This window comes from Nicotiana tabacum, chromosome 3 (assembly GCF_000715075.1).
Source record: "Nicotiana tabacum cultivar K326 chromosome 3, ASM71507v2, whole genome shotgun sequence".
Taxonomy (NCBI): domain Eukaryota; kingdom Viridiplantae; phylum Streptophyta; class Magnoliopsida; order Solanales; family Solanaceae; genus Nicotiana; species Nicotiana tabacum.
Window position 1 is genome coordinate 185467080 of NC_134082.1, and position 72089 is coordinate 185539168.

Here is a 72089-nt window from a genome sequence, read left to right on the forward strand (position 1 = left end):
TAATTACAAATAAGTATAAATTCAGAAGAACAGATAAATTAATCGGATGTACAAGTGAACAACAAAAAGAAACGAAAGAGGAATTTGAATACGATTCACATATTGTTGTTGAAGGATATGTAGCACACATATATTATTTTCTTGGATGGTACTGAAACTGAGTTAGAAGAAAGGCCAAAGGAAAAAAGAATCAAAAAGGAATTTTTCTTGCAATTATAGAGAGAAAGGTTACGGGGAGGGGGTTAAATGGGGTTGGGGCAGTGAGTGGCATTGCCACATGGCGTCTACCTTAGCAAAATATTAGGCCACGTGTTGGACATGGTAGAGGTCTTCACGGAGGAAGGATATTTTGGTATCAATACTATAACGTCGGAAGTTTTTCTAGACAGATAGTATAACGGAGGATATATGATCCTTTTCGCATAGTAGAGAGATATTTTTGACTCTTTTCCGTTTTAGATATGTTTATGCTTTTTCTAGAAAGAAAAGTGTATAATAATTGCTGGCTCCCTCATCCTGATTAGATCGACCTTTCATCAATTATGAGAAGTGATATTACAGTTTGCCAATTGGAGTTTTCACATGGGATATTTCGAGTTTCTGTCAACAGTTTTTATTCTTTATAATGAATTAATTATTGATGTTGCGACAATATAAAGCATCCAAATACTCACCTGCATCTTAATGAAAATAATATACTTAAAAAATACACGTTTGATCCTAATAAAATGGACTTTAGGCCTAACTCAACCCCAAAAGCTGACTTATGAAGTGAGGATTACCCAAGACCATATAAGGAGACCATCTGTCCCCTTCATTGTCGATGTGGGACTCAACAGATCGTGTTATCATTTGTTTAATGTTAAAGAGGGAAAAATTCCAACTTTTGGGTTTTGGTGGTTAATTAACAAGATATACAAGAATGGTTACTAACACAAATTGTCAAGAATATGTTTGTAACAAACTATGAATATTAACCAAAAGTTGTTCTCACCACACCAAACACAAACAAAAGCATTTGAGAGAAGGTTTAGGGACGAAGACGAATTTAAGATTTAAATTTGACGGTTTCAATATTTAAGACTTTTAGTACTAAATTTATTGTACTCTTAAAATTATGAGTTTAAAATTTTAATATTTTTTTAAAAATTAGTGGTTTTTCTCATGTATATATTGCGCATTAGGATGACTAGATAAAATATACTTTTCCTACTCACGAAAGTATACATTGATGATGTCGAGACACGAGTGTCTGATCGTGCGATAACTTGTTAAGCGTCAAATAAAAATCTACTTTGACACGAGAGATCTTCCTTGATCTTTGTAGTATGTGATTGTCTAACTCACAAAAAAAAAAAATTACTGTACTTCTTAAACCACATTGTAGGTAGTTATAATAGCCCAATCAGGTTTAATACCATAATCACTTTGGCGGGAAAAGTCAAAACAGTAAATTGCGCTTGCTTTGACCATAAGAGTAAAGTAAATTAACTTTGTCAGATATTCATTGGAAATATGCAGTCCCCAATAGCTGAAAAGAAAACCAAAAGTAATTGCTCCTTCTATTTAAGTATTATAAGCGAAGGAGCCAATGCAATATACTCACTCCGTCTCGTATCATTGTTTCTTTTTTGCACGCTCCCTTAAGATATAATATTAATTAAAAAAGTAATTGGACAATTCTATCTTTATTTATGTCATAAGATATAATCTCTCTTTATTGAATATTTATTCTATTTATGTGTTATCTCCATCTTTAAAAATAATTATTACTAAGAGTAAAAAAAATATTTAATTATATTTTGAACTTTTAAAATGATTAATAATTTGAGATAACTATTTATAGTAACCACGACTGTTAATATGAGACGAAGGGAGTAGTTATTCTTCATAAGGGAGAAATTCAAAAATAGCCAGATTTACAAGCGGTCATTCAAAAATAGCCACAGTTTCAAAAGTAATCGAAATTTAGCCACTTTTCATGTAAAGATAAATCTGAACGAAAACACTGTTCAAAATCCGGAAAAATACTCCAGTATAATATACTAATCCAGCATAATATACTAGAGTTTGGAGCACCGGTGCTCCAGTCTCCAGTATATTATACTGGAGCCAGCAAGGTATACCGATCTAATATAATATGCTGGAAGTTCATACACAAGTGCACCGAACTCTAATATATTATGCTGGACCGATCTCTATTGCAACAAAATAATATTTATTTTTTAATAACTTAATAAATACTGACTATTTTGAATGGTCAATCCGAAAAATGGCTAAACCGTGCTATTTTGTCAAAAAAGGATTAGCAGAGGGGGAAACCAACTGCCAAGCCTAAGAACCCAATCAACCAACTCTACTACACTTAGTTCTCATTCTCTCCTTCTCCTTCACTTCACAAAAGTACAAAACAGGCTCAGAACCCAAGAACTTTTCATCCCATAAAATCTTCTTTTGTCTCTAAAATCTTCCAAAAAGCACACTACACAACACAACACAGCGCAACACCCACTAGAAAACCATCTTTCAATTTTCCTGCACTTTTTTTTGCCGCCTCCACTGAAAAAATGCTCTTCAACTTGCTGAACTCTCACCTTCATCTCTTTCTCACAACTAAAAAATACTTCAGACATCAGCTATGAAAAAGGAGACATTTTTATGTCCAAGAAAAGACAATGGACACTGTAATTAATAGTACTAAGAGAACTACCAATTCTAGTTTGTTTCATTTTTTTCACCATTGCTGTAATTTCCAGTTGACTAAAAGGTCCTTATATGCAGTTGTTTCTTTTTTTCTGCTTTTTCTCTTAGCTTACAACAGTTCCACTGTGTTCTATATTCAAGTTCCAGTCCCGGCCAACTCCTCGCCGGAGATTTCTAGCTTTTTAACTGAAAATGTCGCCAGAAAATCAAGAAAGTTGGTTTCTTTATCTTCTTCAACTAAACTCTCATCTTCTGTGATATATGCAGTAAAAGAAGAAACCCCACTTCAAAAAACAAACACCCAGTTGACCATTTCCCGCAAAAATCCGAACTTTGTGAGTTTTACATACAATTCAATGGCTTATTATCCTAGAAGAAGTCGGAAAAAGAAGTCTTTGGTGAAAGTTCTTGGTTCAGGGGCAAGAATTAATGAGTTCTCAATGAGAATAAAAGAGTTTTTTGGAGCTAAATCATCCAATACTTCATGTAAGTACAGGTTTTTTATGACTTGGATTTCTTCAATTGAATCTTTTGGTGAAAGGGAACAGTTTGCTGTTGAGAGTTTATTCAAAGCACATCCAAATGGCTGTTTGGTAATTATGTCCAATTCAATGGATTCACCAAAAGGAATGCAAATTTTAAAGGCTTTCTTTGAGAAAGAATTAAGGGTAACTGCAATTTCACCTGATTATTATTATTTGTTTAAAAATACATTGGCTCAAGCCTGGGTTGATAGCTTAATGAAGGGTAATATAGATCCAGGGGAAGTTTCTATAGGTCAAAACCTCTCAAATTTGCTTAGACTTGGTTTATTGTACAAGTTTGGTGGGATTTATTTGGATACTGATGTTATAGTGTTGAGAAGTTTTGGGAAGCTAAGAAATGTAATTGGGGCTCAAACTATTGATGTTGAAACAAGAAATTGGAGCAGGTTAAATAATGCTGTAATGATTTTTGATAAGGGGCATCCTTTGTTGTACAAGTTCATTGAAGAATTTGCACTTACATTTGATGGGAATAAATGGGGTCATAATGGTCCTTACTTAGTTTCAAGGGTAGTGTCAAGGGTAAGTGGAAGGGATGGATACAATTTCACAGTTTTGCCTCCGATGGCTTTTTATCCAGTTGATTGGAGTAGGATTGGTAGTCTCTTTCTTGGGCCGAGGAATGAGACTCATTCGAAATGGTTGCTCTCTAAACTCCGGAAGATTCAGAGCCAAAGTTTGGCTGTGCATCTTTGGAACAAGCAGAGTAGAGGGCTTAAGGTTGAAGAAGGAAGCATAATCCAACATATAATGTCAGATTGTTGTGTTTTCTGCAATTCTTACTCCACAAAGTTGCAAGTATACACCACGAACAATTAGTTATCGACTTGTTTTTTCTTCATTAATTATTATAGGATTATGGACCACCTCAGTTCATTCCATAGGTTGTGTTTCAGAAAATTAGGTGGTACAGAAATAATGCAGGATCCATGTATTCTACTTGATTGTCTATGTGATTAGCAAATTATACATGATAGAAAAGCAAAATTATTTCTATGTTCCCAGCGACTGAAGTTCTATTGGCACACCATTTTAATTGGATAAATATCTTGATTCTTTGTTTGACTTTGGCAAATACTTCAGTTGTCCATAATATCTAAGGTACAAAAGCAGTTGGAAGCGAAGGTGAGAGGGCGGCTGTAAAATGGTGAATATTCAGGACCACTATATGTGTTGTAAGGCTGTTCACCTATACACTGATCAAACCTCTGAGCTACTACTGATTAGCTCTTGTCCTTACTTTTAATTTTGGTCCAGAATTTGTTAGCATTGTTGTTCATGAAATTATGCTGGCTCTATGGAAGCAAGTGAAACTTTTCCCTCTAAATCTGTGTAGGAGACAAAGGTGCTACCTGTCTGAGAATAGGTCAGACAGCAAGTTTCTTCTGAAACTACACTACTAACTAATAAAGTAATGCTTAATTTTATCTGGTTAGTTCCATGTGAATGTAGTTGTGCAGAAAGGTCATGGAGATCTTGTGAACCAACCACCTTCAGCGTATATATCTCCTTAGTTGGTGCAGATTATGTTGTTGATCAGAAGCAGATTACTATGGAGAACATTTGGAAATTTTCTTTCATCTCTCCTCCTATCTGTTAAAATCAATTTAAGTAAAGTGACCACCAAACATATAGAATCAGCAGTTCCTAACTTTCTTGATGCTTCTTTTTCTCCTTGACCAGGACTAGTCTGTCTGACAGTTACTAATTGATGGCTTCTTGACACTGATTATTGAGCTTTCACTGCCTACATTACTTTATTAAAACTGAATTTGTATCCTGTAGTGATCTTCATATTAATCCGCTCAAGACTACAATAATGTCATTAAACTGAGTTTTCCTGAAGAGGCCAGAGGAGACTATGTTTTGTGGTCGCATGGTACTAGGATGTGAGGTTCTCCGTATCCCATATTCTCTGCTTTGCAAAAAAAAAAAAAAATGTAGATGGCGATCGAACTATATTTAATCTGGCGATCAACTGCTAAATAAGTTTTTTTAAAATTGCTCAATTTGGGATTGCAAGCAGTGTTAGAGTACAATGCTAAGTGTTAGTAAACTATATTTAATCTCGTTTCGTCTTTTTATCTGTTTTTTACTCACCTCTCCAATTGCATTGCTGATCAAAATTGGAGTATTTGGTGTTACAAAGTCTATAATTTACCCAACTTGCAGGTAAGGGTATATTATGGGCCGGGCCTAGCCCGGGATCGACCCGGGCAAACAGGCCAAATGGGCCGGTCTCTAGTGGTGCAAAAGCCCATAGCGGGCTGGTCCTGACCAAATAGCCCGTGAGCCCGGGACCGGCAGGCGGCCCTAGGCCGGTTCAACCGGGCCAAACGGGCCCCAACGGCTATTTTTTTTTTAAAAGGGCCAACGGTCAGATTTTTAAAATCTAGTCGTTGGCCTTCAATTTTCAGTCGTTTGGAACTTTAAAAAATAGCCATTTGGTCCCCAAAATTTGTTTTAACCCCAAACTTTTTATAATTACACTTTTTCCCTATTCTCAACTATAAATACCCCCTCATTCTTTCATTTTTACTCACAAATTCATCAATCTCTCTCTAATTTTCTTCTATAATTGCTTACTTTATTATTGCAATTTCGTGAAAAACTGTGAAGTTGGTGAATTGAAGTATTCAAGTATTCAACGATATTCAATTTTCAAGAAGTTGTTCATCAATTCCGTAAACTCATTCCAACTTTTAAGTTTTAATATTATAGTTTTGTTTGTTTTATTTAGTATAATTATAATTAATATGGACTTTTCTTTGAAAAAAATATTTGGTGGTAAGAGTAAGGGAAAATCTAAAATTGGTGAATCTAGTTGCCAAGCTACTACTCTTCCCCCGGCTCCCCGACCCAGACCTGTTACCCGTCTTCCTCCACCTATTATTCTTGATAGTGATAAACCTTGTTTTCAATTTTCTGATAGTCAATTTTGCCATGATGTTGCACCAGGTCAACAATTAAATGAAGAAGTCATGAATGCTCTTTATCCTAATCAAACTATCTTTGAAAATGATGAGGAAAATGATGATTTAGATGAAACGCAACCAGATTTAGATAATACACCTACTAGTCCTGTTAATAACCCAACTGATGCCCCGCCTGACCCTCCTGTAGTAACCCCTACTTTTAATAGAAAACCTTCTAAACGGCCCGAAACATCTCTTGTTTGGCACTTTTTTACTCAACTAAGAGAACAAAATAAGGCTAAGTGTAAAACTTGTGGGTCTTTGATGGCTATAAATATACTGGAGACCGTAGCGGTACGGGTAGTTTGACTAGACACATATTGAAACACCCTATAGATAAAGCTAGATATTTACAAATGAAAGCTGCGCAAGAGGGGACAAGTGTAGATACTACGGTTAACCCTAGTACAGGTTCAAATCTAGTTCAACCGGGAATTAACACTATTACCGGTGACATTTTATATTATGATCCAAATAAAGATCGTGAAGAATTGGCAAAAATGGTTACTGTTATGTGCTTACCCTATAGTTTTCCTTCTAACCCTCATTTTGTGCATTATATTAGAAGAGTTTTTAATCCTACTTATAAAGGATGGCCTCGCGCAACCGTAAAGAGTGATATTTATAAATATAAACATGAATATGAACAATATTTGCGCTATTTATTTACTCATATAGATTGTCGCATTGCTATTACTACTGATATTGGTAGAAGTGGTAATGACTGTGATTATCTAACTGTTACAAGTCATTGGATAGATGAGGAGTGGATAATGCAAAAGCGCATTATTGCTTATAGAATAATTAATTCACGCCACACATGAAAGTTTATTGCTAACACAGTTGCAGATATTTGTAGATATTTTTGTATTAGAGATAAAATAATGTCGATTTCAATGGATAATGCTTCTAGTAACACTAATGCTATAGGCTTGCTTACAACTACACTAAATCCTGCATTTAGTAATATTTTTCATGTTAGATGTATTTGTCATATTTACCATTTAATCATCGTTGATGGTATGAAAGTTTTAAATGTAGAAACTGAAAAGGTTAAAATGGCTCTTAATTGACTTTTTTATTCAAACCGTAGAAGTAGACTTAAAGATTATTTTAAAAAATATGATGAATTTGGCCTTAGAGAAAGAAAGATTCCTAAACCTTATCCGACTAGATGGAATTACATGTATGAAAGTTTAGTTGTTGCATATGAATATAGAAACACAATAAGCGCAACATATAATGCTCGTGTAGGTGATGATGATAATGATGAGCACCTTACAAATTAAGATTGGACTAATGTTAAAATGTTTGTAGACTTTTTAGAACAATTTCATGTTGCTACAAATGAATTATCTGGGCAATATTATCCTACTATTTCTAACTGTTTAGTTTATATTGCAGCACTTGCAGATTTATTTACTCAATTTTCAGAGGGTGGGGTAATTTATGAACAAGTTATTAATTCTATGAAAGCTAAGTTTAATTTTTTTTCCCTATCCCCCCTATTTTTGATGTTGCTGCAGTGTTCCTACAATGAAATTAGGAGGTCCTCAGTTTTGGTACTCAAAAATTTATAACGTTTTATCACTTTCAGCTGAGGAATTTGCTACACTTGGAGATGCAAAAATCTCAATTAAAATAAATGCTCAAACAATTTATAATGCTTATCAACTTGCCTTAGATCATGCTAGACCAAATGTTCCAACTCCTACTTCGTCTAGTTCGCAATTATCTAAAGGAACTGCGGGCTTAAAAACCCTTGGTTCTTGGACGGAGTTCCGGGGTTCTCAAGGTGATAATATTGGTGATAGTTCACAACTAAATGAGCTTCAAGTTTATTTATCGCAGGGACTTGAATCAGAGAATCCCGACGGCTCCTTCGATGTTTTTGGAATGGTGGAAGGACAAACAAAAACACTATCCGGTTCTTTCAAGGATGACTCGAGATATTTTAAGTGTTCAAGTTTCAACAGTGGCATTGGAGAGCACTTTCAGTCAAGCGAGACTTCAAATCGGTGATCATAGAGCGTCTATAAGGGAGAGCTTGGAAAAATCAGTACTCTTCAGAGATTGGATCCATCCGGAAAGAAGAAATTTTGGACTTGCAGAATCACAACCGGAGATAGACGAAGCTTATGAAGAAATGCTAGCGGAACTTGCGCAGGATGTTGCTTCACCCGGAAGTGGTGATGAACAAGCTTCTTTTCCACCACCACCAACGGAAATTCCTCCGGACCTTGAAGAATTTATGAGATTTGTTAGAGATAATACATAGACTAATATGTAACTTGTATCTTCCTTAATTCTTTTTCCTTTTAATGGTGGTATTAGTACCTTGTTGTGCTCATTCCATTGGGGGGAGGAAGACTAAGAAAGATATTGCCATTTTTTGTTAATGTCGTAATAATAAAAATTATAAGACATTCCCTTGAATATTTCTTTGCAATTTATTTTGTGTTTAAATTTGATATAGTATATATATTATATATCTAATACATATAAACTCTCTCTTGTAAAGACTTTTAGCTTCTTAGCTTCTTCATTTTGTAAATCAGTTGAAGTAAATAAAGTTTCGAAATTCAGTTCACCATCCTCAGGGCCTTGCATCCTGGCCTTAAAGGTATTTGTTTATTTTAATTTTATAAATACTATATATATCAATTTATACTAGTATATACATATATAGTTTACAAGAAATTGCCTTAGATAAAAAAATTAAAAAAAATAGCCCGGAACCAAAAAGCCCGTTTAGGCATGCGGACCTGGCCCATTTAGCCCGATACCATGTGGGTTTAGGATCGCAATGGCCGGTTCCACTCATTTGGCCCGGGACTGCCTCAGCCTGGCACGCCTGAGCCCAGGCCCGTTTGGCCCATTTAGGCCCGGACCCGGTAGGAGTATTAATGTTTTAGCTGGTGAAACTTTGATGATCAGTCCTTTTCTTTTTATTAGTGCATGTGGTCCTTTAAGTGCTTTCATTTTCAGGTCTATCTGTTCGGTGTATCCCCAACTAAATAATTACAGAATGCTCAAAATAATTGCTACTATTATTCTTTAAAGACCTTAGAAGAGGATGAGTATTTTAGATGGAAAAAGGCGGTACATTTAATTCCTTCACCATTCAGGACTGACCAAAACTTTGACTTTGCTATTTAGCATTTATTCACTCTTGTTCATCTTCCAGTTAACCATTAAATGACAGAAAATTCAGATTTCTGCGCGTTTTGTTAAAGAAAAAAATTCAAGAAAAAACAGAAGGATGAAAGGAAGATAAGGCAAAGGGAAAATATGGTTAAACCATTGACCATTTTTCTTGAGAAAAATGCATGGGTAACATTAATCCCTATAGGTAAACACAGAGATACAAGGTAATGTAATCCACTGTAACTCACAATAATGCTAAGAAAAAAGAAGAAGAAGAAGAAGAAGAAAACAGTGGTTCAACAAAAGTCTGTAAAATACCAATTTGAACCTATATACAGGTGTTCAATATCACTACTCTCTTGTTTCTACAAAATAAAAATAAAAATAAAAATAAAAGGAGGAGGAAGAGGAGGAAAGTCTATGTATTCCTTCTAACTTCTCAGTTTCTAGATATCAAATATTCCAATGTCATCAAGGTACAAGACAGCTTCAGCCCTAACGACGAATGAGTATAATTTTTTTTTATATCTTTATCTTATTGTGTGATGCAATTCACAAATATTATGAAGTTGGCAAGTTTGATAAGTGTTTCGCGAGCAAATGCCAACTTTCTTTTCACTGCTGATAAAACTATGATATCTTATGCCAACTCACCACCTTGCTGTGGCCTATTATTCTGGAACATCATTTCGATTTCTGGAACATCATTTCGAAGTTGGCCTATTATACTATGATATCTTATGCCTCTTCATTGTGTCTGCATTAGATGTTTGACATCTTCAAGCTCCAATTCACCACCTTGCTGTGGCCTATTATTCTGGAACATCATTTCGATTTCTTCCAACGATTTCCCCTTTGTTTCTGGAACACATTTATGAACAAAAGCAACAGAGAGTGCTGATATAGCAGCAAATACAAAAAATGTTCCTCCTACTGTAATCATGCGAGAAACGGAGAGGAAAGACATTGCAACCACACCACTACTAACTCTACTCCCCACTGCACCAAGAGCCGATGCTTGGGCTCTAAGTCTTAAAGGGAAGATTTCTGATGTCAAGACCCAACAAATTGGACCAATCCCCACAGAAAAGAATGCTACATTTCCACATACACATAAAATTGCCAATTTGATACCAACTGAACCATTCCCCAGTAAAGAAAGTGTGAGTCCAAGACCAAACAGACAAGTAGTCATACCAATTGTACTGACATATAACAAAGGTTTCCTACCAACTTTGTCAATTAGAAATATGGCTATCAAAATGAATATTGTCTTTGTGAATCCAACAGCAACAGTAGCAGCCAGGAGTTGAGTGTTACCCTTAATCCCGGCATCCTTAAAAATTGTTGGACTATAATATACAGTTGCATCTATACCTGTGACCTGTTGAAAACACTGTATCCCACAACCTGTAATCAGCATTCTTCTAACTCCAGGTGAAGGATTTAGCAGTTCACGCCACACGGCTTTCTCTTCATATTTCTCTGCATTAACATGCCCTGCAGCTTGTTGAATTTCTGCTAACCTCTCCTCCACTTCATTTGCATTTTCATTAGTTTTTAATAACACCACCCTCGCTTCATCAATCCGATTTTTCATCACCAACCACCTAGGTGATTCAGGAATAACAAATAGAGCGATTCCAATAAAAACTGAGGGGAGAGTCCCCACACCAAGCATGACTCTCCAATTTATATGAGGGGATAAACCAGAAAAAGCATAATTCGAAACATAACCTAAAAGAATTCCAAGATTTATGAATATCTCAGGGAAAGAAGTAAATGATCCCCTGGCAACTGTAGGTGATATCTCAGCTATATAAACAGGAGCAATCATTACTCCAAAACCAATACCAATTCCAGCCAAAAACCTTCCTATCATTAACACCTTGAAATTAGGAGCAAGAGCCATTATAAGAGCTCCAGATTGAAACACAATGGCTGCAAAAGCCATGGTCCATTTCCTGCCAATGGCATCTGATGTTTTTCCTCCTGCTAAACTCCCAAAAAGCGAAATTATGCTTAGGATTCCAACAAGGACTTCCTCTTGCACTTCAGTAATTTTCAAATCTTGCTGAATGAAGATAATAGCTCCACTCATAACACCAACATCTGTAAATGGAATTGTTCCTATTAGATGCTAGCTTTCAATTAAACAGACAACCAACTAAAACATTGAGGTCGATATACAAAAAGCATTTGGCTTTTATACCGAACTATTAAAGAGAAGTGGCATCAAAATGCTAAACCCAAAGACACTAGTCAGCAACAATTACAACTCTAATCATTCATTTGAACTGCCAAGAGCAGATACCAACAATTCTACCTTGCTCAAAAGGAGGTCTTGGCTATTTATAAGGTTTTTTAGAGTTAAATAACAAAATAAACTAAATCAACTGAGATATTAATATAATTAAATCCTTCTAATGTCTATAAATGTTGGAGCTTTATGATGATAAAAAAAGCATAATGACAAACAGTATAATTAGAGGCGAAGCCAGGATTTTAAGTTTATGCGTTCGGAATTCTAATCGTTTGAAGTTAGTGGGTTATATATAAATAATTTATACATATTCAATGAGATTTTTAAGACAAATACAGGGTTCAAACTAAAGCTTCTGGGTTCGGCCAAACCCGCTCCCAGTACTCTAGCTCCGCCCCTGAGCATAATCCAGTGTCTTCTAGCATTAGGACCCTTATCACAAAAAGGAAGAGATTCATTTCTAAGCTTATCATAGTTCAAATGGAATCTTAATCCACAGATATATCATGGACACAGGCAAATCAATAGTAAAGCAGAGAATTAATATAAAGGTAGAAGGAATAGATAAAAGAAAAAACACAACAGGACACAAAAAAAGGCAGTTACTATTATTTGGAGAAGTAGAGAGATATACCAACCATATCCAAGGAGCACAGAATTAAGTGAGGCAAAGATAGCACAAACCAAAACATATTTTCTGCTGCTGTCATTTCCTTTTTCTTCACATAATACACCATCCTCTTCCACTGCATCAGAATCCATCCTCTTATACTTTAGAACATCCCCATTCCCATTTTCCTGAATACCCATCTCCCTATATTTATCTATATCTATATCCCTCTCTATACACTAATCAAATAAAAAAGAAATGATTTTTTTTCTGGGGTTTTATTATTTTTTTCTCCTTGTTTCAAATGATCATATCATATGAACAAGAGAGGAGGAAGAAAGAGAGTTTTGTATATCTAATGCATGAAATATGGGATCTGCAGTTTCCTTCTTCTTTCTGTTGGGACGACTATTCCTAGATCTAAGGAAAGAAGAAAAAAGATTGTGAAAATACCAACTTCTGACTAATGCGAGTCTGACATTCCAGCTTAATAGGGTCAATAATGTTTTTCCTAATTCCTGGTATGATGTAAAGCGCCACCTTATTGGTCTATTACGGCACGAGGAAGGAAAAAAGAAACAAGGACTGTTATGACTTGAAGGGGGATTTTCTCATACCAAAGAAAAAAGAAAAGAAAAGAAGGGGGATTGTTTGTACTGTTCCAAAATGTACGAATGGTATTACCACATTTGTGTTGTTGTGTTATTACCAAAAATAAAAATTTTGATTGCCTTAAATTTTGTCGGTAGACAAGTTTACTAGCGCCAAACTTCCAAAAGTGTTTTTATTTTTTTTGGCTAAAAACACTTTTGGCCAAAATTTAAAGTATTTGGTCACGCTTTTGGAATGAAAAAAAGTGCTTTTGAGGAGAAGGAGAAGCAGAAGCAGTTTTGGAGAAGCAAAAAAAAGTAGTTTCTCTCCAAAAGTACTTTTTTGAGAAACACTTTTGAGAAAAATACACTTAGATGCAGTTTTTTAAAGCTTGGTCAAACACTAATTGCTGCTCAGAAGCGCTTTTCAAACTACTTAGTCAAACACAAACTGCTTCTCACCAAAAGTACTTTTGAGAAAAACAATTTTAAAAAAAAAACACTTCTCAAAATAACTGATTTTTGCATCTTGGCCAAACGGACTATACTACGGAGTACTTTAGAACATAAACACGTAAGTTTTGTTTTTGGGAAATAGTAACTGTTTGTTTTTCAACGCGGGAGTCATTGAAGTACTTACTATTTCCATTTTTTCGTGAATTTTGACTCAGATTTTGTATTAAATTGATATATGTTAGAAATTTAGCACAAAGTAATAATATTAAAACAAGTAAATAGATAAGAATGTAGAGAGAATGGTATCTATTTATAGGATGACATTGAGGTAATAAAAAGGGATGTCATGAACATGGTGTTAATGTGATGACCTTAGGTCATCACTTGTTTTAAAAATAAATTCTGCGTTTCGAGGCCTCAAAAACCTCTTTTGGCATCACCTCGATTTCCGTGCGCAGTCCGGGCGCGTAGCCGGAAAGCTATTATGTGAAAATCTGTGAAAAATAATGAATTTCGACTTTAAAATGAATTAAGTTGACTTCGATTAATATTTTGGAAAAACGGACCCGGACCCGAAAATATGGGACTTGGGCGTATGCCCGGAATCGAATTCCGAGGTCCCAAGCCCGAGAAATAAATTTTTTAAAGAAAATTATTTTCTGGAATTATTTATGAGTTTTGAAAATAAAATGTGTTTAAAACTTGATGGTATCGGACCCGTATTTTAGTTCCGGCGCCTGGTACAGGTCTTATATGTGATTTAAGATAAATCTGTGAATTTTGGTAAGAAACGGACTTGAAATGACGTGAATCGGATCGTTTTTGAGAAAATTAGAAAATTTGAAGGTTTTAAGAAATTTCATGATTTTGATGCTAAATTCATAGTTGTTGATATTATTTTAGTGATTTTAATGCACGAGCGAGTCAGTATGATTTTTTTAGATTGGTGTGCATATTTGGTTTGGAGCCCCGGGGGTTTGGGTGAGTTTTGGATAGGCCATGGGGTGGATTTTGAACTTGGAAAGTTGCAGGTTTTCAGCTGGTGTGATCTGGTCTGCAGGCTTCCCAAATGCGAAGCCTGGCTCGCAAATGCGAAGAATGGACCTGGAAGCCTCAGTCGCTAATGCGACTGTTTTCTCGCAAATGCGATGATGACTAGAAAGCTGAGTGGATCGCAAATGCGAAAGTCCAATTTTCTGAGGGGTTCGCAATTGCGAACCCTGGTCACAATTGCAACATCAGAAACCTGAAAATTCATAACTTAGATGCATTTCAACCATTTTTCACACTCTTTCAAAACCAAAACACTCTTGGGCGATTTTTCAAAGACAACTCTTCTGTCAAATCGATTGTAAGTCAATTTTAACTCGTTTCCTTCAATCATTAACATCTTTTCACATGATTTCAATTCAAAATCAATAATTTTTATGGGGAAAATTGGGTATTTTGGGTAGAACATATGTTTTTCAAAAATTGGGGATTTGGACCCCAATTTGAGGTCCGATTTCAAAACAAATTTATATATTTGAGTTCGTGGGGGAATGAGTAATCGGGTTTTGGTTCGAACATCGGGTTTTGACCATGTGGGTCCGGGGCGATTTTTGACTTTTGGGTAAAACTTTAGAAAACTCATTTTCATGCATTAAAATTGATTCATTTAGCATTTATTGATGTAATTAAGTAAATTGTGGCTAGATACGAACGAATTGGTGGTGGAATCAAGAGGTAAAGCGATAGTAGAGACTTGAATTGTGTTCGTGGCATCGAGATAAGTATTTGGTCTAACCTTAGCTTGAGGGATTATGAGTTGTATCCTATTTACTATGTGTTATTTGTTGAGTACGACGTATAGGCATGGTGACGAGTATCTATACGTCGGTGTCAAGCATGCTCGTGAGTCTTATACTATGATTAATGTGACTCCGTTTCGTATTGTTCATGCTCTATATGATAATTTCTATTGAGGAATATGACTTGTGGAAGTATTATTGTTAATTGTTGAATATGGTAGAGCGTTGGCTCAAGTTGAGAATTGAATTGTTGAACATTGAATTGAATTATTGAACATTGTAGAGCATTGACTCAAGTTAAGAATAGAATTGTTGAACATTATAGAGCATTGACTCAAGTTGTGAAGTAAATGTGAAAAAACAAAGGAGAGAGAGAATCATGATATTGTCTCCCTTACCAGGATGTTATTGTTTTGATATTGTTTTCCTTGCCGGGATTTGATTGTTGTACTATTGTTCCCTTGCCGGGATTTTATTGTGATTTCATTTATTTCATTGCCCTTATTTCTTGTGATTGTTGTTTGGGTGAGGAAGAGTGTTAAAGCACGAAGGGTGATGCCGTGTATGATTTTGTGAGGAAGAGTGTAAAGCACGACGGGTGATGTCATGCCGCACGATGTACAATTCCGTGCCAATTATATTGATTTTATGGTGAGGATGAGAGTAAAAGCACGAAGGGTGATGCCGTGTAGTTTATATTGATTCTTATGGTGAGGACGAGAGTAAAAGCACGAAGGGTGATTGATCACGCCCAACTCTAGTCCTAAAAAGGATAAGCGGTCGCTGCAAATATAATCCGGTCTAAAAGTCCGGAGTCAAATTCCACAGAGAACTAAGGCTTAGCTATATCTGTTTAATATCACTAAAAAGACAAGTTTGAACAATTTTTTAAATTATAAAGATTGAGATTTATATTTCTAACTAATTAACTAGCAAATACTAGAAAACAGTAAAATTATCAACTAACGAGACAAAGGGTTGGAGACTAAATTAAGGAGGTCTAGAGTTATGATTTCCCCAATTGTCGGAATTCTTCTAGCTATGTTCCCTACAATTTTGCCAATGTATTCTCTACTGATCGTGAGCACTTTAGATGCCGTAATTCTCTCTCGAGCAACTACAATAATTTACTAGACATATTCTATCGAACTACGCTAGTTAGCTTTATCTAACCGCTCATTATGACCACGTCAAGGCTTTGTTATTTCTAAACCTACCTTTAAACCCATTGTATTGATTTCTCACATACGTTAGGAGTGACGTTGTTAAACAACCACCTAAATATGTATCCTTTCTCAAGTAATACATAATAAATAGGCACAGTCAATCGATGGCCATTCAATCAACAACAATAAACACGTAGTTGAACAAGTAGAGAAATCCAACGGCTCAATTATATAAAAACATAACAAGAATTTATCCTACAAAAGCTTCTATCAAAACCCTCGATAACAAATTAGTTATTCATATTAGTATGTAAAATTACAATACTAAAAGTCATAACCAACAATGAAAAAAATAGGAAGAGGAAGAAAAAACTCGTAGAAGAATTCTCCGCTTTGCTCCTATTGTGTCTCTGCCTCCTTAAGTCGAAGCTGTGTCAAAAATTGGTCTCCTCCCCTCAAAATACCATTTTCCATGTATATATACCAAGTAGGGTCTGTCCCAAACTATTATACCTTCTCCTACGCAAAAAAAGACAAGTTTCCAGGCCTGGACGTTCGCGGCCGTGGCCCAGGCACGGTACAGGCGCGGTATTTGGCAAGTCTACTGTTTCAGTCCGCATCAGGTCCGTGGTTGCGGTTTCAACTGCATTTTTCACCCTGTTCCATTTGGAATTTGGAAAAACTTTAAACATGAAAGTTGTATTCCTTTGAGTTATCTTTCCAACCATATATTGTGGAGCCCAAATGGAGTTCTGATCAAAGAGTTATGTATATTTTACTAGACAGTGCACAATATGCCTACTCGATTCTTCGTTTTGTTGCTCTATCATCCGTAGATCCCTGAATACGATCCGGGATTAATTACTTGGGCTTTTACTCAGACTTTAAAGCTCCAAATCATTTGAATTCATTTCATAACATCTACATAGCTCGTAATCACTCCTATAAGGCATAAAACACACAATTAGTGCAAGACACTAGCGATAAAGCTCAAACTCAATTAAAGTGCAGTAAATTTGAGTGTAATAAACGACTAAAATACGTAATTATAGACTATCATCAGCACCTCAGACTTAAACCATTGCTCGTCCTCGAGCAATCAAATTACACTTTTTATAGACACGACCTTTTTAAACAATTCTCCTAACTCATCACACCAAGAGTATTTATAATAGATTAAGTACAAAAGCGTAACATCTTCACATCAAGATTTGACTCACAAGTACCACGTATTATTCACAATTCACCCACTTACTCTAACATAGAGGTCACTGACATTATCTTTCCTTCATAAATCAAGTGCCCTCACACAACAAAAGAGAGTAGTTCCATACAATAAAATTTAAGAACACTTAGGAACTCAACATAGAAAGAATTCACTCACTCTCAGAAATAACATTCATATGCCACAAAAGATGCACCATAAGCTTTCTCGTAGTGTACTACTCCACTAATCGAGCTCATTCAATCTAGGATCAATTAGGACTTTATTTGGTTGTAATGCAGGCTACGGGACGGGTAGGATACATTTAGATATAAGAGTGACTACACCTCCCTAAGCACTTTAATACATATACTTTAACATTCAAACCCCATACTTATGTCAAACCAAAACTCCACATTCACATCAATGTATATTACCCCATTCTTCTTTAAGCATACTTACATCAAGAGCCACCACTTATCAATGAATTATTTTTTTCACAACAATCCACCTATTTTTTTCTTTTTTCTTTTTTTTTCCAATTCAAGTGGCTCTTACTTTTTTTTAAAATAGTGCATCTTTCTCCTTATTTCATTAGTTCTACTCAAAAGCCAAACCAATCCACCCCACACTTTAACTTTTACACAGTTCATAATAATTCAAGTGCTCGTGAGAGATAAGAAGGTTCAAATAGATGGTTAATTCAAACAAATGGGTAAGGCTTGTAATGTGGTTGCCAAAGAAACAAGATTACAAGCTCAAAGGGGTTAACTACGATACATAACAATTAGGTGGGTAAAATATACATATCTGGCTCAACAAAGAAGCGCCTATATCACTTCCAAGACTGAACAAAACTACTATTTCGCTTTGCAAACACACAGGGCAAGTTCTAGGCATCAAATGCAATGCACAGAATATAACAAATCCTTACACACACATGGCACATAAAAATAATACAATTAAAAAAATAAAAAAATAAATAAAAGAAAGCAATAAAGCTGGGTTGCCTCCCAACAAGCACTTGATTTAACGTCGCGGCACGACGCGAATCACTTTTTGCCTCCAACTCGAGCTTATGAATTGTATCCCCAATTTGGCATCAAGTTTTCAGCTATGCTCCAGGAGTGGAGGAACAAATCTAATTGGCCCAAGCAACCATTGTACTATTCTACACTTCTTGGCTTTTAGATGAGGTATGTAGTCCTGTCTTTCTGGAAAGAAAATTCCAGAATGTAGGCACCTTGTTCCTCATTTCTTGACTTCTCAATCGGCTCGGATGACTCTATTTCCATATCGTCATCCAAGCACAATGCAGAAAAATGTTTGGAGTGAGGACCAATGCGCTCACACACATGAACTTCAAGACTTTCAGCTTCCTCAACATCAATGATACTAGAGTCAACAAAATTTGTATCCTCAATGTCCTTGGCTGACTCTAGTCTCACTTCTTCAACATTGACATCCTCAAATTGTAGTTGGCTAAGTTATTGATGTTCTACTTTGACCTCCCTAATTAACACCTCAAATTCATGCTCTTCTTGGCTACTATCATCAATATTGGCTTGTTGAACATTAAAAGCTCCAACCACTTGACTCAATTGAGCCTCCAACTTGCGAATAGTTGCATCTTGCCTTTCTATCTGCAATTATTTTTTATTATTTTATTTCAGAAGGCACTTTAACATATCCTTGATCTCCTTCAGGTCTGCATCCCCAGGTTCTTTATTCCTATTAACTTCACAAGAAAAGGTAGAACCATCATAATAAGGGGTTGGGAGAAGATAAGAAATATAAGCACAACCATTAAAGTGACCATTTTTACCACCACACATATTCCACAACTAAGATTGAGTTGGTCCACATAACTCGCTCTCGGGAATATTTTGATAATTTTGATACGGGTGGTTTCCTTCACAATATGCATGAGGATCAATAGTAGAATTATCTACATCTAAATTCCCATAATTCCAAGATGTCATGTTTCTCAAATCAACAGTTATAAAGAAAATACAAAAAAAAAAAAAGTTCAAACTTGAACCCTAGCAATATATACAGCTACAACTACATCGTTAGTTCCCCGGCAACGGTGCCAAAATTTAATCATGCCCATCTCTAGTTCTAAAAAGGATTAGCGGTCGCTGCAAATATAATCCGATCTAAAAGTCTGGAGTCAAATCCCATAGAGAACTAAGGCTTGGCTATATCTGTTTAATATCACTAAAAACACAAGTTTGAACAATTTTCTAAATTATAAAGATTGAGATCTATATTTCTAACTAATTAACTAGCAAATACTAGAAAATGGTAAAATTATCAACTAACGAGACAAAGTGTTGGAGACTAAATTAAGGAGATCTAGAGTTATGATTTCCCCAATTGTCAGAATCCTTCTAGCTATGTTCCCTACAATTTTGCCAATGTATTCTCTACTAATCATGAGCACTTTAGATGCTTTAATTCTCTCTCGAGCAACTACAACAATTTACTAGACATATTCTCTCGAACTATGCTAGTTGGCTTTATCTAACCACTCACTATGGCCACGTCAAGACTTTGTTATTTCTAAACCTACCTTTAAACCCGATGTATTGATTTCTCACATACGTTAGGAGTGACGTTGTTCAACAATCACCTAAATATGTATCCTTTCTCAAGCAACACATAATAAATAAGCACAGTCAATCGATGTCCATTCAATCAACAACAGTAAACATGTATTTGAACAAGTAGAGAAATCCAACGGCTCAATTATATAAAAACATAACAAGAATTTATCCTACAAAAGCTTCTATCAAAACCCTAGATAACAAATTAGTTATTCATAATAGTATGTAAAACTACAATACTAAAAGTCATAACCAACAATGAAAAAAATAGGAAGAGGAAGGAAAAACTCGTAAAAGAATTCTCTTCCTTGCTCCTATTGTATCTCTGCTTCCTTAGGTCGAATCTGTGTCAAAAATTAATCTCCTCCCCTCAAAATACCATTTTTCCATGTATATATACCAAGTAGGGTCGGGCATAAACTATTATACCTTCTCCTATGCGAAAAAGGACAAGTTTCCAGGATTGGACGTCCACGGCCGCGGCCCGGGCGCGGTATTTGGCAAGTCTATTGTTTCAGTCCGCGTCAGGTCCGCGTTCGCGGTTTCAACCGCGTTTTGCATCCTGTTACGTTTTGAATTTAAAAAAACGTAAAACATAATAATTGTAGCCCTTTGAGTTAGATTTCCAACTATATATTGTGTAGCCCAAATGGATTTCTGAGCGAAAAGTTATGTGCATTTTACTAGACAGTGCATAATATGCCTACTCGATTCTTCGTTTTGTTGCTCTATCATCCGTAAATCCCCGAATACGATCCCGGATTAATTCCTTGGGGTTTTACTCAGAAGTCAAAGCTCCAAATCACTTGAATTCATTTCGTAACATCTACATAGCTCGTAATCGCTCCTACAAGGCATAAAACAGACAATTAGTGTAAGACACTAGCGATTAAAGCTCAAACTCAATTAAAGTGAAGTAAATTTGAGTGTAATAAACGACTAAAATACATAATTATAGCCTATCATCAGTGATGCCGTGCACTTGTCCTTAATTTTCCTGATTCTTGTTGATAATTGACTTATGTTGTCCTTTACGTTTATTTACTGATTTTCTGTTGTTACTTGATTTTATTTCGATGTTATAGATTCCCTTACCCTATTTGCCTTGTGTTTTGTTGCTTTGGTGAGGAAGAGTGTAAAGCACGAAGGGTGATGCCGTGTATTGTTTTCGTGAGAGAGTGTTAAAGCAAGAAGGGTGATGCTGTGTATTATTTTGGTGAGAGTGTTAAAGCACGAAGGGTGATGCCGTGCACTTGCCTTTGTTTTCCTGATTTTTATTGATAACTGAGCTACGGTTTCTCTACATTTAATTGCTGGTTTCTAGTTGATACTTGTTGTACCTCGCAACATGATCTCCCCTTCCTATTTTCAATTGAACTGTGGTGATCCTCATATTTATTTATTGTTCTTCTGTTATTATTCAATGTCTCCGCAGCATGTTACCCCCTTCCATACTTAACTGTACATTACTGTTCTTCTTTTCCGCTGTATATGATTTAACTGCACATGTTTATTTGGTAGTCTGGTCCTAGCCTCGTCACTACTTCATCGAGGTTAGGCTAGGCACTTACCAGCACATAGGGGGCCGGTTGTGCTGATACTACATTCTGCACTCTTTTGTGCAGATCCCAGTGCTGTAGACTTCGGACCGCAGTGAGATTGCTGTTTCTTGTTCATCAGGCGACCCGAGGTAGTCCTACAGGCGTTCGCAGGCCTTGGCGTCTCCTTCTATCTACTATTCCTATTTCTTTTATGTATTTCCATAAATAGTGTTGTATTTATTTCTTTTAGACCTTTATTTGTAGTACTCCTAGACAGTCTGTGAAGTTGTGACACTAGTCTTGGGTAGATTTGTTATGGATTGGTATTAGCAGTATTATTAAAACTTTAGAATGCAACCTTCCACTTATTTAATTCTGTTGTTATTTAATTGTTGGCTCTTAACTGTTATCGGATTAAAAAATGAAAACAAGGTAAATAGTTCAGTTGGTTGGCCTGCCTAGCTTTCACTAGTAGGTGCCATCACGACTCCCGAGGGTAGGAAATTTGGGTTGTGACAAGCTGGTATCAGAGATCTAGGTCACATAGGTCTCACAATTCACAGACAAGCTTAGTAGATTCTGAGAGATCGGTACGGAGACGTCTGTATTTATTCTCAAAGGCTACAGAGTTAGGAAAAGTTTCACTTCTATTCTTCTCTGTCGTGCGATTTTGTTCTCTCAATCCTAAATTGAGACCTCTACACTTGTCCTTTTGCGAATGGTGAGGTCACCTACCGCTTCTTTAGCTGAGCAACAGTACAGACCGGTGATAGATCAACTACGTCTTCAGAGGCTTTGTGGAGGTTGGATAAGTTTTACCAAGCTCTTCACTACTACTTTCAGCGGTGCATCTTCTGAGGATCCCCAGGATTATCTAGACAACTATCACGAGGTTCCCAGGAACATGGGGACATGGAGACCAATGGGGTCGACTTTGCTACTTTTCACTCGTCTGGATCCGCCAAGACTTGTTGGAGAGATTATTGTTTGGCTAGACCAGTTAGGTCATCAGCTTTGACTTGGGATCATTTTTCTCAGCTATTTCTGGAGAAGTTTCGTCTTGTCACTCAGAGAGAGATCTACCCAAGGCAGTTTGTGCGTCTCCAGCAGAGTTCTATGACTGTTACTCAGTACGAGACCAAGTTTAATGATTTGACCCGTCATGCTCTTCTTATACTCCCCACTGAGAGAGAGTGAGAAGGTTCATTGAGGGACTCATTCAGACCGCTCAGTCAGCTAGAGGTAGAGGTAGAGGTATTAGAGGTGAAGGTACAGGTATTGTTCTGGTTTGTAGTAGAGATGCTTCGGTTTTATTTGATCCAGGATCTACATACTCTTATGTGTCATCTTATTTTGCGTCGTATCTGGTCATGCCTAGTGATTCTTTGAGTGCTCCTATTTATGTGTCTACACCGATGGGTGATTCTATGGTGGTAGATCGTGTCCATCGTTCATGCATAGTTGTGATTGGGGGTCTTGAGGCTCATGTAGATTTGTTGCTATTGGATATGGTTGATTTTGATGTCATATTGAGGATGGATTGGCTATCACTTTACCACGCTATCTTGGACTGTCATTCTAAGACTGTGACCTTAACCTTGTCGGGCTTACCTCGTTTAGAGTGGAGATGGACTCCTGGTCATTCTACCCGTAGTGTTATCTCATATATGAAGGCTCGTCGTATGGTCAAGAAGGGGTGTTTGGCCTATTTGGAGTATGTTCATGATTTTGTGCCTATTGTTCGTGAGTTTCCTGAGGTATTTCCTTTAGACCTACCGGGTATGCCACCCGACAGGGATATTGATTTTTGCATTGATTTGGCTCCGGGAACTCAGCCCATTTCTATCCCGCCATATCGCATGGCCCCGCCTGAGTTGAAAGAGTTGAAGGAGCAGTTGCAAGACTTGCTTGAAAAGGGTTTCATTAGACCGAGTGTTTTGCCTTGGGGTGCGCCGGTGTTGTTTGTTAAGAAAAAGGATAGATCGATGAGGATGTGTATTGATTACCGACAGTTGAACAAGGTTACAATCAAGAATAAGTATCCATTGCCGAGGATTGATGATTTGTTTGATCAGCTTCAGGGTGCCAAGGTATTTTGGAAAATTTACTTGAGATATGGCTACTATCAATTGAGGATTAGGGCATCCGATGTCCCTAAGGCAGCTTTCCGCACTCGGTATGGGTATTATGAGTTCTTGGTGATGTCATTCGGGTTGACAAATGCCCCAACAACTTTTATGGATTTGATGAACTGAGTGTTCAGGCCTAACTTGGATTCATTTGTGATAGTGTTCATTGATGATATTTTGATCTATTCCCGCAGCCGGGAGGAGCACGAGCAACATCTTAGAGTGGTTCTTCAGATTTTGAGAGATAGTCAGTTGTATGCTAAGTTTTCAAAGTTTGAGTTCTGGCTGAGTTCAGTTGCATTCCTAGGTCATGTTGTATCAGCAGAGGGTATTCAGGTTGATCTGAAGAAGATTGAGGCAATCAAGAACTGGCCTAGACCAACATCAGCTACAGAGATCCGGAGTTTCGTGGGATTGGCAGGCTACTATTGTCGATTTGTGGAGGGGTTTTCATCTATCGCAACCTCGATGACCAGGTTGACCCAGAAGGGTGCCTAGTTCAGATGGTCGGATGAGTGTGAGGCGAGCTTTCAGAAGCTCAAGACAGCTCTGACTACGACACCAGTGTTGGTTTTGCCCATAGGTTCAGGGCCTTATACAGTTTATTGTGATGCATCCCGTATTGGACTTAGTGAGGTGTTGATGCAGGATGGCAAGGTCATTGTCTATGCTTCACGCCAGTTGAAGATTCATGAGAAGAACTATCCGGTTCATGATTTGGAGTTACCATCCATTGTTCACGCGTTGAAGATTTGGAGGCATTATATGTATGATGTGGCATGTGAGATGTTCACGGATCACAAGAGTCTTCAATATTTATTCAAGCAGAAGGAGCTAAATTTGAGGCAGAGAAGGTGGTTGGAGCTATTAAAGGACTATGATATCACCATCTTATATCATCCAGGAAAGGCCAATGTAGTGGCCAATGCTTTGAGTAGGAAGTCAGCCAGTATGGGCAGTCTTGCTTATATTCCGGTCAGTGAGAGACCGCTTGCCATGGATGTTCAGGCTTTGGCCAATCAGTTCGTGACGTTGGATATTTTTGAGCCCATCCATGTGTTAGCTTGCACAATCGCTCGATCTTCTTTATTCGAGCATATCCGTGATCGACATTATGATGATCCCCATTTGTGTGTCCTTAGAGACACGGTGCAGCACGGAGGTTCCAAGCAGGTTACTTTAGGTGATGATGGAGTTTTGAGATTTCAGGGTCGAATTTGTGTGCCTAATGTGGATGGGCTTCAAGATTTGATTTTAGAGAAGGCCCATAGTTCCTGGTACGCTATTCATCCAGGTGCCGCGAAGATGTATCAGGATTTGTGACATCATTATTGGTGAAGAAGAATGAAGAAGGACATTGTTGCATATGTGGCTCGGTGTTTGAATTGTTAGCAGGTTAAGTACAAGTATCAGAGACCTGGTGGTTTGTTCTAGAAGATTGAGATTCCTGAGTGGAAGTGGGTGCGTATCACTATGGACTTCGTTGTTAGACTTCCACGGACTCAGAGGATGTTCGATGCAATGTGGGTTATTGTTGATAGGCTGACCAAGTCAGCACATTTCATTCATGTGGCAGTCTCCTACTCTTCCGAGATGTTAGCCGAGATCTATATCCGGGAGATTGTTCGTCTTCATGGTGTGCCCGAGTCTATCATTTCGGATTGAGGTACACAGTTTACCTCATATTTTTGGAGAGCGGTTCAGCGAGAGTTGGGCACACGGGTTGAGTTGAGCACATCATTTCTTCCTCAAACGGATGGGCAGTTCGAGCGGACCATTCAGATTTTAGAGGATATGCTCCGAGCTTGTATCATTGACTTTGGAGGCTTGTGGGATCAGTTTTTTCCTTTAGCAGAGTTTACCTATAACAAGAGCTACCAGTCGAGTATTCAGATGGCTCCTTATGAGGCTTTGTATGGTAGGCGGTGTCGGTCGCCGGTTGGATAGTTTAAGCAGGGGGAGGCTCAGTTGTTGGGTACGGATCTGGTTCAGGATGCCTTGGACAATGTTAGGATTATTCAGGATAGGCTTCGTACAACTCAGTCCAGGCAAAAGAGTTATGCCGACCACAAGGTTCATGATTTGACATTCATGGTCGGTGAGCGGGTATTGCTTTGAGTGTCGCCTACGAAGGGCGTGATGAGATTTGGGAAGAAGGGCAAGCTTAGCCCTTGGTTCATTGTTCCATTTGAGATTCTTGATCGAGTGGGAGGGGTGGCTTATAGACATGCGTTGCCGCCGAGCTTATCGACCGTGCATCCAATGTTTCATATATCCATGCTTCGGAAGTATCACGACGATCCATCCCACGTGTTAGATTTCAACACTATCCAGTTGGACAAGGACTTGTCTTTTGAGGAGGAGCCGGTAGCTATTTTAGATCGGCAGGTTCGTCAATTGAGATCGAAGAGTTTTCCTTATGTTCGTGTTCAGTGGAGAGGTCAGCCCGCTGAGGCATCGACCTGGGAGTCCGAGTCTGATAAGCGGAGCCGTTATCCCCATCTTTTCCCCGACTTAGGTACTTCCTTCTTCTGTCTGTTCGAGGATGAACGGTTGTTTTAGAGGTGGAGGATGTGATGACCTTAGGTCATCACTTGTTTTAAAAGTAAATTCTGTGTTCTGAGGCCTCAAAAAATTCTTTTGGCATCACCTTGATTTGCGTGGGCAGTCCGGGCGCGTAGCCAGAAAGCTATTATGTGAAAATCTGTGAAAAATGATGAATTTAGACTTCAAAATGAATTAAGCTGACTTTGGTCAATATTTTGGGGAAACGGACTCGGATCCGTGATTTGACAGTCCCGGAGGGTCCATAGGAAAATATGGGACTTGGGCGTATGCCTGGAATTGAATTCTAAGGTCCCAAGCCCGAGAAATAAATTTTTTAAAGAAAATTATTTTCTGGAATTATTTATGAGTTTTGGAAATGAAATGTGTTTAAAACTTGATGGTATCAGGCCCGTATTTTGGTTCCGGCACCCGGTACAGATCTTATATGTGATTTAAGATAAGTTTGTGAATTTTGGTAAGAAACAGACTTGAAATGACGTGAATAAGATCATTTTTTAGAAAATTGGAATTTTCAAGTTCTTAAGAAATTTCATGATTTTGATGGTAAATCCATAGTTGTTGATGTTATTTTAGTGATTTTAATGCACGAGCGAGTTTGTATGATGTTTTTAGGTTGGTGTGCATATTTAGTTTGGAGCTCTGGGGCTCGGGTGAGTTTTGGATAGGCCACGCGGTGGATTTTGGACTTGGAAAATTGCAGGTTTTCAGCTGGTGTGATCAGGTCTGCAGGCTTCGTAAATGCGAAGCCTGGCTCGCAAATGCGAGCTCGCAAATGAGACAAACTTTCGCAAATGCGAAGAATGGACCTAGTAGCCTGAGTCGCAAATGCGACTGTTTTCTCGCAAATGCGATTTCGCATTTGCGAACGGTCTCTCGCAAATGCGATGGTGACTGGAAAGCTGAATGGATAGCAAATGCGAAAGTCCAATTTTCTGAGGGGTTCGCAATTGCGAACCCTGGTCGCAATTGCGACATCAGAGACTTGTAAATCCATAACTTAGACGCATTTCAACCATTTTTCACACTCTTTCAAAACCAAAACACTCTTGGGCGTTTTTCAAAGACAACTCTTTTTCCAAATCGATTGTAAGTCAATTTTTACTCGTTTCCTTCAATCATTAACATCTTTTCACATGATTTCAACTCAAAATCAATGATTTTCATGGGGGAATTTGGGTGTTTTGGGTAGAACCTAGGTTTTTCAAAAATATGGGATTTGGACCCCAATTTGAGGTCCGATTTTAAAATAAATTATATATTTGAGTTCGTGGGGGAATAGGTAATCGGGTTTTGGTTCGAACCTCGAGTTTTGACCATGTGGGCCCAGGTGCGATTTTGACTTTTTGGGTAAAACTTTAGAAAACTCATTTTCATGCATTGGTATTGATTTATTTAGCATTTATTGATGTAATTAAGTAACTTGTGGCTAGATATGAGCAAATTGGTGGTGGAATCAAGAGGTAAAGCGATAGTAGAGACTTGAATTGTGACGACCCAAGGGGTCATCACCGTAATTCTTCCTTGTTTTGTGCTCCCGAGGCCTTGAAAACCTCGCTTTTTGTTGCCTCGATTGGCGTGCGCAGTTCGGGCGTGTAGCCGGAAAGTTTTTATGTTAGAATATGTGAATTATGTGAAACATTTGATGAATTTTGGTATTAATATGCATAATGTTGACTTCGGTCAACATTTTGGGTAAACGGACCGGGAGCTGTGATTCGATGGTCCCGGAGGGTTCGTAGAAAAATATGGGACTTGGGCATGTGCCCGGAATCAAATTCTAAGGTCCCAAGCCTGAGAAATGAATTTTTGAAAGAAATTGTTTTTCTGAAATTTGATATGAAAATTTGAAATGAAAAGGAGTTAGAAAATATAGGTATCGGGCTCGTATTGTGGTTCCGGCACCCGGTACAAGTCTTAAATATGTGTTAAGCACTATCTGTAAAGTTTGGCTAAAAACGGACGTCATATGACGTGTTTCAGACTAAAAATGGAGAGTTTGAGTTATGAAAGTTGAAGAAAGAAAATCATGTGTTTGAGGCTTGATCCTATGTATATGATGTTATTTTGGCGATTTGATCGCACGAGTAAGTCCGTAAGATGTTTTTAAGATTGTGTGCATGTTTGGTTTGGAGCCCCGAGGGCTCGGGTGAGTTTTGAATGGGGCCGCGGTCATTTCCGCGTGGTCCACAATGGAGCCGCGCGGCCGCGATGCATTTTTGTGCGGTCCGCGTGGCTGAGTCTGAGGGCTAGGGTTTCAGGTTAGCCAGCGCGGCCGCGCACCAAAACAGTGCGGTCCGCGCTGGAAGGGTTTAGAGAAGCCCCACTTTTCTCCCACTCGGCGCGGCCGCAACACATTTTTGTGCGGTCCGCGCCAGGTCCTCAGAAAGGTATACAAGTTCGGAAATTCTCAGTCATTTTTCACTTTTCAAAAACCCAAAACCTAAGAGGCGATTTTCCAAACAACTTTTTTTCTCCAAAACGATTGGTAAGTGATTTCTAACTTAATTTCTTTATTCCTTAACATCTTTTAACATAATTTCAACTTCAAATCAAAAATTTCCATGGGGAAAATTGGGTGTTTTGGGTAGAACCTAGGTTTTCTACAAATTGAGAAGTTGGACCTCAATTTGGGGTCAGATTTAAAAACAAATCATCTATTGGGATTCATGGGGGAATGGGTAACCGGGTTTTGGTCCGAACCTCGAGTTTCGACCACGTGGGTCCGGGGGTATTTTTGACCTTTTTGGGAAAAACCTTGAAAAATCTATTTGCATGCATTGGGGATGATTCATTTAGTAATTATTAATGTGATTAAGTAACTTATGACTAGATTCGAGCGAATTGGTGGTGGAATCATGAGGTAAAGCTATACTAGAAGCGTGAGTTGAGTTTGGAGCATTCGAGGTAAGTGTTTGTTCTAACTTTGGCTTGAGGGAATAGGATTAGGATGATATTTGCTACTTGCTAATGTGGAGTACGGTGTATAGGCATGGTGACGGTTATCTATGCACCGGAGTCTAGCATGACCGTGAGTCTTGATTGCTTTTAATTTGAATAATGTGACACAAGCTCCTTGTTTATTTGATAAGTTTCATATAATGTGAACGGTTGAGGAAGAATGATTTAAAAGAAGAATGTGTTGTGAATACTCCCTTGCCGGGATGTGTAGACTGATATATATATTCTCCCTTGTCGGGATATTTTGGGCTGTTAGCTATACCCTTGCCGGGTTAAAGGTATTGAGTTGTTATTCTCCCCTGAAGGGGTCTACTATATGAAGTCAGATATTACGATCTATATTATGGGATCGTGTGGCACGCCGTCCACTTATATATGATATTATGGGATCGTGTGGCACGCCGTCCACTTATATATGATATTATGGGATCGTGTGGCATGCCGTCCACTTATATATGATATTATGGGATCGTGTGGCATGCCGTCCACTTATATATGATATTATGGGATCGTGTGGCACGCCGTCCACTTATATATGATATTATGGGATCGTGTGGCACGCCGTCCACTTATATATGATATTATGGGATCGTGTGGCATGTCGTGGAAACCGGAGTTTCTTCTATTTATCTCCGATATTTCATTTTTATCTGTTACTCCCCGATAACATGTCCCATCCTAGTTTTACTTTGTATTATCTTATTATTGTTTTCTTGCACTTGTTGTATATATATCTGTACAGGTTTATTATGGTAGGTACTGTCTAGCCTCGTCACTACTTCGCCGAGGTTAGGCCAGACACTTACCAGCACATGGGGTCGGTTGTGCTGATGCTACACTCTGTGCATTTTTGGTGCACAGATCAGGGAGCAGCTTACGGACCGCAGCAGTAGGACTTCTGGGAGCTATCTTCAGTCCAGGGACTCTCAAGGTAGCCTAGCTGGCGTTCGCAGGCCGAAGTCCCTTTCCATGTTTTTTTGTTTGTTTATCTTGTATCAGACAAACATGATGTATTTTCCCTTCAGACATTGATTGTGGTATTCTGTAGTAGTCCGTGAGCTAGTGACACCAGACTCTGGGTAGCATTTTGGTTCAAACTTCCGCACTTTTGGTTTTCAGTTGCTTTAGATTTAAAGTCTTCCGCTTAGATTTTGTCTCGTTTATTATATTATTTGAAAGAAAGTAGGAAAGGTGTTTTAAATATTTGGCTTGCCTAGCTCCGATAGTAAGCACCATCACGACACCCGATGGTGGAAAATCCGGGTCATGACAAGTTGGTATCAGAGCCCTAGGTTACTCAAGTCTCACAACTCACGGACAAGCTCAATAGAGTCTGAGGGATCGGTACGGAGACGTCTGTATTTATCCCGCAGAGGCTACTGAGTTAGGAAAACTTCACCTTGTTCATTCTTGTCGTGCGATTCTGTTTCTCAAGTACTGATTGTCTTTCCACTCTGTTCTTTCGCAGATGGCGAGGACACGTGCTTCCTCCTCTACCGCGTAACAGCCTGAGCCCCTATTAGGGACAGAGGGCGAGGCCGAGGCCGTGCCAGAGGCCGAGGCCGGGGCAGAGCTCAGCCCCAAGCAGCATTTCCAGTGACGGAGCCTCAGGTCGATTTTGAGGAGGAGGTTTCAGCCCTAGCTGTTCCGGTGGGCCCAACTCAGGTCCCAGAGGGTTTTATAGCCACTCCAGTGGTTCAGGATGCTTTGGTCCGACTGGTAGGCTTTATGGAGGGCATTTCTAGAGCGGGTTTGCTTCCCGTAGCTCCAGCCACATCTCAGGCTGGGGGAGGAGTTCAGACTCCCGATACTCGTACTCCAGAGCCAGTAGCTCCTCAAGCTCAGGTTCCAGAAGTTTAGCCAGCTGTGGCAGTTCAGCCAGCTGTGCAGCCCAGCCAGGTATTGCGGCTCAGTCCAGCGATGGTGCGGCTATGTCCTCGGATGCTTTGTGGAGGCTTGATCGTTTCACCAAGCTCTTCACAACCACATATAGGGGCACCCCCTCAGAGGATGCTCAGGATTTCATATTCAGCTGTCATGAGGTTCTACGGACTATGGGCATTGTAAAGACCAATGGGGTCGACTTCGCCACTTTTCGCCTGGCAGGATCCGCCAAGACTTGGTGGAGGGATTTCTGTTTAGCCAAGCCAGCAGGGTCGCCATCATTGACCTGGGATCAGTTTTCAGAGTTATTTCTGGGGAAGTTTCTCCCAATTACTCAGCGAGATGCTCTTCGCAGGCAGTTTGAGCGTCTCTAGCAGGGTCCTATGACGGTCACCCAATATGAGACCCGGTTCATTGATCTTGCTCGTCATGCCATTGTGATACTCCTCACCGATAGAGAGAGGGTGCGGAGGTTTATTGATGGGTTGGCCCAGCCGATCCGTGTTCAAATGGCCATGAGTGCCGGTAGTGAGATTTCATTTCAGGAGGCGACAGATGGTGCCCGCCGGATAGAGATGGCACTTGCTCAGGGAGGTGGTCATGGGTCTGATAAGAGGCCCCGTCATTCTGGTAGATTCAGTGGTACCTCGTCTGGAGGTAGGGATTCTTATGGTAGAGGCCATCCTTCGAGGCCCTTTCAGTCAGCTCTCCAGGCTTCTCATGGTACACCAGGTGGTCGTGATTCTCAGCCGCAATATTCTGACCAGCAGCTCTTCAGTTCACCATCAACACCTATCAGTGCACCACCACTTCGTTATTCTCAGCAGCCGAGGGCTTGTTATACTTGCGGCGATGTGAGTCACATTGCCAGATATTGCCCTCGAGTTTCCAGCAGCTCGCAGCAGCAGGGTTCTCGCCCGATGATCCAGGCACCAGTTGCCCCACAGCCTGCCCAGCCAGCTAGAGGCGGGGTAGAGGACATAGAGGTGGAGGTAGAGGTTTTAGAGGTGGAGCTCAGACCGCTAGAGGTAGGGGTCAACCAGCAGAAGATCGTCCCAGGGATATGATTTAGGGAGGTGGGGCCCAGCCCCGTTGTTATGCTTTGCCAGCCAGGCCAGAGGCTGAGTCATCAGATGCTGTGATTATAGGTACTATTCTGGTTTGTGATAGGGATGCTTCTGTGCTATTTGATCCCGGATCTACGTATTCATATGTGTCGTCCTATTTTGCACCCTATTTGGTTATGCCTAGTGACTCGTTGAGTATTCCTATTTATGTGTCAACACCGGTGGGTGACTCTATTGTGGTCGACCAAGTTCATTGTTCTTGTATCATAGTGTTTGGGGGTCTTGAGACCTGTGTTGATTTGTTGCTTTTGGACATGGTCGACTTTGATGTTATATTGGGGATGGATTGGTTATCCCCGTACCATGCTATCTTGGATTGCCATGCCAAGACCGTGACCTTAGCCTTACCGGATTTACCCCGTTTAGAGTGGAGAGGGACTTCTGGTCATTGTACCCGCAGTGTTATCTCGTATGTGAAAGCTCGGCGTATGGTCGAGAAGGGATGTTTGGCCTACTTGGCGTATGTTCGCGATTCTAGCGCGGAGGCCCCTTCTATTGATTCTGTGCCCGTTGTTCGGGAGTTTCCTGAGGTTTTCCCTTCAGACTTGCCGGGTATGCCGCCCGACAGGGATATCAACTTTTGTATTGATTTGGCCCCGGGCACTCAGCCCATTTCTATCCCGCCATATCGTATGGCCCCGCTGGAGTTGAAAGAGTTAAAGGAACAGCTGCAGGATTTGCTTGAGAAAGGTTTCATTAGACCCAGTGTTTTGCCTTAGGGTGCGCCGGTGTTTTTTGTTAAGAAAAAGGATGGTTCGATGAGAATGTGCATCGATTATCGGCAATTGAACAAGGTTACAATTAAGAATAAGTATCCACTGTCGAGGATCGACGATTTATTCGACCAGCTTTAGGGTGCGAGGGTGTTTTCAACGACAGATTTGAGATCTGGATACCACCAGCTGAGGATTAGGGCGTCTGATGTCTCTAAGACAGCATTTCGCACTCGGTATGGGCACTATGAGTTTTTGGTCATGTCATTTGGATTGACTAATGCCCCAACAACGTTCATGGAGTTGATGAACCGAGTGTTCAGACCTTATTTGGACTTGTTTGTGATAGTCTTCATTGACGATATTCTTATCTACTCCCGCAGTCAGGAGGAGCATGAGCAGCACCTCAGAGTGGTCTTTCAGACCCTAAAGGATAGTCAGTTGTATGCTAAGTTCTCAAAGTGCGAGTTTTGGTTGAGTTCGGTCGCATTCCTGGGTCATGTCGTATCAGCAGCAGGTATTCAGGAAGACCCGAAGAAGATAGAGGCAGTCAAGAACTAGCCTCGACCAGCTTCAGCTACGGATATTCGGAGTTTCCTAGGGTTAGCAGGTTACTACCGTCGGTTCGTGGAGGGGTTTTCATCCATTGCAGCCCCTATGACCAGATTGACCCAGAAGGGTGCCCAGTTCAGGTGGTCGGACGAGTGTGAGGTGAGCTTCCAGAAGCTCAAGACGGCTCTGACTACGGCACCGGTATTGGTTCTGCCCACAGGTTTAGGGCCATATACGGTCTATTGTGATGCGTCTCGTATTGGGCTTGGTGCGGTGTTGATGCAGGAAGGCAAGGTCCTTGCTTATGCTTCGAGGCAGTTGAAGATCCACGAGAAGACTTATCCGGTTCATGATCTCGAGTTGGCAGCCATTGTTCATGCCCTGAAGATCTGGAGGCATTACTTATATGGCGTGACGTGTGAGGTTTACACTGATCACAAGAGTCTTCAGTATCTGTTCAAGCAGAAAGAGTTGAATTTGAGGCAGATGAGGTGGTTAGAGTTGCTAAAGGATTATGATGTTACTATCTTATACCACCCGGGGAAGGCCAATGTGGTGGCCGATGCATTGAGCAGGAAGTCTGCCAGCATGGGTAATCTTGCTTATATTCCAGTCAGCTAGAGATCGCTTGCTTTGGATGTTCAGGCCTTGGCCAATCGTCTTGTGAGGTTGGATATTTCTGAGCCTAGCAGAGTGTTAGCTTGCACGGTTGCTCGTTCCTCACTATTAGAGCGTATCCGCGAGCGGAAGTTTGAGGATCCCCATTTGTGTGTCTTGAGAGACACGGTGCAGTGTGGAGGTGCCAAGAAAGTAACCTTAGATGATGATGGTGTATTGAGATTGCAGGGGCGAGTTTGTGTGCCCAATGTTGATGGGATTCGAGAGTTGATCTTAGCGGAGGCCCACAGTTCTCGGTATTCTATTCACCCGGGCGCCGCGAAGATGTATCAGGATCTGAGGCAGCACTATTGGTGGCGTAAGATGAAGAAAGACATCGTTGCGCACGTGGCTCGGTGTTTGAATTGTCAGCAGGTTAAGTACGAGCATCAAAGACCCGGTGGTCTATTTTAGAGGATTGCACTTCCCGAGTGGAAGTGGGAGAGGATTACGATGGATTTCGTTACTGGACTCCCGATGACTCGGAAAAAGTTTGATGCAGTTTGGGTCATTGTTGATAGGCTGACCAAGTCAGCGCATTTTGTTCCTGTTGCAGCCACCTATTCGTCCGAAAGGTTAGTCGAGATTTATATCAGGGAGATTGTTCGCCTTCATGGGGTGCCGCTATCTATCATTTCGGATCGGGGTACGCAGTTTACCTCGCATTTCTGGAGAGCGGTTCAGCAAGAGTTGGGCACCCAGGTTGAGTTGAGTACAACATTTCATCCCCAGATGGACGGTCAGTCCGAGAGGACTATTCAGATTCTTGAGGACATGCTCCGAGCCTGTGTCATTGATTTTGGAGGCTCGTGGGACCAATTTTTGCCTTTAGCAGAGTTCGCCTACAACAACAGCTACCAGTCCAGCATTCAGATGGCTCCGTATGAGGCGTTGTATGGCAGGCGATGTCGGTCTCCAGTTGGATGGTTTGAGCCGGGAGAGGCTCGATTATTGGGCACAGATCTAGTTCAGGAGGCCTTGGACAAGGTTAGGATTATTCAGGATAGACTTCATACAGCTCAGTCCAGACAGAAGAGTTATGCAGACTGCAAGGTCAGAGATGTTGCTTTCATGGTCGGTGAGCGGGTATTGCTCCGTGTATCGCCTATGAAGGGCGTGATGAGATTTGGGAAGAAGGGCAAGCTCAGCTCTAGGTTCATCGGTCCATTTGATATTCTTGATCGTGTGGGAGAGGTGGCTTATAGACTTGCCTTACCACCAAGCTTGTCAGCTGTGCATCCCGTGTTTCATGTATCTATGCTCCGGAAGTATCGCGGAGATCCATCGCACGTGTTGGATTTCAGCACTGTCCAATTGGACAAGGATCTGTCATATGAGGAGGAGCCGATGGCTATTCTAGACCGGCAGGTTCGACAGTTGAGGTCGAAGAGTTTTCCTTCGGTGCATGTTCCGTGGAGAGGTCAGCCTCCTGAGGCATCGACCTGGGAGTCCGAGTCCGATATGCGGAGCCGTTATCCTCATTTATTTCCCGACTCAGGTACTTCTTTCTTTTTATGTTCGAGGACGAACGGTTGTTTTAGAGGTGGAGAATGTGATGACCCAAGGGGTCATCACCGTAATTCTTACTTGTTCCGTGCTCCCGAGGCCTTGAAAACCTCGCTTTTAGTTGCCTCGATTGGCGTGCACAATTCGGGCGCGTAGCCGGAAAGTTTTTATGTTAGAATATGTGAATTATGTGAAACATTTGATGAATTTTGGTATTAATATGCATAATGTTGACTTCGGTCAAAATTTTGGGTAAACGGACCCGGACCTGTGATTCGACGGTCCCGGAGGGTTCGTAGAAAAATATGGGACTTGGGCATGTGCCCGGAATCAAATTCTGAGGTCCCAAGCCCGAGAAATGAATTTTTGAAAGAAATTATTTTTCTGAAATTTGATATGAAAAGGAGTTAGAAAATATAGGTATCAGGCTCGTATTTTGGTTCCGACGCCCGGTACAAGTCTTAAATATGTGTTAAGCACTATCTATAAAGTTTGGCTAAAAACGGACGTCATATGACGTGTTTCGGACTAAAAATGGAGAGTTTGAGTTATGAAAGTTGAAGAAAGAAAATCATGTGTTTGAGGCTTGATCCTATGTATATGATGTTATTTTGGCGATTTGATCGCACGAGTAAGTCTGTAAGATGTTTTTAAGGTTGTGTGCATGTTTGGTTTGGAGCCCCGAGGGCTCGAGTGAGTTTTGAATGGGGCCCGGGAGGTCTTGGACTTAAGAAAATGCAGGTTCAGGTATTGCAGACACCAGCGCGGCCGCGGTCATATCCGCGTGGTCCACGCTGGAGCCGCGCGGCCGCGATGCATTTTTGTGCGGTCCGCGTGGCTGAGTCTGAGGGCTAGGGTTTCAGGTTAGCCAGCGCTGCCGCGCACCAAAACAGTGCGGTCCGCGCTGGAAGGGTTCAGAGAAGCCCCACTTTTCTCCCACTCGGCACGGCCGCAACACATTTTTGTGCGGTCCGCGCCAGGTCCTCAGAAAGGTATACAAGTTCGGAAAATTTCAGTCATTTTTCACTTTTCAAAAACCCAAAACCTAAGAGGCAATTTTCCAAACAACGTTTTTTCTCCAAAACAATTGGTAAGTGATTTCTAACTTAATTTCTTTATTCCTTAACATCTTTTAACATAATTTCAACTTCAAATCAAAGATTTTCATGGGGAAAATTGGGTGTTTTGGGTAGAACCTAGGTTTTCTACAAATTGAGAAGTTGGACCTCAATTTGGGGTCCGATTTAAAAACAAATCATCTATTGGGATTCATGGGGGAATGGGTAACCGGGTTTTGGTCCGAACCTCGAGTTTCGACCACGTGGGTCCGGGGGTATTTTTGACCTTTTTGGAAAAAACCTTGAAAAATCTATTTTCATGCATTGGGGATGATTCATTTAGTAATTATTAATGTGATCAAGTAACTTATGACTAGATTCGAGCGAATTGGTGGTGGAATCAAGAGGTAAAGCTATACTAGAAGCGTGAGTTGAGTTTGGAGCATTCGAAGTAAGTGTTTGTTCTAACTTTGGCTTGACGGAATAGGATTAGGATGATATTTGCTACTTGCTAATGTGGAGTACGGTGTATAGGCATGGTGACGGTTATCTATACACCGGAGTCTAGCATGACCGTGAGTCTTGATTGCTTTTAATTCGAATAATGTGACACAAGCTCCTTGTTTATTTGATAAGTTTCATATAATGTGAACGGTTGAGGAAGAATGATTTAAAAGGAGAATGTGTTGTGAATACTCCCTTGCCGGGATGTGTAGACTAATATATATATTCTCCCTTGTCGGGATATTTTGGGCTGTTAGCTGTACCCTTGCCGGGTTAAAGGTATTGAGTTGTTATTCTCCCCTGAAGGGGTCTATTATATGAAGTCAGATATTATGAACTATGTTATGGGATCGTGTGGCACGCCGTCCACTTATATATGATATTATGGGATTGTGTGGCACGCCGTCCACCTATATATGATATTATGGGATCGTGTGGCACGCCGTCCACTTATATATGATATTATGGGATCGTGTGGTACGCCGTCCACTTATATATGATATTATGGGATCGTGTGGCACGCCGTCCACTTATATATGATATTATGGGATCGTGTGGCACGCCGTCCACTTATATATGATATTATGGGATCGTGTGGCACGCCGTCCACTTATATATGATATTATGGGATCGTGTGGCACGCCGTCCACTTATATATGATATCCACTATATATATATATATCATGGAAACCGGAGTTTCTTCTATTTATTTCCGATATTTCATTTTTATCTGTTACTCCCCGATAGCATGTCCCCTCCCAGTTTTACTTTGTATTATCTTGTTATTGTTTTCTTGCACTTGTTGTATATATATCTGTACAGGTTAATTGTGGTAGGTACTGTCTAGCCTCGTCACTACTTCGCCGGGGTTAGGCCAGACACTTACCAGCACATGGGGTCGGTTGTGCTGATGCTACACTCTGTGCATTTTTGGTGCACAGATCAGGGAGCAGCTTACGGACCGCAACAGTAGGACTTCTGGGAGCTATCTTCAGTCCAGGGACTCTCGAGGTAGCCTAGCTGGCGTTCGCAGGCCGAAGTCCCTTTCCATGTTTTTTTTGTTTGTTTATCTTGTATCAGACAAACATGATGTATTTTCCCTTCAGACATTGATTGTAGTATTCTGTAGTAGTCCGTGAGCTAGTGACACCAGACTCTGGGTAGCATTTTGGTTCAAACTTCCGCACTTTTGGTTTTCAGTTGCTTTAGATTTAAAGTCTTCCGCTTAGATTTTGTCTCGTTTATTATATTGTTTGAAAGAAAGCAGGAAAGGTGTTTTAAATATTTGGCTTGCCTAGCTCCGATAGTAGGCGCCATCACGACACCCGATGGTGGGAAATCCGGGTCGTGACAAGTTGGTATCAGAGCACTAGGTTACTTAGGTCTCACAACTCACGGACAAGCTCAGTAGAGTCTGAGGGATAGGTACGGAGACGTCTGTATTTATCCCGCAGAGGCTACTATACGTTGGTGTCAAGAATGCTCGTGAGTCTTATACTATGATTAATGTTACTCCGTTTCATATTGTTCATGCTCTATATGGTAATTTCTATTGAGGAATATGACTTGTGGAAGTATTATTGTTAATTGTTGAACATGGTAGAGCGTTGGCTCAAGTTGAGAATTGAATTGTTGAACATTATAGAGCATTGGCTCAAGTTGAGAATTGAATTGTTGAACATTGGCTCAAGTTAAGAATAGAATTGTTGAACATTATAGAGCATTGGCTCAAGTTGTGAATTGAGTTGTGAAGTAAATGTGAAAGAAGTAAGGAGAGAGAGAATCATGATATTGTCTCCCTTGCCGGGATGTTATTGTTTTGATATCGTTTCCCTTGCTGTGATTTGATTGTTGTACTATTGTTCCCTTGCCGGGATTTTATTGGGATTTCATTTATTTTCTTGCCCTTATTTCTTGTGATTGTTGTTTGGGTGAGGAAGAGTGTTAAAGCATGAAGGGTAATGCCGTGTATGATTTTGTGAGGAAGAGTGTAAAGCACGAAGGGTGATGCCGTGCCGCACGATGTACAATTCCATGCCGATTATATTGATTTTATGGTGAGGATGAGAGTAAAAGCACGTAGGGTGATGCCGTGCAGTTTATATTGATTCTTATGGTGAGGACGAGAATAAAAGCATGAAGGGTGATGCCGTGCACTTGTCCTTGATTTTCCTTATTCTTGCTGATAATTGAGTTATGTTATCCTTTACGTTTATTTACTGATTTTCTATTGTTACTTGATTTTATTTTGATGTTATATATTCTCTTACCCTGTTTGCCTTGTGTTTGTTGCTTTGGTGAGGAAGAGTGTAAAGCACGAAGGGTGATGCCGTGTATTGTTTTGGTGAGAGAGTGTTAAAGCACGAAGGGTGATGCCGTGTATTATTTTGGTGAGAGAGTGTTAAAGCACAATGGGTGATGTCGTGCACTTGTATTTGTTTTCCTGATTTTTATTGATAACTGAGCTACAGTTTCTCTACATTTAATTGTTGTTTTCCTGTTGATACTTGTTGTACCCCACAACATGATCTCCCTTTCCTATTTTCAATTGAACTGTGGTGATCCTCATATTTATTTGTTGTTCTTCTGTTATTGAACTGCACATTACTGTTCTTCTTTTCTGACGTATATGATTTAACTGCACAAGTTTATTTAGTAGTCTGGTCCTAGCCTCATCACTACTTCTCCGAGGTTAGGCTAGACACTTACCAATACATGGGATCGATTGTGCTGATACTACACTCTACACTCTTTTGTGCATATCTCATTGCTATAGACTTCAGACCGCAGTGAGATTGTTGTTTCTTATTCATCAGGCGACCCAAGGTAGTCCTGCAGGCGTCCGCAGGCCTTGGCATCTCCTTCTATCTACTATTCCTTTTTCTTACATGTATTTTCAGAGACAATGTTGTATTTATTTCTTTCAGACCTTTATTTATAGTACTCCTAGACAGTCTGTGAAGTTGTGATACCAGTCTTGGGTAGATTTGTTATGGATTGGTATTAGCAGTATTATTAAAACTTTACAGTGCAGCCTTCTGCTTATTCAATTCTGTTGTTATTTAATTATTGGTGTCACACCTCCTTTTTAATACCCCTGAAAGGGGTATAAGGGATTTTTTTTAAATTTAAGTGACAATCGAAACAAGATTGTTTATATTAAAATTCAAAGTCGCCACTTGGGATAATTTATGGTGTCCTAAGTCACATGTTTTACATCCCGAATCGAGGAAAGATTGACTCTGTTTTACAGTCCGCGAACATAGAAATTCGGGTAAGGAATTCTGTTAACCCGGGAGAAGGTGTTAGGCATTTCCAGGTTCCGTGGTTTTAGCACTGTCGCTCAACTATTATTATTGGCATATTTATCTGATTTTAAAACACATTTTAAACCTACGTGCCCTTTTAACTTTTTAGCCGCTTTTAATATTTCAGGAATTATTTCAAGGTTATTTAAAACATATCGCGAGCCACGCTACATGAAATGCACCCGTGATTCACGACACGTCCTATTTAACCTTGTTGGAAATTAGAACCGGGCCACATGAAATGTACCCCCGAATTTTAGCAATTACAAATCACAACTACGTTACAAGAACCGTACCCGTAGCCATGATGAGTTATTATTAATCGCGCCTAAAACAAGTTAGGATGTTCATGAATTGTTCATTTACTAAATTTAGGATTATTGAGGCCAAAAATTATGGCGGTTATTATGGATGAAACAAAATATATTACTTAAGTAAAGGGTGGCTAGCTTATTTACTGGCCTATCATGTTAGGCATGTCAATTTGAACTTATTTAAGTCCAATTCTCATTTTTAATAATATGACCAAACCAAACCGTCATGACCTATTATTTGTAAAAAAATTGATCTAAAATTGATTCCGTATAAAATTTCACGTAGCAAGAACAATTGTCCATTTGTTAGAGCACTCATCGATATATCATTCTCAAGCCCAAGTTTCAACTTACTAATCTTCGACCAAATTGAAACACCTACGAGCCAAAATCTTTCAATCTTACTAATAAGCCATGGACCAAATTAGGAAATCACCTGATGGCCCAATTATCTTAAACAAAATAACATCATCTCCCAAACTTCTCAACCAAGTTATGCACACAGAAGCTTTTAAGCACAGTAGTATCTAGTAAAAATCAGAAATTGAAAACAATCGAATCAAGTATTAAATTAATTAAGGAAACATAATGACAAATACAGATTTCAACACTTGGAGCTATTAAAAAAAATCAAGACAAAATAGAGACGAACCTTAAGGATTGAAACTTTATATTTATTTGATAGAATTTCCAGTCACGTTCAAAGCTTGAAAAATGAATCGGCAACCAAACTTAAACAACGGTAACAACCACACCGGAGAAACTCGAATAGAACTTATCGAAGAGACAATTATCGACCCGACTCGAACTTGTGGTGGCGTTTTGCAGCTGGGTTTGTTGCTGATTTTCAGCTAACTTTTTGTTGCTTTTTTTACTATTTTCGCAGCTAATTTGCTGTTATTTTTGGAGCTGGATTTTTCGTCTTTTTTGGCTAAAAAAAGGGCGAGAGTTGCTGAGTTTTTGGCTAATTTTTGGGCTGGTTTTGCTGGTTTTAAGAGGTGAAGTTTGGTGTATTTTTACTGGCTTTTGGGAGGTTGCTTTGAGACTGCTTCAAGATAGGTTTCATGGATGTTTAGATCTGGTTTTTAGGTGGCTTTTGGGGTTAGTTTTATGGGTGTTTTGGTGAGGTTTTGGAGCTGGTTAGCAGGTGTTGAGGTAAGGGAGGGTCACTGGTGTTTCTCAAGTGTAAGATTTAATGGAGTTTTTTGGATGAATTTGGTTGGCTCCTCGAGAAGAAGGTGAAAAGCAGTTCAAGACCAAAATGAGGGGGTCCTCCAAGGTCAGAAACGGCGGATTGTCTTGTAGACAATGGATCTATATTTTTTGCACTTTTTCGGCTGATCCCTTTAGGTGTAGGGGTTAGCTCCTTTTATAGGTTTTGGGTTTTAGGGTTATATTTAGGTTAAGGGGTATGGGCCTAGGAATTATGGGCTTGGGAATTATGGGCTAGGTCCAAAAATTAGGCCTAAAAATGGGTTGCTCGAGCCCAAATTTTATTCTTTCTCCACGAACGAGACTAAAAATACGATCTCATTTATTAATTAATCCTACTTAAGTAAAATAACTATTAAAATAAGACTAACCATTAAAACAGACCTATTTTTGGTATTTTCAAATATCATATTAAAATAAAAATAAGGTACTATTTTGTATTATTATTATTTTAGTTTTACGAAAATTAATAAACTAAAAGAAACTAAAAAAGGAAATTTTTTTATAATTTTTATTTTTTTTATGAAATAAAGTGAAAGAGTCAAAACTAATTGAAATATCAATATTAGGCCTAAATTAAATATTTACATGCTAAAATGGATGAAATTTTGGGGAGGATAAAAAATCACATGTCTACAACTGTCCCTCTTTGACTGGAAACACGAAGTATTTTCAGACAAAGAACAACTAGACAGGTTTTTTGACCCGACCCTTATTTAGGGAGACCAAAACTAAGAGAAAGGAGAATGTGCCCGAGACCTGGTATCTGAGCTGCCTATATATCCTTGGCTATAAAGAAATCAGGCCACGTGTAGTTTAGAAGTAGGAAGAGTGATAGAATAGACCGAGGTGGAGAGCCGGTCGAGGTGTTGTTCCGTCGAAGTTCCGGTTCGCGGTCCTGTTATTACGTCAAAAATCAAAAAATGAAAAAGACTAGCTAAGCCTATCAACTACGAGTTACAAGATTCCTATCTATAAGTCTTTTGAAGCTTGATCTTGAGTTTTGAATGGTTCTTCATGCGGACTTTGGATTTGAACCTTGACGCTTGCTAGTTTCAGGTGCTAGGTTATTCTTCTTCAGCTTTTCGGATCAAAACCGGGCATACCATGCTTGTAACTTCAGTCATGTCTTGAGCAGCTCACATCTTTCATCAACTTCTGCATTTGGATTCACTTCTTGCCTTTCTCTTTTTTTTTTCTTCTGGATTGTGACTAACTTTTGTTGATCACCTCGGACTGTTGACTCGCATTCTTGTCGCGAGCTTCTTTTGTTGCTGACTTGAATTGCATTCTAAAGTGATTTCCTTTATTCTTCAGGCGGGCGCCTGATTGCCAACACTTGAACTGTATTCCCGTGTTCTTTAGGCGGGTGCTTGATTGCCGAAACTTGAACTGTATTCCTTTGAAACTTGAATGGCTTTCCCTCGAAACTTGACCTGTTTTCCCTTGAAATCCGTGTTGCCTTCCTTTGAAATTTGAACTGCTTTCCCTTTGTTCTCCAGGTGGGCGCCTGATTACCAACATTTGAATTGTATTTCTTCCCTCTGAAACTTGAATTGTTTTCCCTTTGTTCTTCAGGTGGGCTCCTAATTTCCAACACATGAACTGTTTTTCCTCGAAACTTGAACTGTTTCCCTTTGTTCTCCATGTGGATGCCTGATTACTAACATTTGAATTGTCTTCCTTTCCTCTGAAACTTGCCTTATATTCCCTTTATTTTATAGGTGGGCTCCTTGTCACACCTCCTTTTTCACCTACACCCCCGGAAGGGCGTGAAGGAGTTTTTCCAATTAAAGGACAATCGGAACGGGATTTGATTATTAATTATTCAGAGTCGCCACTTGAGAGATTAATGGTGTCCCAAGTCACAGGTTGCATCCCGAACCGAGGAAAAATATGACTTTGTTAACAGTCCGTGAACCAGAAATTCGAGTAAGGAATTCTGTTAACCCGGGAGAAGGTGTTAGGCATTCCCGGGCTCCGTGATTTTAGCACGGTCGCTTAACTGTTGTATTTGATTTTATCTAATTTTAATATACGCTAGCTTATGTGCCTTTTATTAATTTTACACTGCTTTTATTATAGTTATTTTTTAAGAATTGCGACGTCATGAAAACGCGTTTCGAACCACGTCGCAATCAATGCACCCCTAGTTATCAACACATTTTGACTTAGTCGAGATTTGGATTTTGAGTCGTATCAATGCGCACCCGAATTTAAGAAGGTTATTTAATTAAATCGTGCCTAAAGATACTAACGTAGTGTTATTTTGGGGAAAAGCCGTGAAGTTCGCTAAACGGCCATCCCAAATTCTAATTATTTCGATAGTTATTTACTAAGGGCCCCACATTTATTTATTTTTGCGCAGTGAGGCTCGTCTCAATTTGTGAAACTCTTTTCTATCATTATTCATTTTATAAGAATTATGACGTCGTGAAAACGCATTTCGAACCACGTCACAATCAATGCACCCGTGATTGTCAACACATTTTGACTTTGTCGAGATCTAGATTTGGGTCGCATCAATGTGCACCCGAGTTTAAGAAAGTAACTTAATTAAATCGCGTCTAAAGATTCTAACGTAATATTATTTTGGGGAAGGCCGTGAAATTCGCTAAACAACCTTCCCAAATCTAAACAGCGAGACAATTATGCTATTAATTACTTAAGGATCCTAATTGGTTAAGGCCAACATTTGTTAAACTTGAATTTTGAGCTTTTATGCAGAAGTACTGAGGAAATGGGCTTGAGCCCATATGGTCCAAAGCATTGTCATTACATATGCTGCAGGTGTGGGCTCTTAGAGCTCTAAGAACCAGGCCTAACGGAGGCCAAATTTTTACTTATTGACGGGCCAATACACAGCCCAGAGATCGAGCCCTTGGGGCTCCTTCCTATTTAATTAAATTCTTAAACCTTAATGAACCTAGGCCCCAATTCGATTTCTCGCCTAACCACAGTCTGGGCCGACTGTAAATTCGCTAGGCCCAAAATTGGCCCAGTATGAAGCTGTGTACAATTCATATTAGACCAAAATTAAAAGCAACCATGTGTGTTGAACTCTAAATCAATTACAACTTTGCAGATTTAACTTCAGCAGCCTATGGAACTTAAATTGTAAACTACAATTGCATAAGCATGAAATGCACAGTCTACACAGTCCACAACCTTGATTACATACATGAATCTAAATACCTAAATGCCCAGTTACTAATCGAACGGAACATACTCATGCTTGACAGTTTATCAGTCCCATTTACACAAATCAGGATTAATATAGTATCCAAATGACATGAGTAAGCTAATTGTTTATACATTAAGTTTAGACAAAACATGAAGAATTCAAAGATCAAATTCAGACATCATATTTACTCCAACTCCATAGACTTGAGAGCTGCAGAACAAATACCTGGAAATTGAAATGTAAATAGAGAGAAGGAGAGGAGTCAGCTACTTGCAACAACAACAGCAGTAAACTCAGCCATATATACCACGAGACAGTCCAGAAAACACTTTTGAAAATCAGAAATACAGGCAGCCTTCCCAGATTAATTCAGCATATACTTCAAATATACTCTTGACCCTCACAGCTGCGCCTAAACACCTCTGTAACAATGCTAAACCCAAAACCCAAAACTGAAATCCCAAAACTAGTGATGGAACTGTGCAGTTGTCTCGAATTTCTCCATTTTTGATATTTTTGTTTTCTGAATAATTTTGGAATTAAAATGCTAACTGAAATCAAAAGCAGGAATGAAAGCTCAAATTGAAACTCAAGGCTGAAGGCAGAAATCCCAGCCAAGACCCCTTTCCCAAGGCATTTTCATGCCCTTTTATAGGCAACCCCAAAGAGAATATATCAGGTTCTGATTTTCCAATCAGTCCTTCCCTATTTTCAGTTTGGTCCCTCTATTCTTAACTTACTAAACAAGTAAATGCCTTACAATTATTAAAATCTACACTTGCACCCCATTCTAGAAGGCCCTAAGGTATTCCTCTACCAATACAATACCTATACTGCCCTTCCATATACCTTGATATTACTATTCCTATCAGAACTACCCTTTTCCATACCCAGATTACCCCTGAAAGCCTTTCAAAATTACTGAACCTACCCTCATCCTTAACAGCTATACCCAATACCCTAACCCAATCTAAAACTAACTGAAATTAATTAACTAACATTCAGAAACTAACTAATCAGACTGACCAAAACCAATTCTGTTCAATTATACCAACTCAAACAAGCTAAACGAAATTAAACTGAGTTTAAGCTACCATGATTGATATTAAGTGAACTTTAAACTAATTCTTAAACCATGAACTTACAATCATTCAACCAAATATCAAACTCAGAATCAACAGTAATTAACAGAACTTAAACTAATGCAATTAAACCATAAAATTAACAGAACAATTAACGAAACAACACTGTAAATAATACTTCAAACATGCGAGTAAAAGGAAGCAATAAAACTCACAAAGGCATGAGGGACTCCGGCCAGTCCGAAACATCAGAATCCTTTCAGATTTTTGATGCGTAACATCCCTAACCATGTGTTCTTACAAGAGAACACATGGTTAAGGATACTACGGTTCGAAATCAAAAGGATTTGGTTTTAGGGTTTGGCCAGAAATTCTTAGATCTAAGATTCGGGCCGTTTCACGGTGATTTGAAAGAAAATAGCCGTGGATTAGTGTTGAGGAAGGGCCGGGGGTTGTGGGGTGTGATTTTGGGATGATTTGGATGAACTTGTCACTTGGCCGGAAAACTTCAAACCAAGATTCGACGAGTTCTGGCCTTGTTCGAGGTACACCAGTGGGTGCAATGGAAAGAGGAGAGTGATGGGGATCTGTGGTGTTAACCTCGGAGTGAGCGGTGTAGTTTGTGTTCACCGCCGGCGAGGGGTTTGATGGCGGCGCGGGCTAGGGTTTGTTGAGGGGAAGGGTGGGGTAAGGAAGACGATGCAAATGGGGGTAGGGGGAAGGTTCAGACCCTTTTATATTAAGAACCTCGTTAGTTCCGGACCGTTGGATTGATGAGATCCAACGGTCCTGATCCAGGGACCCCGAAACGACGTCGTTTCGTCTAGAAGGGGGGAGGGCAGACCGGGTAGGGACTTGGGCTGGACTGAATTGAAATGTTTTTGAGGCGTTTGGGCCTGAGATGTTTCAATGCATTTGGCCCAAATTTTGGGTCTTAAATAAGACTGCTTTTTATACTCTTATTTTTTCTTTTTTATTTTCTTTTCTTGCTTTTACAACTTTTATAATAATTTTTTATAATTTTTATAAAGATGTAAAACTAACATGAAATCTCGATTGTTTTAAAACAAAGACTAATTAATTCCTAAAATTGTTCAAAATCTATTTCGTGACAAATTCACAATAAAAATTATTAAAAATGCAAAAGTGAACTATTTTTTGTGATTTTCATGCTTTGTTCTAAACAAATTATCCCTTAATTGATACTAAATATAAAAATTAAGACCTAAATGCAAATGCATACTCTTTGTGTTTTATATGAATTAACATGCACAAATAAGATGCCAATAATTAACACAAAACGCCACCAAATTTCACAAGAATTGTAAAAATAAAGAAAAAATTATTTTATTGGAATTTTGGGAATTATTCATATATAGGGCAAAAATCACGTGCTCACACTCCTGATTGCTCAACTTGAACCTATTTTCCTTGAAACTTGAACTGCTTCTCTTTGTTCTCCAGGTGGCTGCCTAATTACCAACATTTAAATTGCTTTCCTTTGTTCTCCAGGTGGGATCCTGATTGCCAACACTTGAACTGTTTTCTCTTTGTTCTCCAGGTGGGCTCCTGATTTCCAACACTTGAACTGCTTTCCCTTTTTTCTCCAGGTAGGTTCCTGATTACCAACACTTGAATTGTTTTTCCCTTTGTTCTCCAGATGGGCTCCTGATTACCAACACTTGAATTGTTTTCCCTTTATTCTCCTGGTGGGCTCCTGATTACCAACACTTGAGTTACTTTTCCCTTTGTTCTCTAAGTGGGCTCCTGATTTCGAACACTTAAATTGTTTTCCCTTTGTTCTCCAGCTGGGCTCCTGATTTTCAACACTTGAACTGCTTTCCCTTTGTTCTATAGGTGGGCTCCTGATTTCCATCACTCAAACTTCTTTCCTTTTGTTCTCCAGGTGGACTCCTGATTTCCAACACTTGGACTGCTTCCCCTTTGTTCTCCAAGTGGGCTCCTGATTACCAATACTTGAATTGTTTTTCCCTTTGTTCTCCAGGTGGGCTCCTGATTAGCGATACTTAAATTGCTTTCCCTTTATTCTCCAGGTGGGCTCCTGATTACCAACACTTGAATTGCTTTCCCTTTGTTCTCCAGGTGGTCTCCTGATTACCAACACTTGAATTGCTTTTCCTTTGTTCTCCAGGTGGGCTCCTGATTACCAACACTTGAATTGCTTTCCCTTTGTTCTCCAGGTGGGCTCCTAATTACCAACACTTGAATTGTTTTCCCTTTGTTCTCCAGGTGGTCTCCTAATTTCCAAAACTTGAATTCCTTTCCCTTTGTTCTCCAGGTGGGCTCCTGATTGCTGAACTTGAACTACTTCCTCTTGCGACTACTTTTCCTTTGAACTGTTTTCCCTTGTTTCTCCAGGTGGGTGCCTGATTGCTTGAACCTGAGCTGCTTTCTACTCTTGAAACCCGTGTTGTTCTCCCTTGCTCTCCAGGTGGGCATCTGATTACAACAGAATAGACAAAACAAAGAAAATTTTCTATCATAGTTTGGTAGCTAGGCACATCTGTGAGTGTTAATTGAATTGTGCTACCCAATATCTCTAAGAATTTAAAAGTTAGATCCCATTATCCAGGAGGGTCCTGAAAATTAAAATCAAATCTCATCTTAAGGGTGAAAATTTTAGAGCCAAATTCAACTTCCTAAAGGTGAAACTTATGCTAAATCTCATCATTTAATGGAGGTCTTAAAACTAAGTCTCATTATTCAGGAGGTCCTGAAAATTTCAAATTGAATCTTATCCTAAGAATGAAAACTTATATTTCCTCAAGGTAGAGCTTATGCTAGATCTTGTTACTCATGAATGTTTCGAATTTTAACTAGGTCCCATTGTCCAGGAGGGTCCTGAGAACTTCAAATTAAATCCCATTATCCAGGCGGGTCCTGAAAAGTCGAGAATGAACTTACCTGAGCTGCACTCTCTTTCTGGAGGATCTCTGCGGAACGAACAAAATTCCTTGCCCCTGAATCATGCTTTTCCTCATGGAGGGTTCCCGCAAATCGAACAAATTTTCTTTCCCCTTCTCAAGATGCCTTTGTGCTGACATAAATTGGGCATGACATTTCAAAAATTCAAGCTTCCAAGCTTTGATTTGGGCATAGTCTTCACCCATGTTTCAAACAAAGAAAATTTGTGAGTTTAAACATGGTGGTTGGTTTGTGGCCTTGACTTTGAGGGCGATTGCTCCTTCACTTCCCATGATAACTTTGATTTCAACTCGAAAGACCTTGCTTGTTTATTGACTAACCACTTTCTCGGTCACCCTTATCACAGAAAATACCTCTGATCCGTTCAAACCCAACACCCTATATCTGTTGCATTTTGCTCATGAATTGACATTTACCGAACCTTTGTACTTCATATGAATCCCAAAACACGTTGATTTTTACCGACTCAGTGCGCTTGCTGTTCTTTCCTGATGTATGCCACTGGCCTTGGCCTTGAGGTCTATTGCTCCTTCACTTGTCATGATAACTTTGATTTCCACTCGGAAGACTTTGCTTGTTATTGGTTAACCACTTTCTCTGTAAACTTTATCACAGAAAATAACTTTGATCCGTTCACCCAACATCCTCTATCTATTACATTGTTCATGAATTGACATATACCAAACCTTTGTATTTCACATTAATCCCCAAAGCACGTTGATTGTTATCAAATCAGTGTGCATGTTGTTCTTTCCTGACTTATGTCACTTTGATGTGCTAGCCAGATCCCATTTTGTGCAGTTGGAAAGCTGGTGGCAAATTTTGAAGTCATTTCTCACTTGATCTGACCAAATAGACTCAGGAAGAGGAAGTAAACAAGACAAAAGGAACAGAGTAAAGGACGGTGGAAAGAGGTGATTCCTAACAGGAAAACTACAAGGTAGAAACTTATCAAATGTAGATACCAACTCTAATGACCATGACAAGCACCTGTGGCCTAATCTGTCAAGCAAGTCTGATGTTCAACTCTTGTTATACCCCTAAACCGTAAAACTGGGCTTCAATGCTCTGATTATCCAATCTAATTCACGATCCTTATTCGAATTGTAGTGCCCGAAGGGTTTTCACCATCAAGCCTCTCTCATTTTGTTATTTCTCTCAACTTACCGTCGCCTTATGGTGCCTGTGAAGGTTTTCACCAATAAGACTCTCTCATTTTGTTCTTTTCTTCTTATTTCCTCTGATTCTGCAGATGACAAGGCATTAACCATGGTAAAAACATCATATACTCTTGGCATGTCTAAACTCAGCACTCTCAAAGATTATTTGGGGGGTCTTTTTTGGACTGTAATATGGCTTTTGGACAGTGTTAGAAAGAAAGGATATGACAAAGGCTCAAAATAACTAAGATAACCGGGTTAATTTATTTACAACTTTTGGAATCCATTTTAAAAAACTTTGCCCCAATTCTGAAACAAGGGAATTTGACTCTTTTTTTTTATATGGAATTTCTAAGAAAAACTGCCCCACTCTCGACTTCGTGGGATTATAAAATATATTATTTGGTATGATCAAACCGTAAGGCTGCCTACGTATCTTGTGGTGACAAGAATCAGGTCAAACGTAGTTCACAAAACTACTTTTGTTGTTGCTATTTTTCTTTTTCCCCCTTTTTTTTTCCTTTTCCTTCTTTTTACTCTTTTTTTTCTTCTCTTTTTTTTCCTTTCTTCTTTTTCTTTTTTTCTCTTTATCTCTATTTTTCTCTTATTCTTTTTTGAATTTTCCTTTTGGAATGAACAAACCTATGGGGACAAAAAAAAATCTTTTTCCTTTTTTTTGTATGACTCTAACTTGATTCCAAAAGAAGGGAGGTCAAAGAAATCACTACATGCTTAAAAGGGGTACCAAAGGGTATAGAGTATTTGGATAGCTGAAAGAGAGTCTCCCAATCCCTGAAAATGCCAAGTACAACACATGCAACTTGAAATGAAAATTGAAGATCATGCACAATATTTCTTTTGCGGCTTCAGCATTGATATCACTGATATGCCTTATTAAGTACAGAACCCTCGTTGGGTGATTCCCTCTTCACAATGGATATCCTCCGTCAATTCGGAGAAAACTTTCTTGACTTTATCTTGTAACTTGAGATGCACTTGAACTCAAAGTTGCTTGCTTCAAATCGTCTGGGATGCACTCTCCCTTAACGAATTCTTGTCACCCCATTAACTTCCCAAATTATCTTCCCTAGTTTCACATGGTTCGGGCTTCAAATGATCTCAAAATGTCCAAATCTGTACTTATTTTCCTCAAATGTCCCTTTCATCTTCAAAATTATTTCATTGCTCCATGATTAAACTAACTATTGAGACCAGGCTTAGAATTGTGCATGCGTGTCATGTCACTAGAGCCAACATGAAAAAACTATAAAAGGAGAAGAGAACTAAACAAAAAATGACTAGAAATAATAGTAGATAGGAAATTGCATTAGATAGATGGTGAAAGGGTTTGAACAACAAGACAAACAAAATAAACTGGGGTACAACCCTGAAACAAACCTAGACAAACACTAAATGAGTTACTGTAAGCACATGATTTTTGCCCTATATGAGAATTACTCCCAAAAATTCAAAATACATCAATTTTCTTTTGTGTGCAATTTTGAGAATTTTCGTGGCATTTTGGATAATTATTTGTATTTTTGTCCATGCATGTTTACTTGTTAAATTAATAAAAAATACAAAAATATGTCGCATTTGCATTTAGGATTTAATTCTACAATTAGAAGTAATTAAGTTTGTTTTACAAGGATGAAAATTACAAAAATATGCATCGTTTGCATTTCTAGCATTCAATGTCAAATTGTGCAATTTTGTTTTAACTGATGATTAATTATGTATGATAATTGTTGCTAGGAATTAATTAGTATTTTTGATAAGTTAATTTAGTTTATAACTTAATTTATAATTTTAGTTTTATTAATTAGAAAGTAGAAGAAAAAAGAAGCAATAAAAGAAGAAGGAAATCGGATTGGGATTTTTCTTCAATTCTAAACCACAAGCCCAAAACCAAATAACCCCGTATCCAACCCAAAAACCCCATCGGGTAAACCCGACCCGGTCCGCCCCATAACCCCAAACAAACACCCCCGTCTTCCATTTTTCATTTTTGAAAAAAAAACCCTAAACCTAAAAACCTAAACCCCCCCCCCTCTCTTCTTCTTCAACCTCCCATGGCTGCCCTTCTGCTGCTGCCTCACCTCACGTCCAGCCCATGACGACCACAGCCTCACCTCACGTCCAGCTGACCACCAAAACCAGCTCCACCATGAACGACCAACATCCATGGCTGCCTCCTTCGTCTGCGTCCAAACGACCACCCCGTCCGCCATTAACGAGCAGCATGGCTGCTGTGTTGCTGCTTCTTCTGCTTCACCTCCCAGCTGCCTCGTCGACCACACTGCCAACGACCCGCACCAGACGAACAGCTGCTGTTGCAGCTTCTTAGACCGTGCTGCTGCTTCATCTCACGATGCACAGCAGCCTCACACTGCCTCGTCGCCCAGCCACGCCGAAAACCACTGACCGTTCGGTTGTTTTCAGTGGTGTTCGTGGTCGTCTTCGTCGTCCAGCTTCATTTCTTGAAATCAACCGGAAAACATACAAAAAATTTCCAGGCAAATTCGAGTTATTTTGGTTTTAAAGTTTCCGGGCAGATTGGTTTCCATTCGAGTTCGTCGTTGTTCCGATCCGGTTAGTTGGTTTAAGTTTCATTTCTGTCCGTATATTGCTTGATATTCTCGGATCTGAAATCAGTATATGTTTGTTTCTTTCTTGTTCGTGGTTTATCATTGCTTGATTATTTCTTCAGTTTGTTTTTATTCATTTAAAAGAATTTAGTTTTAATATAGAAGTGTGTTAGTTTAATAACTTGAATCCTTCATCTTGGTTGTAATATTGTTAGATTTTAGTTTGAGGTTCAATTGATTATTTAGATTTTTCTAGATTTGAATCTGTTTATTTGTTCTGTTTAAGTTTAATTTGAATTTTGAGCTCAGTGATTTAAATATACTTGTTTGTTATTGTTGTTGAATCTGAAAGTAGGTTTGTTGTTAAAAAATATTGTTCAGTCAAAATAATTCCAGTTGTTTCTTTGTTGTTCATCATTTAGTTTGAATTTGTTGATTGAATTTGATTAAGAATTGGTTATAGCTGTTATATTTGGTTAATTGATTAGGTGAATTGGTTATAGCTGGTAATCTGATTTTAGTTCTTAGATAATTTTTGAAGTTTGAACAGATTTTTTGAATCAAGGTAGTAACAGTAGTTTTAGGGGTAATACGGGAATTAACCCATTGCAGATTTATTTAATTTAACTGCTCCGTCCACTAAGCTCTAATAATAGTAAAATATTATAGTGGGGAACAAGACATATGGTAGTGGGAATCTAATAAATTTATTTAAGTGGTAGTGGGGAACAAGACATAATGATGTAAAGTAAAAGGAGGGGGTTAATAATGAGGTCTTCTTTGACCACTAAAATGGGGGGGGACTGTGGGGTCCGTGTTGACTGCTTTTACGTAATTAAAAATCAGAAATAGTATAGGTAATAATAAAAGCTAAAAGGTACACATAGTAGAAGAATATTGGGCTGAAAAGTAAAAGAGGTAAAAAGGGGTAGTAATAATAGTTTAAAAAAGTAAAAAGGAAATAGGTAAAAAGAAAAGGAGGAGTCTTGTTTTGGATATAAAAGAGGACTCATTTGACACTTAAAGGGGGACGGAATTTGGAGATAGAAATTTCAAAACTAAAGAGGAGATAAAAACAGACTTTTAATCTTGAGAGTTGAGGATTGAGAGAAGAGGACTGATTTTTTCAGAAATCATAGAGAGTCAGTAGTTTGAAAGTGTTCTACTTCGAGTCTTAAAGAACAGAAAATCAGAATTATCCCATTGCCTCTTCTGTTTTTTTTTTTGGGTTCATTATGTCCTGCCTTTGAGAGTTATTGGGATTTCTGGGTTTTCGCTTGGTTTTCCTAAGTCTGGTTGGTTTTTGGGTTACTGCTCCACCGATTTTCAAACTCTGTTTCTGGGATATTACATTACTGCTACTAGTTGTTTGTTGTTCCTGCGTTGTTTCTACTGCTGCTGATCTTATTCTTCCTTTCCCTGTATTCAAATACCAGGTACAGTACTCTGAATCATTTTGACATATGCATTAAAGCTGAAATGAAGTGGCCAGAAGATTTATGCTTCTAATTATAGAATATTCGTATTTTTTAGTTAGATATTCATTATGTGTTTCATGTTATATGAATGGTAGAAGTATGTATAATGTGAAGCGTTAAATTGCGGAACTATTGGATGGGTGTCGGTATGAACACCATAAGTATTAGTTTCGGCTTTGTTAATTTTTTAGTTTGAAATCGCATTCAAATCAAATTGGTAAATAGTCAATATGGGAAATCGATTTAATTTGGGGGGGAAGGTTAGGGGAAGGTTAGTAAAATCTATATTTGAATTTGCAAATATTGGAATAGAAGCAATTTGAGGTTTTTTTTAATCTTTGAATCTTATTAGTAACGAAGATCCGCAAATATTAGGCAAATATAATAGGCCAATAATGTCGTAGAATCAACAGGCTTGATTCTTTTAATGTGTGATTCAACGTAGTAAGGCTAAGAATATTAATCCATTAGGTGCGAGTTTGAGCAAGATGAGTCAACATTTAAGTTTAATAAACTTTCTAATAAGCTTTAGTAATTATGGTTAAATCTAGTTTTAAATGGTTGTGAATAATTAATCCCAATAGTTTTTTTATATAACAATGCGAGCTTTAATCTAGCCATAATTGATTTCTTTTGAATATTAGTTGTCGAATTTTGTAGTTTATTTACAATTTCGAATTTTTTCTTTTTTTTTTTAGTAAAATTCCTTTCCATTAATATTTGTCTTAATCTAGCAATTAGTATGTTACATTTTCTTATTTTTCTTAAGCTCGTAATTAATTAGGATTTTTTTTCTTTATTTTAGAGACTAATTTAAATAGAAATGTAGTCACTTTAGGATATCCTTAAAATAAAGGAGACGTGCCTCGCCACAGTAAATCACAAATTGCGAGGCCCTCAATAAAAGGATTCAATAACCGGATAGACTTTGGAGTTGGCCATCTAGTGAATTTTCACGGCCCCTTCCCAAAATAACGATACGATAGTCTCTTTAGGACGCGCCTTAATTAATCTTACCTTCCTAAACTCGGGTGTGCATTTATGTGACCTAAATCCAAATCTCAACGGAGTAGAAATGTGTCGCTAATCACGGGTGCATTGATTGTGACGTGGTTCGAGATGCATGTCCATGACGTTGCAAATTCCTTTAAAAAAAATGAATGAGGCGACCCTCGACAAACAAGAATACATAAATTGTGGGGCCCTCAACGGATAGTTATTTCGAATGCTTAGATTTCGAGACAGGCCGCATAGCGAACTTTACAGCTTTTCTCAAAATAACAACGCGTTAGTCTTTAGGCGTGTATTTAATAATGTTATTTTCCTAAACTTGGGTGCACATTTATGTGACCCAAATCCAAATATCAACGAAGTTGGAACGTATCAAAAATTGCGGGTACATTTATGTGGCGCAATTCGAGATGCATTCTCACGACGTTGCAATTCTTTGAATAAATAATAATAAAGCGGTAAACAGTTAAAATTTGCACGTTGGTTCATAATTGTATAAAATCAGATAATCAAGCCGAATATGACAGTTGAACGACCGTGCTAGAACCACGGAACTCGGGAATGCCTAACACCTTCTCCCGGGTTAACAGAATTCCTTATCTGGATTTCTGGTGCGCAGACTGTTAAACAGAGTCATTCTTTTCCTCGATTCAGGATTCAACCGGTGACTTGGGACACCATAAATTTCCCAAGTGGCGACTCTGAAATAAATAAATAAATCCCGTTTCGATTGTCCCTTCATTGGAAAAACTCCCTTCCGCGCCCCTTTGCTAGCTACGCGGGCAAAAAGGAGGTGTGACAGCTCTGACAACTCTGCTGGGGATTCTTTACCCAGAACCACCGGTTCAGGGTTAGAAATTTGAGCTTGATAAATTGTTGTATTTTGGCTTTATTATCTGATATTCTCATATGATCTGTGCTTAATATGCAAAATGATGCTTATTACTGCTTTGATATTATTTGAACTGTATATATAAACTGTGCCGAAACCTTCTCTTCTCACCTCCGGGGATGTGCTTACTGGTTGAGACTCCCTATTCTGTTAGTGTCATACCCTAAATAAAAGAGGCTCGGAAAGTTTCTAAGCCGACTGGCCTTTTGGTTCCCGGAAATGAGCTCCTTCCTCAACTCAAGTTGTCCGCTCGGGCACACTGTCTAGAACATATACCCAGGTTGAACCTAGAATAACTTGACTTCATGCCGGATCCCTAGTAGGAACGTTTATTTGCATAATGTTGCATTGGGCTTAGGGGACTCAACACAGGGGTTGGGTTCGTCTAGGACAAGCAACCTGAAATGAAAAAGACCATCCTGCTGCATCTTGTTTGTTTTGCACATTTATTTGCTTCAAATCTGCATGCTGACCGGCTTCTGAAATCAGGAATTTTTTAGAAAAAAAAAGAGAAAAAAAGTACATAGAAGTGTAGGGAGATAACTACTTATTTTTTTTTAGAAAAATAAAACCAATGTCCAAGTAGTGTCAAAACCCTGCCGAAATTTTGAAATATTTTTTTTAGTTTGATTTATTGGAAAAGAAAGGAGTATTGTTTACAAAGTTTAGTTTATATGGGGCGAACTATGCCGGTTTGATTCTCACAGGGCGTGAGATACGTAGGCAACCCTCGTCGGGTCCAACCTCCCATTTTGCAAAAAATAGCCCAAAAAATGTCAAGAATTTTAATTTTTTGTCATAGAGTCGGGTGATGCCGTTTTTATCAAAAATAGTCGAGTGTTCCCAAAAGGGACGCTGGAAGGCTGACTTTGTATAAACGACACTTCTGTTTTTTTTATTTTTATTATTGATTGGTTAACTCGCACAACCTTAAAATCTTCGTCCCTGAAGTGCTGAAAGGTCGTGTTCGGAAAATCTGGTTTTTTTTAGGAAAAATAATCAAATCGTTTTGAGTCAAATAAATTTTATTTTGTTTAATCATATTAATAAATGTGCAGAATGAGCACGACTCAAAATGAACCTTTTTCAATCATGAATAAAATCCCCCTCCAGTTGCGGCTATGGTGGAATGATTTAGGCAAAGAAGGGTGTGACGAAGTCAAGAAACATCTGAAAGGTCTCACGGGTTTGTTGGGTATCAGGCCTCGAGGGGATATTATAAGGGCACTGGTCCCTTACTGGGACCCTACGCACAATGTCTTCCACTTCTCGGACTTTGAACTCACCCCGACTTTAGAGGAATTAGCAGGGTACATCGGCAGTGCTGAGGTTCTGTTGAGGCATAAATACCTGGTTGCTCCAAGAGCCGTAGCGGTGCACCGGTTTTTGGACTCGATAAAGATAGTCAGAACAATCCATAACCCTAACTTGGCAAAAGGTTTTTGCACTCTGAGCTTCATATAAAAAAGATACGGACACATAGGAGGATTCGACAAGCCAGAAAACAAGTTGTGCAGCAAAAGTAACCGTCGAAAGTGGGATGAACATAGACGGGTTGCTTTCATGATAACCTTCTTAGGGCTTTTAGTGTTCCCAAGAAAAGACGGGAATATTGACATAAAGATAGTTGGGGTCGTCAGTACTTTGCTCACTCAAAATGAGAGCACGCTTGCGCCCATGATTGTATCTGATATGTTCCGAGCTCTCACGGCCTGCAAAGCCGGAGGGAACTTTTTCGAAGGGTGTAACTTGTTATTGCAAATGTGGATGACCGAACACCTATGTCACCGAGCCCAGTTCCTGAGCCATGGATCTTCTGAGAAGACTTGCATAAAGGAGTTCTACACCAGAATTAATGAGGTCCACCTACCTGAAGGAGTCTCGGCATGGACCTCATATTTCCGGACCCTCAACGCCAGTCAAATACAGTAGACACTAGGATGGTTACCGATCGACGAAGTCATATACATGCCAGCAGCTAGGCCCCATTTTCTCTTGATGGGACTTAAGAGCATTCAACCTTATGCGCCTTATTAGGTTTTGAGGCAACTTGGGAGGTGTCAGATAGTGCCGAAAGATGAGGATCTAAGCACCCAAGTGATATAAATTAGTTCCGATGGCCAGTTTCCTGAAGCAAGGGTCCGCCAGATTTGGAGCCAATGTCAATACTTAGAGGCAAATACTTGTGTACTGAATCAGGCAAGAGGGGAAGTTTCACCCGGATATCAGGCTTGGTACAAAGGGGAAGTGTCATCTGGAAGGCCAGCTAAAAGACCTCACCTTCAAGAATTTGCCAAGTCCTCACAAGAGCATTGGGACTGGTTGGCAAAGGAAAAAGAATACAAGGCCACAATAGGCAAGCTGAAACAGCAGGTCATAGATCTTCAGTTTGAAAAAGAAGTTCAGACCGAAGCCAATGAAGGGGACAGAAAGAAATCAGCCCAAGAGAATGACTCCCTTAGAGCTCAAAACCGACAAGTCATAATGGATGCCTCCAACCAACGGAGGAGCCAGTCCGATAAAAGGTTGATAGCAGGGTTAAGGAATCATGTCATTGAAAGCCGAAAAGACTTGGAAAGATCCGAGGCTAGCATAGCAAGAATACGGGCCAGATGGGAAAAAGGTACAGCAGCACGGAAAAAGCACCTATGGCAAGTGAGAAGGGATTATGAAGGGAGCATCGCAATATTAAGAGAAACAAATTCCACTCTCAGAGATTAGGTCTTTAAACAAGCCCGAGATGCTAGAACGGACAGGGAACGCTGTTATGATTCGATAGCCCGAATGGAAGAACAAATGGAGATGTTCCAAGATCAGCTCATTGACAACACTCAAGTATTGGGACTAAAAAATCAACGAATAGAATAGTTGTGCATGGAAAGGGATAGAATCAGGGGTAGGATCGATGAGATTGGGCGCTACATCACCACGAAGTGCCTAGCATGTGAAGAAATGCCCAGTGATCCCCTTTTTGCCTCAGTCATGGGTTATGTCCACTGGATCATGGAGGAATTAAAAAACTTGCAAAGAGGCCTGGCACGAAAGCCCGCGGAAAGGCCGAACGATGCCTCGCGGGCACCAAAATTGAAGGCTTTAATGTATCCCTAGTTCAAGTCTGCACTTGTTTGTTTTTAAGAGTCTGTTGTCTACCCCTCTGTTCTCTTTTCATATCAAATAATGTTAATAGTGTGGAGTCTGTATTTCGTTTTTTTTTTCAAATGATAGCTTGTAATAGCATATTTTGGTAATAAAATGCAAAATTGTGTCTTTGTTTTACTTATGGTAGAACTACGCCCGGTCTGATTCATACGGGGACATGATACGTAGGCAATCCACATAAGATTCTACCACCACTAAAAGATAAAAAGAAGAGGCAAAGTGAATAAAGAAAGGACATAAGCCGGAATGACGCATGCAATCAAAGCAAAAAACATGTTAGAAACGGTTAAACTGCCTAGGAACATTGCATTCCCCAATATGAAAGTGCAATATGTGTTAAACTCTAACGCTAACAAGTTTGTTGTTTATACCAGAGAAAGAGATTTCAAAATAGTTAGCTCGTTAGAACGTTCTGGCAGATTACCATTACCACACAAGATCAAAAGTGCCCATTCCGGAAAGTATGTCTGGTTCGGACAAAAGTGTTGAGGAAGAAAAACCGGAGATGCAAATGATGAAGGAGGAAGTGGACAGGTTGATACAAGAGATTGCTGGGATGTACCTAGCCTGGGCTAAGGGACAAATACCACCAATACTTCCCCCTACTCCTACCCTTTCACCAGCTCAGACTCTGGAACACCCTTCCACTGGTCCATCAACGAGCTTCCCCATTGCCCAATACTATCAAGGGGAAACTTCCGATAATTCCCAAGCTCAACCACCCAAACAAAACCCTCCTCCACCAGCTGTTCCTGTTTTCGTGGCACCTCCACCCGCCACATTGCAAAAATCATCCAATGAACCAGTGTTTCAGGTTCACGACAATCAATACTATCCTCCTGAACTCACCTTCAAAGCACCCGAGTCATACACTTACACCCCTCACCTTCAGCTCCCGACAGAAACTGAGAGGCCAATTAAGAATCCGGAGCAGGACAAAGTGCTCCGTAAAGTGAAAAACCTGGAGCAATCCTTCAGGAATATGCATGGATTGGGCAGCCAAGTCAGTGTGTCCTATAAAGATCTGTGTCCCTTCCCCGATGTTCAATTGCCGGTAGGTTTTAAGATGCCAAAATTTGATCTATATGAGGGGCATGGTGATCCCATGGCGCATCTACGAGGTTTCTGTAGTAAGATGAGAGGGGAAAGTGGAAAGGATGAGTTGTTGATTGCTTATTTCGGTCAAAGTTTAAGCGAGTCCGCAATAGAATAGTACACGAGGCAGGATCCTAGCAGGTGGTATACTTGGGACGATCTAGCACAAGCATTTGCAGGTCATTTCCAGTATAACCTTTAGATCGTCCCCGACCGTCTCACACTGTTAAAACTTGAGAAAAAGCCCGGAGAGAGCTTCAAGGAATTTGGAGTCCGTTGGAGAGAACAAGCAACAAGAGTCGATCCGCCAATGAGGGAAGGTGAAATGGTGGACTACTTCTTACAAACATTGGAGCCAACTTACTTTGGTCACCTAGTGACGTCAGTTGGTAAATATTTCAACGAAGTAGTAAAAATGGGCGGCATGGTTGAAGAGGGACTCAGGTCCAACAAGATAATGAGTTATTCGGCGATCAAGGCCACAACTCAGGCTATCCAAAGCGGCACGGGAGGTGCGCTCGGGAAAAAGAAGAGAGAGGAGGTCGCAACAGTCGAAGCAGGTACTTGGTCCATATCAAGAGGTCTTTCCCCTTGCTACCAACCCAGACCCCATTACCCAAACTATCCACACAATCTATACAACCCTCCACAACCATATTATCCACCATAAGAGCCCCATTTCTCCGTCCATCACACCCAAACTTACACCCATCCTCTGGCTCGTCCGCAATGGCGTGCGCCGGCTTCCCAACATACATATCCAGCTCCACAAAACACATATCCACCTCCACAAAACACATATCCACCACCGAGAGCATACATGAATCCTTCAAGGCCAAGCTTCCGTGGAAATCAGGCTTCCAGGAATGAAAGGATGCAGAAGCCGAGAACATTTACTCCGTTGGGAGAAACCTATACTACTCTGTTCCACAAGTTGAGACAGATAGGCCTATTAAGTCCTGTTGAACCCAAATTGCCAAATCCCCTTCCTAGAAATCTGGACCATTCAGTAAGCTGTGAATATTGTTCGGGGGCTCCCGGGCATGATACTGAGAAGTGTTGGAAGTTGAAGACTGCCATACAAGATCTTATTGACACAAATAGGATCGAGGTTCAGGCACCAGAGGCACCCAACATCAATGAAAACCCGTTACCAGTGCACCATGAGGCCCACATGATCGAACTAGTGCACGAAGGAGGGAAACTTAAAACACCCTCACAAACGGTAATGATGATTCGTGCCAGTCCAAACGAAAATTCGACCAGTGAAAAGGCAGTGGTACAGTTGGGAAAGGCGAATGACAAGCCATTTATGGTAATGGGGAAAGGTTCGTCTATTGCTACGAAGAATCCGGAGACAGCCAAGGCAATGCTGCATGGAGTATCAAGCACACCAGTGTTGGTGGTGAAGAGGGTCCACGTAGAACCGGTTGTTATCAGGCCAGTCATGCAGTTGCCGATGACAAGTGAGAAAGCTGTGTCGTGGAGATACAGTCAAGTGACAGTGATGCATCAGGGAAAGGAGGTTGGGGAAGAGGTATACGAGGCTCAGGGGTTAACTCGTTCGGGAAGGTGTTTTGTTCCCGCAGAATTGAGAAGGACCAATCCTGTAACAATAAAGAAGCTAGTAACGGAGGAAGAAGCAGAAGAGTTTTTGAAGAAGATGAAGGCCCAGGACTACTCAATTATAGAGCACTTGAGGAAGACCCCAGCCCAGATTTCGTTGCTATCCTTATTGATCCATTCAAACGATCATTGTCAGGCCTTAATGAAGATTCTGAACGAAGCCCATGTCCCGGACAAGCTCTCAGTGAACCATTTGGAGAAAATAGTGCACAAGATCTTCGAAGTAAACCGAGTGACATTCTCTGACGATGAGTTACCGGTAGAGGGTACAGAACACAACAGGCACTCTACTTGACGGTAAAATGCGAAGACTCGATGGTCACTCGAGTACTAATTGATAATGGATCAAGTGCCAATATCTGTCCTTTGGCCACTCTGAACAAACTAAAGGTTGCTGATGATAGGATCTACAAGAACAGCATCTGCGTCCGAGGTTTTGATGGGAGCGGTACTGACACAGTGGGTGATATCGTACTGGAACTAACCATTGGTCCAGTCGAGTTCACCATGGAATTTCAAGTGATAGATGTGGCAGTGTCGTACAATCTTTTGTTGGGATGACCCTGGATCCACGCAGCTAAAGCAGTGCCTTCTACACTGCATCAAATGGTCAAATTTGAATGGGATAGACAAGAGATTGTGGTACACGGGGATGACGGCACACATGCCGTCAATGATGCTATTGTACCCTTCATAGAAACTGACGATGACAAGGGCCCATGTGTTTATCAGGTTTTTGACGCAGTCTCAGTAGACAAAATTCCTGAGGGTGGGGGCCTTCCACTTCCCAGAATCACAGCTGCAACCTTCATGATAGCTTCAGAGATGTTGAACATCGGGTTTGTACCAGGAAAAGGTCTGGGGATCGATCTGCAGGGAATGGTCCAGCCAGTTTCTTTGCCCAAGAACCTGGATACTTTTGGGTTGGGATTCAAGCCCACCGCAGCGGATGTAAAGCGGGCCCGCAAGTTGAAGAAAAGAGTCTGGGTCCTTCCTAAGCCAATCCCACGCCTGTCCAGATCATTTGTCAAAGCAGGATGTAGAAAGTTGCCAGTCCCGGAAGTTCTTGGACCCTTGATCGGGCCAGAGGGAGATTTGAACGAGGGCTTTGAAAGAATGTTCGCAGATGTCAACATGATAGAAGCTGGAGAGGGTTCCAGTAAGGCAGACATACAATTTATGGGGCCTAGGGCCAATGTCAACAATTGGACAACTACTCATCTTCCTACTTGGAGGGAGTCCTGGTAGTTGGCCCTGATTTTCCTTTTCTGTTTTCTAGATTATTCCAGGGTTGTAATCCAGATTCCTTTTTATTTCTATTATTGCTCAACAAAGCGTGAAACCTTGTTATCCCATAATTCAATAAAATGAAAAGTTTCTTCTTCATTCCTTATTTTATTTTTATTTTAATTTTTGTTTCTTTCTTTTCTTTTTTCCTGAACAGTTCTTTTCATACTGGTCTTAACGACATGGCATGCATAACGGATCTTCAACCTAGTCTAAAAGATCAATCTGATTCCGAACTAACTATACAAGAGATCGATTATGATAATGAATCGGAATACGATGAGGATGAAGCATTCGAGGAGATAAACAGGGAGTTAAGCCAGTTTGAAGAAAAATCCAAGCTCAACTTAAATGACACAGAATCCATCAATTTAGGGTATGTCGGCGATATTAGAGAAACTAAAATAAGCAGCTACATTGCAGCAAATATCAGGGAGGAATTGATCAAAACACTTATTGAGTTCAAAGATGTTTTTGCATGGTCATATGATGACATGCCGGGGTTAAGCACGAATTTGGTAGTTCATAAATTGCCTACCGACCCGGCATGCCCTCCCGTCAAACAGAAATTGAGGAAGTTCAAGATGGATATGAGTGTGAAGATTAAAGAGGAAGCAACCAAGCAGCTGCAAGCAAAGGTTATTCGTGTCACTCGATATCCTGATTGGTTGGCTAATGTGGTGCCGGTGCCGAAGAAAGATGGGAAGATCAGGGTGTGTGTCGATTACCGTAATCTGAACAGGGCAAGCCCAAAGGACAACTTTCCTTTACCCAACATCCATATCTTGATCGACAATTATGCCGGACGTGAGATCGGATCTTTTGTAGATTGCTATGCTGGGTATCATCAGATTCTGATGGATGAGGAAGATGCAGAAAAGACAACATTTATTACGTCGTATGGAACTTATTGCTACCGGGTAATGCCATTTGGTTTGAAAAATGATGGAGCAACATACATGAGAGCGATGACCACTGTGTTTCATGACATGATCCACAAAGAAATTGAGGTATACGTGGACGATGTGATCATAAAATCCAAGCATCAGGAAGACCACGTAGCAGACCTAAGGAAATTTTTTCAAAGACTTCGAAGGTATGATATTAAGCTCAACCCGGCCAAATGTGCATTTGGAGTTCCATCTGGAAAGATGTTGGGATTCATCGTCAGTCGGCAAGGTATTGAGTTGGACCCGTCAAAGATCAAATCTATCCAAGATTTGCCACCGCTGAAGAACAAGACAGAAGTAATGAGTCTGTTAGGAAGGTTGAATTACATCAGCAGATTTATTGATCAACTCACGGCAACCTATGAACCCATTTTTCGGCTACTGAAGAAGGATGCTGCGATAGAATGGACGGCAGAATGTCAGGAGGCATTTGACCAGATCAAAGGATATTTATCAAATCCACCTGTGTTGGTTCCACCTGAGCCGGGGAGACCGTTAATCCTTTATCTAACGGTCCTGGAGAATTAGTTTGGATGCGTGTTGGGGCAACACGACATTACAGGAAGGAAGGAGCAAGCCATCTATTATCTCAGCAAGAAGTTTATAGTATATGAGGTTAAGTACACTCAACTCGAGAAGACATGTTGCGCCCTAACTTGGGTGGCCCAGAAATTGAAGCATTATTTGTCCTCATATACTACTTATCTCATTTCTCGCATGGATCCATTAAAGTATATTTTCTAAAAGCCTATGCCCACAGGGAGGTTAGCAAAATGGCAAATATTACTCACGGAGTTTGACATTGTCTATGTGACGAGGACGGCCATGAAAGCCCAAGCGCTGGTCGATCACTTGGCTGAGAATCCTATTGATGAAGAATACGAGCCGTTGAGGACGTATTTTCCTGACGAGGAAGTAATGCATATAGATGAGTTGGAATTACCTGAGGAACCAGGTTGGAAGCTTTTCTTTGATGGAGCCACAAATGCATAGGGTGTTGGAATAGGAGCGGTACTTATTTCTGAAACAGGACGTCATTATCCTGTTACAGCTCAACTGCGTTTCTATTGTACCAACAACATAGCTGAGTATGAGGCATGCATTTTGGGTCTACGACTAGTTGCAGACATGGATGTCCAGGACGTTTTGGTCTTGGGAGACTCGGACCTCCTAGTGCATCAGATTCAGGGTGAGTGGGATACACAGGATTTGAAGCTCATACCATATCGACAATGTTTGCACGATCTGAGCAAGCGATTTTGATCAATGGAGTTCAGACACATCCCGAGAGTTCACAATGAGGTTGCCGATGCATTGGCCACTTTAGCATCGATGTTGCACCACCCAGACAAAATTCATGTTGACCCGTTGTACATCCAGGTTCGTGATCAACATGCTTATTGCAACATGGTAGAGGAAGAAGTGGATGGCGAGCCATGGTTTTATGACGTCAAGGAGCACCTCAGGATGGGGATATACCCGGAGCAGGCCACCGGAGATCAAAAAAGAGCCATTCGGCGATTGTCAAATGGATTCTTCCTCAGTGGAGGAGTGTTGTACAAAAGAACCCCAGATTTGGGATTGCTGAGATGTATAGATTCCAATCAAGCCACGACAGTTATGAAAGAGGTACATACTGGAGTTTGTGGGCCACATATGAGCGGATATGTATTGGCGAAGAAGATTCTTCGAGCAGGGTATTATTGGCTCACTATGGAGCGTGATTCTATCAGTTTCGTGCGGAAATGCCATCAATGTCAGATACACAGAGATTTGATTCATTCTCCACCGACAGAATTGCATACAATGTCAGCGCCATGGCCATTTGTTGCGTGGGGCATGGATGTCATTGGACCTATTGAGCCGGCAGCTACCAATGGTCATAGGTTCATTCTGGTGACCATCGAATATTTCACTAAGTGGGTTGAAGCTAAAACTTTTAAGTCGGTAACCAAGAAGGCAGTGGTGGATTTTGTTCACTCCCATATCATCTGTAGATTTGGGGTCCCAAAAGTGATCATCACGGATAATGGTGCTAATCTTAACAACAATCTGATGAAAGAAGTATGTCAACAGTTTAAGATTGCACACCGCAATTCCACCCCATATCGTCCCAAGGCGAATGGAGTAGTTGAAGCAGCCAACAAGAACGTCAAGAAGATACTGAGGAAGATGGTAGAAGGGTCCAGACAATGGCATGAAAAATTACCATTTGCATTGTTGGGTTATCGCACCATTGTCCGGACTTCAGTAGGTGCAACCCCTTATTTGTTGGTATATGGAACTGAAGCAGTAATACCTGCAGAAGTTGAAATTCCATCCCTTCGGATTGTTGCTGAGGCTGAGATTGATGATGACGAGTGGGTCAAAACCCGTTTGGAGCAGTTAAACTTGATTGATGAAAAAAGATTGGCAGCTGTGTGTCATGGCCAATTATATCAAAAGAGAATGGCGAGAGCCTACAACAAGAAGGTGCACCCCAGAAAATTTGAGGTGGGGCAGCAGGTGTTGAAACGAATCCTGCCACATCAGGCCAAAGCAAAAGGCAAGTTCGCCCCGAATTGGCAAGGACCGTTCATTATAACCCGAGTGTTGTCCAGTGGCGCTTTATGTTTAACAGATATCGATGGAAAATGCGTCGACATGGCTATCAATTCTGACGCAGTTAAGAGATATTATATATGATTTCTTTTGATTGTAATTGTTGTTTGTGGTTGGCATTTATCGGAGAATGAAATGACGGAGGCAATTCATTCTTCTATCCAAACACTTTAACCTTTGCTTTCCCTTTTGAGCCTTATTCATTCTTTCATATTCCTCTTTTGGAATCAGTAATTAAAATAAAAGAAAAGAAAAAGAGAAAAATAATGATAATAAAGACAAGAGAAAAATCACAAGAACAACAAAGGAATTGGGAACTACGTTTGACCTGATTCCTCAAAGAAGGATACGTAGGCGCCTCACGTCTCGGTCATAGTGTAACAAAAAAATAAAAATCCCCAAGCAAGAAAAACTGGGGCATAAGTTGTGTTTATAATTTTGGGAAAGAAAGTTTGATTCCAAGAGTTGTAGTGTTTTACCCATCAAAATTATTTTGAGTTTTTTTTAATACCCCATTTCCTTTTAGCCAGACACGAAAACCCATATTGATGTCCAAAAAGACCTCCCGATCAGTATCCGAGAAGTGCCCAGTCATGAGTCAGGGAATAACACTCTGATCCCCAACAGAAAGGAAGATCATAAAATGGAAATGAATTAATAGCAGAAAGAATCCCCAGCAAAGAGAGTCATATCGACAACACTCCAATCCCCAGCTGGAAAAAAAATGAGAGTTTTATCGGTGAAAACCTTCACAGTCACCATGAGGCGACGGGAGTTGAAAGAAATGAGAGAGTCTTATTAGTGAAAACCCCTCGAAGGGCACTATGAGGCGACAAGACAAGATTGGCGGAAAGGATCCGCATTTGGCAAAGAGTTGAGTGCATGTTTATCCCCAGCAACATGAGGTCGTCCGAAGGGTTGATTGATACAAATAGACTGGGTTGATTAATCCGGAATGCGCGACATGATCGTTGGGATCGGTTATATCATTCAGATAAGTTCTTTTCTTTCCTTTTCCCCAGCATTTGTTCAGAAAGACTTCTTCTTTTTCTATTTTTTGAAATCATCACTTTTTTATTTCTTGGTTTAAAGACTTTACCTCCCCAGCAGTTTGTTTTTGAAAAGGATTTTCAGAGCTTACTACTAGTTGCCAAAATGGTGCAAAGCAAAATGCGAATAGGACAGGCCAAAGATAAGGCGATAAAGCGAAAAGAAGTTGGTCGTAAGACCAAATGATGAATGGGTCTAGATCCCAAGAGGACCAAATTTCCAGGGGAAGTTGGAGAAAAACAGAAAAGCAACAGTTAAAAGGTTATGGGGATCCCCAGCAGATTTGCGAGATACAGGAACAACTCCGACAGATTCTCGACCAAGTTCCGCAATGGTCGGACAACACAGAGCGGGGAAGGAAGAAAAAAGAAAAACCATCCCTAGCAGAAGTATCATCCTCAGCAAATAATATCATCCCCAACAAGTTTTGTAGCAAAGCAGGGAAAGGAAAAAGGGAAAAATCATCCCCAGCAGAAGTGGCACAACCACTCACCACATTTTAAACTAACAAATTTTTCTTTGATTTGAAACAGGGAAAGGAGATATTATTGACAGCGGGAAGACATGGCCACAAAGAAGATTATCAAACTGGGGCAGAAAATTTTCTCTCGCCTTGAAAATTTTCTTAAAGTTAGATAGCCATTTGGGAAAGAGAGAAGATAAAACAAGTTTTGAAGGAAATAAAATCCCCAGCAGTATACAAGAAGGGAGATACAAGTTTTTAAAGAAAAGCAATCTTGGAAGAAGCAAGATAACCCAAAGTTGTAAAAGCAATGACCTTTGAATCAATACCATCCCCACCATTGTTAAAGGGAGGAAGATAATTCCCCAGCAGTGTTATTCCCGGCAGGTTTCAGGGAAGTGAAAGCACCAACTTTAAAAGAAATAGTCTTTGAAGAAGGAAAATGACATATTGGTGAAATAAAATATCGGTGTTATCCCCAGCAGTTTTCGGAGGAATAAATCACCAGTTTTGAAGGAAGAAGTTTGTTGAAGTCAGGAGCCCCCCTGGAGAATGGAGGCTGATTTATTTTTCAAAGTTGGAGAAGTCAGGAGCCCGCTTGTAGAACGGAGGTTGTTATATTTTTCAAAATTGTTGAAGTCAGGAGCCCGCCTGTAGAACGGAGGTTGTTTATTTTAAGTTGTTGAAGTCAGGAGCCCGCCTGGAGAATTAAGGCTGATATATTTTTCAGAATTGTTGAAGTCAGGAGCCCGCCTGGAGAATGGAGGTTGTTTATTTTAAGTTGTTGAAGTCAGGAGCCCGCCTGGAGAATGGAGGCTGATATATTTTTCAAAATTGTTGAAGTCAGGAGCCCGCCTGTAGAACGGAGGTTGTTTATTTTAAGTTGTTGAAGTCAGGAGCCCGCCTGGAGAATGGAGGCTGATATATTTTTCAAAATTGTTGAAGTCAGGAGCCCGCCTGTAGAACGAAAGTTGTTTATTTTAAGTTGTTGAAGTCAGGAGCCCGCCTGAAGAATAAAGGCTGATTTATTTTTCAAAGTTGGAGAAGTCAGGAGCCCGCCTGGAGAATGGAGGCTGAATTATTTTGAGAAAGTTGTTGAAGTCAGGAGCCCACCTGGAGAATGGAGGCTGAATTATTTTGAGAAAGTTGTTGAAGTCAGGACCCCGCCTGGAGAATGGAGGCTGAATTATCTTGAAGAAGTTGTTGAAGTCAGGAGCCCGCTTGTAGAACGGAGGTTGTTTATTTTAAGATGGAGAAGTCAGGAGTCCACCTGTAGAATGGAGGTTGTTATATTTTTAAGATGGAGAAGTCAGGAGCCCGCTTGTAGAATGGAGGTTGTTATATTTTTAAGATGGATGAGTCAGGAGCCCGCCTGTAGAACGGAGGTTGTTATATTTTTAAGTTGAAGAAGTCAGGAGCCCGCCTGTAGAACGGAGGTTGTTATATTTTTAAGTTGAAAAAGTCAGGACCCCGCCTGGAGAATGGAGATTGTGTCATCTTTCAAAAATCAAGTTGGATTCAGGAGCGTCCCCGCCTGCAAAACAGAGGAATACATTTCAAGATCAAATCAGAAGTCAGTAATGAGGAGGGCTACAACAAAAATCCCCAGCATAACAAGCTTTAATGTAGAAAGCAGTGTCCCCAGCAGACAGAGCGGAATAATAAAACTTGTGTTCAGAAAAGCAAAAGGCCAGTGTCATCCCCGGCAGTTTTCGAAAGAAAGGCACCAGAGGAAACACAAGCCGACAAGAAAGCAAAGCAACCAGAGCGCGTGAAAGATAGATAAGATTTTGTAATTCATAGACTATAGGTTAGTCTAGCTTCTTGTTTTCTTTCAGCATGGTGTAATAAGGAAGTCGGCAAGCAGTAATAATAGCATGCAACAGCAGTAACATTGCAGTCCCATGGTAGTCCCAGCTACCAAAACTTCCCGAACTACATTAACCTGATTCCCTTCTAGCCAGGGATATGTAGGAAACCTTTGAAGCAAAGGTTCGGTTAAATCTTTTTCAAAAAAAAATGCTTCACACGGAGTACTCGGATGGACAAAAATCGCTCACTTATCTTTGCACGAAAACTCTTCGTGTCTTCGGACAAAGAGGGGCAACTGTAAGCACATGATTTTTGCCCTATATGAGAATTACTCCCAAAAATTCAAAATAAATCAATTTTCCTTTGTGTGCAATTTTGAGAATTTTCGTGGCATTTTGGATAATTATTTGTATTTTTGTCCATGCATGTTTATTTGTTAAATTAATAAAAAATACAAAAATATGTCGCATTTGTATTTAGGATTTAATTCTACAATTAGAAGTAATTAAGTTTGTTTTACAAGGATGAAAATTACAAAATATGCATCGTTTGCATTTTTAGCATTCAAATGTCAAATTGTGCAATTTTGTTTTAACTGATGATTAATTATGTATGATAATTGTTGCTAGGAATTAATTAGTATTTTTTATAAGTTAATTTAGTTTATAACTTAATTTATAATTTTAGTTTTATTAATTAGAAAGTAGAAGAAAAAAGAAGCAATAAAAGAAGAAGGAAATCGGATTGAGCTTTTTCTTCAATTCTAAACCACAAGCCCAAAACCAAATAACCCTTTATCCAACCTAAAAATCCCACCGGGTCGACCCAGAGAGGGCCAAAATACTTTGATTTCTTATGTTTTGCAAACAAGATCACACCTTAACCCGGTCCTCCCCATAACCCCAAACAAACACCCCCTTCTTCCATTTTTCATTTTTGAAAAAAAATCTCTAAACCTAAAAACCTAAAACCACCCCCCTCTCTTTTTCTTCTTATTCTTCAACCTCCCATGGCTGCCCTTCTGCTGCTACCTCACCTCACGTCCAGCCTCACCTCATGTCCAGCCCATGACGACCACAGCCTCACCTCACGTCCAGCTGACCACCAAAACCAGCTCCACCATGAACGACCAACATCCATGGCTGCCTCCTTCGTCTGCGTCCAAATGACCACTCGTCCGCCATTAACGAGCAGCATGGCTACTGCGTTGCTGCTTCTTCTGCTTCACCTCCCAGCTGCCTCGTCGACCACACTGCCAACGAACCCCACCAAACGAACAGCTGCTGTTGCAGCTTCTTCGACCGTGCTGCTGTTTCATCTCATGATGCACAACAACCTCACGCTGCCTCGCCGCCCAGCCACGCCGGAAACCACTGACCGTTTGGTCGTTTTCAGTGGTGTTTATGGTCGTCTTCGACTTCCAGCTTCATCGCTTGAAATCAACCGGAAAACATACAAAAAATTTTCGGGCAAATTCGAGTTATTTTGGTTTTAAAGTTTCCGGGCAGATTGGTTTCCGTTCGAGTTCGTCGTTGTTCCGATCTGATTAGTTGGTTTAAGTTTCACTTCTGTCCGTATATTGCTTGATATTCTCGGATCTGAAATCAGTAGATGTT

The 72089-nt window shown here is 39.9% G+C and overlaps 2 protein-coding genes and 1 long non-coding RNA gene across 4 annotated transcripts; 1 reads left to right on the plus strand and 2 right to left on the minus strand.

Annotated features, from left to right (window-relative positions):
* Positions 1-2340: 2340 nt before the first annotated feature.
* On the plus strand, positions 2341-4313 carry LOC107769309 (uncharacterized protein At4g19900-like). The gene has a single exon (XM_016588517.2). The coding sequence runs from the start codon at positions 2676-2678 to the stop codon at positions 4065-4067; it is 1392 nt and encodes a 463-aa protein (XP_016444003.1). The 5' UTR covers positions 2341-2675; the 3' UTR covers positions 4068-4313.
* Positions 4314-9668: 5355 nt separating this feature from the next.
* LOC107769308 (putative polyol transporter 4) lies at positions 9669-12840 on the minus strand. 2 transcript variants are annotated; one of them, XM_016588515.2, is made up of 2 exons: positions 12272-12840; positions 9669-11482 (listed from the first exon to the last, which is right to left on the minus strand). In XM_016588515.2, the coding sequence occupies exons 1-2, from the start codon at positions 12441-12443 to the stop codon at positions 10119-10121; spliced, it is 1536 nt and encodes a 511-aa protein (XP_016444001.1). In that variant the 5' UTR covers positions 12444-12840; the 3' UTR covers positions 9669-10118. The 2 variants fall into 2 exon arrangements, with proteins under 2 accessions (XP_016444001.1, XP_016444002.1); XM_016588516.2 differs by having other exon boundaries at positions 12268-12840.
* Positions 12841-20183: 7343 nt separating this feature from the next.
* LOC142179561 (uncharacterized) lies at positions 20184-42220 on the minus strand. Its single transcript, XR_012708065.1, has 2 exons — positions 41530-42220; positions 20184-20905 (listed from the first exon to the last, which is right to left on the minus strand). It is a non-coding gene; the product is annotated as an uncharacterized LOC142179561 (long non-coding RNA).
* Between the last annotated feature and the right edge of the window lie 29869 nt (positions 42221-72089).

Bases quoted from the DNA above. Each gene is read 5' to 3' on its own strand.
- LOC107769309 (XM_016588517.2), top strand. From the start codon at position 2,676: ATGGACACTGTAATTAATAGTACTAAGAGAACTACCAATTCTAGTTTG.
- LOC107769308 (XM_016588515.2), bottom strand. From the start codon at position 12,443: ATGGGTATTCAGGAAAATGGGAATGGGGATGTTCTAAAGTATAAGAGG. The intron at 11,483-12,271 runs GTTGGTATATCT...TTCCATTTACAG, and splicing joins TTCTGTGCTCCTTGGATATG to ATGTTGGTGTTATGAGTGGA.